At 36.4% G+C, this 72089-nt stretch overlaps 6 protein-coding genes, 2 long non-coding RNA genes and 1 pseudogene across 14 annotated transcripts; 8 read left to right on the top strand and 1 right to left on the bottom strand.

Annotated features, from left to right (window-relative positions):
* Positions 1 to 9597: 9597 nt before the first annotated feature.
* Positions 9598 to 10631, bottom strand: LOC113343445. The gene is made up of 2 exons (XR_003357252.1): positions 10285 to 10631; positions 9598 to 9838 (listed from the first exon to the last, which is right to left on the bottom strand). It is a non-coding gene; the product is annotated as an uncharacterized LOC113343445 (long non-coding RNA).
* Positions 10632 to 11037: 406 nt separating this feature from the next.
* LOC113343561 (zinc finger protein ZAT12-like) lies at positions 11038 to 12172 on the top strand. The gene has a single exon (XM_026587716.1). It carries the CDS (start codon positions 11231 to 11233, stop codon positions 11894 to 11896), a length of 666 nt encoding a protein of 221 aa, XP_026443501.1. The 5' UTR covers positions 11038 to 11230; the 3' UTR covers positions 11897 to 12172.
* A 1299-nt stretch (positions 12173 to 13471) lies between these two features.
* On the top strand, positions 13472 to 14373 carry LOC113343560 (zinc finger protein ZAT11-like). The gene has a single exon (XM_026587715.1). It carries the CDS (start codon positions 13574 to 13576, stop codon positions 14240 to 14242), a length of 669 nt encoding a protein of 222 aa, XP_026443500.1. The 5' UTR covers positions 13472 to 13573; the 3' UTR covers positions 14243 to 14373.
* Positions 14374 to 16185: 1812 nt separating this feature from the next.
* On the top strand, positions 16186 to 17166 carry LOC113343564 (zinc finger protein ZAT12-like). The gene has a single exon (XM_026587719.1). It carries the CDS (start codon positions 16314 to 16316, stop codon positions 16983 to 16985), a length of 672 nt encoding a protein of 223 aa, XP_026443504.1. The 5' UTR covers positions 16186 to 16313; the 3' UTR covers positions 16986 to 17166.
* A 25807-nt stretch (positions 17167 to 42973) lies between these two features.
* On the top strand, positions 42974 to 46369 carry LOC113343458. 7 transcript variants are annotated; one of them, XR_003357261.1, is made up of 7 exons: positions 42985 to 43129; positions 43254 to 43302; positions 43467 to 43812; positions 44345 to 44669; positions 45401 to 45454; positions 45552 to 45649; positions 46146 to 46369. It is a non-coding gene; the product is annotated as an uncharacterized LOC113343458 (long non-coding RNA). The 7 variants fall into 7 exon arrangements; XR_003357262.1 differs by lacking the exon at positions 46146 to 46369 and having other exon boundaries at positions 43467 to 43507; positions 43709 to 43812; positions 45552 to 45922; XR_003357257.1 differs by lacking the exon at positions 46146 to 46369 and having other exon boundaries at positions 43467 to 43523; positions 43709 to 43812; positions 45552 to 45922.
* Positions 46370 to 47646: 1277 nt separating this feature from the next.
* LOC113343456 (zinc finger protein ZAT11-like) lies at positions 47647 to 48776 on the top strand. Its single transcript, XM_026587632.1, has one exon. It carries the CDS (start codon positions 48021 to 48023, stop codon positions 48681 to 48683), a length of 663 nt encoding a protein of 220 aa, XP_026443417.1. The 5' UTR covers positions 47647 to 48020; the 3' UTR covers positions 48684 to 48776.
* A 3406-nt stretch (positions 48777 to 52182) lies between these two features.
* Positions 52183 to 52977, top strand: LOC113343562 (zinc finger protein ZAT8-like). Its single transcript, XM_026587717.1, has one exon. The coding sequence runs from the start codon at positions 52279 to 52281 to the stop codon at positions 52888 to 52890; it is 612 nt and encodes a 203-aa protein (XP_026443502.1). The 5' UTR covers positions 52183 to 52278; the 3' UTR covers positions 52891 to 52977.
* An 11280-nt stretch (positions 52978 to 64257) lies between these two features.
* On the top strand, positions 64258 to 64842 carry LOC113343486 (zinc finger protein ZAT12-like). The gene has a single exon (XM_026587651.1). It carries the CDS (start codon positions 64258 to 64260, stop codon positions 64840 to 64842), a length of 585 nt encoding a protein of 194 aa, XP_026443436.1.
* A 2357-nt stretch (positions 64843 to 67199) lies between these two features.
* LOC113343485 lies at positions 67200 to 68529 on the top strand (annotated as a pseudogene).
* The last annotated feature ends 3560 nt before the right edge of the window (positions 68530 to 72089 follow it).

Genomic DNA, 72089 nt, shown 5'->3' with positions numbered 1-72089 from the left:
TGGGTAGTTGTGATATGTCATAAAAGAGCTGGTATGGGTGTTTGTTTCGATCAAATTTGGCTGGAAATTCCGTGACAAGGAATCAGGGCAGCCCGTACATGAGAAGAATAGTTCACGGGTTTTGGAAGATTTATGCGTGTTCTGCTCGTGTATGATGACTCTAGCAACACTCTGGACCGTGAAAAAGATAAATGAGGAGATATTGCAGCTGTAGAAACACGTGAGAAGCTAAAACAGGGAAGAAAATATTCCTAGAATATTTTTCTTCACTGCCGAGTTTAATGAAAATTTGTGAGAGTTATGGCGTGATATTTTGCTGCTGTTGAGTATATATAGGGTGAGGGGATCATAGAGAAGGGAGACGGAGAGATTGGGAGAGAAAAAGAGCACCACAGAGCGAAAAATCAAATTTGCAGAGCTGTCATTTCTGCTGCTGCAAAACTGAAGAATACGAAGAACGGACCTGCACCAGCAGTCGTTTTTGAACAGTGACTGCAACTCATTCTGTGGGTCGCAGTTTACAGGCAGACTTAAAAATGCAACAACAATAGTAGGGCTCTTTGTAACGGTTTTTGCAACAGTTATAAGCGTTGCAAACCCGATTGTTATTATAATTCTCCCTTATTCCTCATTTGTAACCCTTTGAGCATAAATTAAATCAACTTTTGAGCGTGTTTCCAACATGATGAGAGCTAATTCTCTCGTAACCAAGGCAATGGATGAAGCTATTCACACATGAACAATGGGTAACTATTTCATTTTCTCTAATATTTAATTATAATTCACTCAATCACTGCTTTTGCAGAGTTCTTAAAAGTTTACATAATTTTCTTCATTAGTTGTGATTCAATTAGATAGGTTACGCTTTGGTTAGATAATCTATGCTTATGGGATACAATTAATTTTTGAGAATATGTTTGATTATTTGTGGATTAAGAAATAAAGGATTAAAAGGATAATTAGAGTTATGAAATATTTGACATCATTCATGTGTAATAGTGGATTCTAGTGTCTTGATTATTTTCCAATCACTTGAAATCAATTTTGAGTTAAGTTTTCTATATTTTTAAGTTCTATTAAGTCTAAAATTCATTTCCTTCACAAGCCTCAACGAACTCTTTACTACAACATCATTGAAAGCAAAAATTGATGGTATTTTCAATGATGTTGTAGTAAAGAGTTCGTTGAGGCTTATGAAGGCAATGAATTCTAGACTTAATAGAACTTAAAAATATAGAAAACTTAACTGAAAATTGATTTCAAGTGATTGGAAAATAACCAAGACACTAGAATCCACTATTACACATGAATGATGTCAAATATTTCATAACTCTAATTATCCTTTTAATCCTTTATTTCTTAATCCACAAATAATCAAACATATTCTCAAAAATTAATTGTATCCCCTAAGCATAGATTACCTAGCCAAAGCATAACCTATCTAAATGAATCACAACTAATGAAGAAAATTATGTAAACTTTTAAGGACTCTGCAAAAGCAGTGATTGAGTGAATTATAATTAAATATTAGAGAAAATGAAATAGTTACCCATTGTTCATGTGTGAATAGCTTCATCCATTGCCTTGGTTACGAGAGAATTAGCCGCTCATCATGTTGGAAACACGCTCAAAAGTTGATTTCATTTATGCTCAAAGGGTTACAAATGACGAATAAGGGAGAATTATAATAAAAATCGGGTTTGCAACGCTTATAACTGTTGCAAAAACCGTTACAAAGAGCCCTACTGTTGTTGTTGCGTTTTTAAGTTTGCCTGTAAACTGCGACCCACAGAATGAGTTGCTATCACTGTTCAAAAACGACTGCTGGTGCAGGTCCGTTCTTCGTGTTCTTCAGTTTTGCAGTAGGAGAAATGGCAGCTCTGCAAATTTGATTTTTCGCTCTGTGGTGCTCTTTTTCTATCCCAATCTCCCCGTCTCCCTTCTCTATGATCCCCTCACCTTACATATACTCAACAGCAGCAAAATATCACGCCATAACTCTCACAAATTTTCATTAAACTCGGTAGTGAAGAACAATATTCTAGGAATATTTTCTTCCATGTTTTAGCTTCTCACGTGTTTCTACAGCTGCAAAATCTCCTCATTTATCTTCTTCACGGTCCAGAGTGTTGCTAGAGTCATCATACACGAGCAGAACACGCATTAATCTTCCAAAACCCGTGAACTATTCTTCTCATGCACGGGCTGCCCTGATTCCTTGTCACGGATTTTCCAACCAAATTTGATCGAAACAAACACCCATACCAGCTCTTTTATGACATATCACAACTACCCATGAAGTTTCAGCCCTTTAGTCCACCTAGAACATCTTCAAATTTCGATCGAAACATTCTCAGAGAGCTGCCACATTTTTCCCGCTAATTTTTAAGTTTCAAATGAAGAAGATGGTGTCCCCCTAACCATCTGTGGGGTGCGAATAACAACTTCCTTTTTGGGGTGCCCCTTAGTAATTGAGGTGCCCCTTAACCAAATCTGGGTTCGGTATAGCAAGTGTCCTCCGGGGGTATTCCGAGTGATTTTTCGAGCCGATTTTTCCAACAATATTTATTTTCCAAAAATACACAAAACACCATAATAAGGACGAAAACGAGTACCAACAATACGAAACATTGAGGACAAATTAGACACATAAATGCGTCTATCAACTTGGAAGCAACAATTTTTCCCTTAAGCTTTGTGCGAGTAGAAGTCTCCTCCTCGCCCTCAGAAGAGTTTTCATCATCAGAGCCACCAATATCTATCCCGTCCACCTTCGCACACAGATAAAGATAAGAAATAGAGGCAACAATATTGTTAAAGTAAAATTAAAAGTATTTCTTACTTCATCAGTGATCGAACGTAGTGCTTCCAGTGTGTTTTGTTTCTTGTGAGCATTATAGTCCTTCTTCAGCTTGGCAATTTGGAGATGAGGAAACTAGTGAAACATAGAAAAAAGGAAAACGAAATAAAGAAAAATTGATAAAGGGGCGAAGGTTAGAAATACATACCACTTTCTCCTCCTCAATCCAACTAAACTCCCAAGGAGTGCAGTGTGAAAAACCCTCGGGAAGGGGATATATCAACCTATTGTCACCATAACCAGTGATATAGGGACCCTCAAGAATAACATGATAAACATCCCAACGATTTTCATTAGAGTTTCGTACAGTGCGATTATTCTTATCATTAAAATCAACGTCTCGCATAATCCTTTCATTCTCTGCGAGGCCATCTTTCCTCGACAGACGAACGGCTCAGCGAGATGACTTAGACTTCATAATCACCACTTCGTAGTTAGAAAAGAAGCTTTCAACAGTATAATCAGAAGAATTAATTTCTAAGTCAGCATATGCTTCATTCCTGTATTCTCTAGGATAAAGGGATCCTAATCCAGCCGTACGACCAGCGAATTCCACCATAATTCTTATAGCGTCCCCGCTGAACTGAAAAATCGCACGATTAAATTTAGCATGCGAGAGGATTTTATAAAACAGAGGAATTCGCGGATCCAAATAAGGGATCGGCAGACTAGCGAGAAGCTGCCCTACAGAGATAAAGATTTTCTGATCATTCCATTGATCAATTTTGAACCATCTAGGATTAAGCGTCAAAGTAGGCCCCGATGAAGAAGGAGCGGATAATGTGAAACCTTTATCCCTGAATTAGACCTTTAAGTTATCAAACTGTTCTACCATTTTCCAACCTGGCTTGTGCCCCATTGTTGTTCTTCTAGAAGGGGATTATAAATATCAAGGTAGTCAAGGTCGTCAAGAAGATCAAAGAGGGAGAAATAATACAACAGACGGGAAACAGAAACAAAAGTTGGAAATAAGAAAGATCAAGAATCAAGATCAAACGGGAAAATAACTACAGTAAGAAAAGAAAAGTTGCAGAGATTGAAGGAGGGGAGTAAAAAGAGAGAGAAGAAAGTGAGAGGGAACATATGTAAAGGATTCGGTTTCCTTCTGTGAAATTCGCTTTTATGAAAGCATTAATGGGTGAGAGGATATGAAGTGACGGTTGCAGGGATCAACCATAGCGTGTCAAGAAATAAGACGATGATAACAACACGTGGAGCAATCAAACCCGATATCTCGGGATATTGTTAGTTAAAGAACATGGAAAGTTGATAGGGCGCGCAGGCATCATGTAAAGGAGCGAAAGTGACTGAGAAAAAGTTTCTCTCGTCGCTCTTTCTTCGACAAAGATCGCTGAGAGAATAGGCAAAATGTAGGGGATAAATATCGCTCACACCATAATTATGCGAAGTAGTGATGTTACAAAGGAGCGAACTTATATCGCACGTAGCATATCCCATATGACGGAGTCAATGACGTCACGAAGCCACGAATAACGTATGAGAGTTGTGCAAAGTTCAGGAGATTGTGCGAGAAGATTCAATATAAGTGTGCGATTTCATCGCATGTCAGATCCGAAAATATGGGCTTTATTAGCTGTCCTCCTCTATGTAAACTCCTATATATAGGACCAACCACCATTGTATTGGGGAAAGATATTTTTGTAGAGTTGAAATAGAACCCTAAGAGAGAGAAAGTTATTTGTTTCCCAAGGTAGGGTTTTACTTTACTTCTTTGTATTGATTTCCAAACATGATAAAAATTTTATAAGTGTTCTTCACAATGGTTTCCTAATTTGTTATATAGATTATTGAAAGGGTGTAGTACTAGGATTTTCCGCTACTACAAAAATAAATGTTGACTCCAAACCTAAACTCTACGGACAGGATTACCACGTGGCTACTATTCTACCCGAAAATGATTTATACACTTCGAAGTGTAGCACCGTTAATGGGGTGGGGCCCACTCATGCCTCACCCCTATCCAGGGGCGGAAGCACCTACCAAGCTCTTATTTCACCCTTGTAAAAAAAAAAATCAGTTTAATCCACCAAGCATAAAAGTTTAGTCCACCAAGAAGAAAATGAAAACAAAATCAACGATTTTAAGTATTTAAGTAATGATCTTTCTTCTATACTTGTTAGTATCATCCGCCAGAATAATACCTAAATAGTTATTATTTTTGGTTCATGTTAGTTAGGTTTTACAAAACTATAAGGAAGGTGAACTGTTTCATAGGGTTTGGTTCCTCTTTCGTTTGTACTCTGTCATTCTCATTGAAAGTTAATACTTTCTAATTAAGATGACGCTGTTATGTGGAATGATGGTGATGTATCATGTATGAAGGGATGCTCTCAACACCCAGAGCCTTGACAATAGTTAGGAGCTTGAATATTAGCAGATGCTTACAAAACTACAGGTCTGTGTTGTACTCATTGTTGGAGAATTGCTAAGGAGAAAAGGAAAAAAAAGCATATATGTTCTTCCTTTAAAGAGTGAATCTCAATTTTATATTTATACAAGACTTCTTATGTATCCAAGGAGATGGTGCATTTTTTGCTACAATTATTAGGTTACATTGCATATTGGTTCTCAAACAGCCTTTTAACCTTGATGAATGCACCAAAGGTAGGCGTCGATCGTTACAATTGGATCATAATTGTCGGCAAAAGATCTTAAGACACTAGCATCGGGTCAATTATCTTCACCAACAACAGAAAATACTCCCAAAAACTCATAAAAGGTGCCGCTGCAATATTTTGAGTTTGAATACATTGCTTTCATAGCATAATCAATATGTTAATTATATGAAGACAATAGGCGTACATGGCTGGTATCGCCGTATTGGCAGGGACGGACCCAGAATTATCTATGAGGTAGGGCTAGTAGTGCATGGTGCGAGACAATTAGTAAGTGGCCATAGGCCGCAACGAATTTTTACAGCATTTTTGATATATAAGTTGTAAAAGCTATATGTAGAAAATGTAGTAAAAGAGTGATATAAAGGAAGAAAGAATGAGTTTCCATCCACGGATATTGAAATGAAAAAACTTAAAATGACAACTAAATTTTATTAAGTTCTCACAATTTCTTAACCAATTGGTACACATGTTAAGTTATAAATGGGCTAAACTCCCTAACCATTCAGATTACTCATATGTAAGAAATTGTTTTCATAAATCCCACCCGGACTATACATTGGTGCTGATGTTCGTCAGTGCCTACTGGGGACCTGAATACATTGGTGCTGATGTTCTATACACGTATACATTGGTGCTGATGTTCTATAGAAGTTTTCCACCTCTCAGAGCAACTGCAATGGACGAGTAAACCTATAATTATGATCCAGGGACGAGACGCAACGGGACGGAGTAAAGACTAAACTCTGGACTAAAACCAAATTCCAGACCATATTTGGTCTGGGACCAAGACCAAAACTATATATAGTGGAGCGGAGGTATAATCAACGTTTGGCATCGGGCGTATATATAATCTACGCCTGTTGTGAAACGTACGTAAAGTCACCGCCCCATACAGAGGCGTGTATATAAGTTACGCCCGGTTCAGGCGTTGATAAAATGTTCGCCCGTTGGGACGTTGATAAAGTTTACGCCCCACGTCAGGCGTTAATAAAATGAACGCCCCATTCAGACGTAGATTATACAAACGCCCCAGCCCGGCGTTGATATTCTTAACGCCCCACGCCAGGCGTTGATAAAGTGTACGCCCCATTCAGGCGTTGATATAGTTAATAACTCTTCTTTATCCCCAGAACACGGCAGAAGTTTCTCTTTTTCAGTTGTTATCCCCAGATGATTTGTTAATATCTCGGAGGCGAACTTGCTTGGAGCCTCCTCAGTTTCATGGAACTGCAGTGAGGTTTTCTTTGGTCTGCATTTTCCAGCCTTACTGTTAGCACCATTCAATTTTACTTCTGAAGAATCTTCATTTCCGCCAAATTTAGGCCGATCATCTATTTTACCTTCAGTTGGAGGAATTCTGATGGGATGTTTCATGCTAGACCTATTCTTCTCAACCTTACTGGTCTCAACAGCACACTTCTCCACAAAGCTGCTCTTTTCAATCCTTGGTTCTTCATTATATGGGTGCTTCAAGTAATTCCAGTCATTACCCCAACCCTAAAATCAAGAGAGTTGTCTTTCTTTCATCATAGTTTGTCTAAAATTCAGAGAAGGGGCTGCTGTTTACTGCTACCAAAATGAGATGCAAATCAGATCGATGAAGGTTTTGAATCGAGAAATAGATGAGGTTGTTGCTGGTGACTGAGAGAACAGATCGAAAAGAAGTCCAGGGTTGAAATCAGATGAAGAAATTAAAGAGATGGTGGTTGTATCTGAGATTTGAAGTTAGGGTTTGAATTAATATTATGGGTTCATGAGAAATGAAGAAATTAATTGATGTTCAAGGGTTTTGACGGATTTCAGAGATGCAGATGATGATTTCAGAGATGAATTAGAAAATAGGTTGATGCTGGACTTGAATTTTACAGGGAAGAAATGATGTTGGTGGTGATGTTGTTTGCTGTTGAGGTCTGAGAATCACAAGAGAAGTAAAGATGGAAGATGACATTGTTGACAACTGATTGGGGGTTATGGCAGAGAAGGGAATGATTGAATGCTTTGTAGATGTGGATGGATATGAACTTGCAGGCTAGATTGTGAGCTGTTGCAGTTGTTGGATTTCAGAATTGGTGGTATTGGAAACGCAGCTGAGAATTGCAGAAGCAGAGATGAAGCACATGCTTTGGTGGTACTGTTAGTGGTGTTGAGACAATGAAGCTGAAATGGTGATGTGCTGATGAAATGGGTACTGGCTTGTGAATATTATGGCCAGAAGTAGAGTTTGGAATTGGCTGAAGGAAGGATTCTTTTGTGCTGATACTCAAATTATAGAAGAAGAGTAATGAGTTGTATGCAGTGGAGTTGCAGTTGTGGTTCCGGAGGATTTGGCTGTAATGGAGATTGAAGTGTAGGTGATAGTGCTGGTGCTAAGCAACAGAGAAGAACTGGAATGCAGTGGAAGTGTAGATGTAAAGAGTCTCAAAATTCCCACCATCCGGTTCATTACCAGGGCATCGTAGAGAACTGCCACCCCCGGCAGAGAACTTATCCTTCTCCAAAGGTCAGGCGTTGATTATACGTCCGCCCCATGTCAGGCGTTGATTATACAAACGCTTTATTCAGGCGTTGATTATACGTTCGCCCCACCAGGCGTAGATTATACAAACGCCCCTTCTCCGAGCGTGAAATATATGTACGCCCCACAACAAGCGTATTCTTTATCAACGCCCCACAAGCAGCGTTAATTATATCTCCGCCCGGCCCAAACGAAGATTTTAACAACGCTCCACATGCAAGCGTGGATTATATCTCCGCCCGACTAAATATACTCAACTGCCTTAACGTGACGCCACATACTAAACTCAAATTTGATCGTTTGTTTTGGTCTTTGATCTTTGGTTTTGATCGTACCACTGTGGACGCTCTCTGGTTCTACATCTGTCCGTGTGTTTTGTATATGTCCAAATATCATGATCACTTTTTGCCACTTTCAGTGATACTTCATCACTTGGTCACTTTTTAGCGGATCATATATCTCTTGAATCACTTTGTAGCACCCGCTAAGCATGAGTTTCTTAAGGTTAGAGTCTCAATGACGGCATATTCATGTATAGGGAAAGTGCAGTGCAGTTTCTAGTTTCAATATTCTATGTTACTATCTTAAAAACAACTAGATACCGATCTAGGTGTGGCAAAAATTTTTTTTTAGCCCCCATCTTGAAATCCTGATTCCGCCACTGCTGCTATCCCAATACAGAGAGGGTGACACTTAGGGCGTCTGATCCCCTCTCAGTGCACCACTTCGAAGTAGATGTATCAAAGTTGTATTCTACCTCCCTAATTTTCATTTCGGATATATTTATTAAATACCCTTGGTTTTGAAACCCTTCAAAAATACCCCTATCACATTGTAAATATACCCCTCCTCTTGTATAGTATAATAAAGTTTATCCTCTTAAAAGTAAACTATTTTAGTAATTTATTACACATATAACTTTTTTTTTTCAAAAAGCAATAATTTTCTTTCTCAATCACTCCATCGGTTCCTCCAACTCCATCGACGGAAATTCACCACCGCCATCACTCCACAACCATCACCACCACCGCCACCACCACTTCACAACCATCACCAACATTCCACCATCACAACTCCACCACAACTCATCGTCACCATCGGCACCGCTATTACGACCACCATCTCCTCCAAATCCACCACCGTTACCGCCAAGTTGAAAACAAAATTGAAAATTTAGAAATAAGTTAGGTCCAGATTTTTGTATCAACAACCGAAGTTGACACCAAATTTTGGTATCAACAACCAAAGTTGATATCATATCTGGTGTCGACAAACCCAAGTTTTTACAAAAATTGAAAACTCAGAAAATAGTTAGGTCAAGATTACCTGCCAACAACCCAAGTTGACGCCAAAATCTGGTATCAACAACAAAAGTTTATCCAAATATGGTATCAACAACAAAAGTTGATCCCAAATTTGGTGGCACCACCATCTCCATCACTGGCATCACCACCCCCACCACTTCCAGCATGTGAGATAATAAATGAAATGATTTTCATCTAAATTTTTATCAATATTGAAAGGGTATTTATATGATTCAAAATTAAATAAATTACATTTTAAAAGATGAAAAATATAATTACTGATGGATAAGTGTATTTGTTAAATCCATGAAAATGAAGGGTAGTTATACAATTTCCACCCGCCGAAGATAACTATCACATGACTGACTACACTTTTTCTGTTTTCTTTCTTATTTTAGCAACAGCAAAACCACAGTTTTCGAGGTAAAACTTCGAAGCCAAGAAAATTGAGATTTTCTTTCAAACTAAAAGGCCGCCGAGTTACAGACACAGACACGGCCGATTCGAAACACCATCTTCTCTGGCGAAATAAACACAGGGAAAACTACCCTAATTAAATCTAGACCTCAACAGATCTCCAAGTACAAAGTACAAACCAATGTAAAAACTACTCATCTCTAAATATTGATCTCTAAAAACTAAAACAACCACTGAAGCAGAAAAATCAATTTCTAACAGCCACCATTAATAATCAAGTGGAAACACCAGAGGACACATTTACTACGAACTAGCAACCATATCTTTTTAAGTAAAATTAAAATAAAGAATCATAAAAGGATCAATACAGATTGAAATAGCTAACAAAAAACCAAAACAAACCTTAAAAGAAACGAGGGAATTTCACTAAGCAATTTAAGCATAGGCGCAGAGAAGAAGCATAAAACCCCAGACTCGCCGGGAAAGAACCAGAAGGAACAAATCCATCAATTGCAACAGTTCAATACATACCCAATTAAAATCATTTACCTGACTCGATCTCGTCCGGCCATCAGGTCCGACACCTCAAAGAGGACTACTCACTGTTCATCTTCCTTTTAGTGAAAATGTAGAAGCATAATATACTATGGTGATTTAGATTTTTTTTTTTTTACGACTATCCAAACAAGTATCGTTCTCTTGAAGAATAAAAGAAAAATAGATTGGTTGAATCTCACTTTGAGCATGCGAAATTGTAAGATTTGGTGAATATGTTTGTATGTGTCCTGGTTGTGTCAGTTAGTTTGGGTAAATATTGAGCATCATTGTTGAGTTTTTCAATAGTAATGATTTTTTGGTAAGTTGTTCAGTTTTGATGATCAAAGTCAGGAGTAGGTGTTTCGTCATAGATTACGCAATAGCACTGGGGCACGAACAACACTAGTATAAAACAAAAATTAAAATGGATTAAACTACTATATTAGGACTACTGTTGTTACTGTGGCAGCAAAAAATACAAAGTGGTTTGCGCGGTCCCAGTATCTTCCACGTTAAGTTATGCCAAACTGCCATTCAAGTGTCATTTTTTTATTCATTCCTCAAAGAAAAACTATATAAAACAATATCCCTTTTGGCACAAGAAACAATTTGTTAATTTCCAAAGTTGGCCAAGCCCTTTCTCAGTCACACTACCAAATCAATTTAATAACTTGCGAAGAAACTCCCAACTGAAATTCGTACAAGCCTTTGGAAACCAATAAAAATATATTTGAGTCGATATAATATCAAGTTAACAAAAGCAACACGCTGTTGCATAGTCGGCGACTCGGCTACACCCACCATATATATTCCTCCAACTCAGACTCCAACTCCAACTCCAACTCCAACCGTAACTTTATTTTCACCAGCAGAAGAACAATTACTGGTTTCTTCAGCAGCTATAAAAATTTCTCATTCCTCCAATCAGAGTTTAACATCCATCCTTTTACAAAAAGAAATGATGAGTAACAAAAGAAGTAGAGCAGAAATGGAAGACAGCATAGTAGTTGCCATGGCAAAGTGTTTGATGTTATTATCACGTGACAAGGGAGGGATCGATTTTCAATCCGTGATCGATGAGCAACAAATGACATCAAAATCCAGTACTCAAGATCGCGTTTTCGAGTGCAAAACATGTAATAAACAATTTCTGTCCTTTCAAGCTCTAGGAGGACATAGGGCGAGCCACAAGACACGTCCGGTGATGGACTTGTATTCATCGGATGATCAAAGCGTCAATGATAACCAAAAGCAAGCAAAGAAAGTAAAGACTCATGAGTGTTCTATTTGTGGTTTAAATTTCGCTGCAGGACAAGCTTTGGGTGGTCATATGAGAAGGCACAGAGCTTCCATGATTGAATCTTCGACAACAATAGCAGGAGCAGGATTGTCATCAATCTTGTCATCTGATATTACTACCGCTGCTACTCATCAAAAAGAAATGGTACCACAAGTTTCAGCATTGAAAAGATCAAATAGCAGGAGAGTTTTGAGTTTGAATATAGATTTAGATTTGAGCTTATCTCTTCAACCCTTGGATAACAATGATCTTGAGTTCTCCACTGATGTAAAAGCACCAGGGAAACATATTTCCACAACATCCACGATTTATGCTTTGATTTGATTAATATGTGATCAAAATGTGGCTAGATGTGATTTATGCATTAGCGAAGACCAATTCTCTCTCTTTATTTTATCTCTCGGTAAGTAGGATAATATGATCTGACATTAGAAGAGGTTCGATCCAGAGGGTTTCCGGTCGCGTGCTGGTTGGGGCGAAGACTTTAGGCAATAGGTTTAAATTTATGTATGTAAATGAATTATGACAAGTGACTCGACAACTTCCCTTAGTTTAAAATTGTGATGTTATCACTTTCTAATTATCTCTTGGTTGCTGCTACAAAGTAGGTTTTTTTCTTTTCTTTTGTCCCCTCTTATCTAAAAACCTGGCTCCGCTGTTAAACAAAAAGGCCACCAATTATATTATTCACAAGAACAACTGTGTGCTTAAAGGAACAAAAATCATATCATTAAAACACCATTATCAGTTTTTGAAAAAACAAAACAGACGCACATTATTATCAATGGTCTAGCGTAAGAAAAAGATCACCACCATGAGTCCATGACTCCATGGCACCATTTATGGACTGTATCTTGCCGCAGGCTAGAGTACTAGTAGAATCGAATAATGATGGCCCAATGTAAGTGTGCTGACTGCTGAGGTAAGTGGTTTAGCAGAGAAGGCAATTTGCCAACCTGACATTGAATTTATGTTTATGTATCCTCTGGTCTAGATTTTGATTATTCAGTTTCCTATACATCCACAATAATATGAGCCTAATAATTTGAGATTGGTCCACACAAACGAAAAAAAAACCTTGCTAAAAATATAAGCAATGAGTTCATTTAATTTAAGTTCTGTAGCATATTGCAATCGCAATACTGGTTATCTTGTTTGAGGCATGTTCGTTGGAACTCCTCATTAAATTTGTAACGTATCTCTGCCGACGTGTAAAACTTGCGACGTGCTTAACTAAAATCCTAAGTAGGCCTCATTCCGCGTAGTTGTATATTGACCAAGTCAAGGACCCAGTCGTTTTTGGACTCTGAGTTGCCACCGGCCAGCACCAATTGAACTTCACTATAAGCTCTGAAACTTTGATAATTTAAAATGTGAAATCGGTTGTTATTTAGCAGTCAATCCAGCAAAACCACTGAATGATAGTTGAAGGCCCGCCGGGATTAAGTTTTGGTGCGGTGGGGTATCAATAAAACTGCCACGAAAGAATAACATTAGTATTATTGTTGTTATACAGAAGTGTGGCAGTAAAAATACCGCGTCAAGTGGTGGTCCAACAGTATCTTCCATGTTAAGTTATGCTCTTTTTGTTTATTCATTCCCAATCACTTGAGAAGAAACAAAACATCGAGCACCACTACTATTTGGCAACGAAGTTTCCAAGAATGGCTAGTTGGTTCTATCTTGCACTACTAATCCAATTTTGATCACTTTCCATGAAGATCCCCAACTGAAATTCGTACGAACCTTTTAGGACCAAGCGAAATTTAGTTCAGTCATTCTCAGAGTCAACAAAGTAACACGTTGTTATCATTCACAAGTCACAACAAAGCAAACACGTTATTATACCTACTATATATATTCCTCCAATGGTTCCATTTTCATTCGCAGCAACAACAATTTTATATCTTTAGCAGCAAAACAATTTCTCATTCCTCCAACCCGAGTTTATACTTTCATTCATACTTTAAAAACATACATCCCTTTCAGCACTACAAAGAGATGATGAGTAACAAGAGAAGTAGAGGAGAAATGGAAGAGAGCATGGAAGAAACCATGGCAAAGTGTTTAATGTTATTTTCACGCGACAATGGAGAAGCAATCGAGTATCAATCCGTGATTCAGCAACACACAATGCCAACGAGCAGTCGTGGCCGTATTTATGAGTGCAAAACATGTAATAAACAATTTCCGACATTTCAAGCGCTAGGAGGACATAGGGCGAGTCATAAGAAACCTCGGTTGATGGAACTGTATTCATCAGATAATCAAACTATCAATGACAACCAACAGCAACGGAGAAAACAAAAGATTCATGGGTGTTCGATTTGTGGTTTAAAGTTCCCGATTGGGCAAGCTTTAGGTGGGCATATGAGAAAACATAGAGCTGCCATGATCGGATCTTCGCCAACAACGGCAACAGCAGAAACAACAACAACAGGATTGTCATCCTCATCATCTGATGATACTAACATTAGTTTTCAAGAAGAAAGACTACCACAAGTGCCGGTGCTAAAGAGATCAAACAGTAACAGGAGAGTCTTGAGTTTGAATTTGGATTTGAGCTTATCTCTTCTTCCTTATGTTAGTAACGATTTTGAATTCTCCACCATTGTAAATGCAGACACACATATGCCATCTACCCCATCCATGATTTATAGTTTTATTTGATTATATAGTATGATCGAGATGTAGCTAGATTTCACATAGACATAGACTTTTATTCTTGTACTATTCTAAATTAATTCGATGTATATATAATTGAATGATATCGTGACATTTGACTCGTAAAGTTTCCCCAAGTTCAAAATCTATGACTTTATTCTTTCCAAATACTTTTTAGTTATCCTGTTCTGTTGTTTGTTTTTATAAGAAAAAAATGTACGCTTTAAGCTCCAAAAATCATATTATTAACCCATCACTACAATTTCCCAGTTTTGGGAAGAAGAAAACATATAATTAATAGGGATAAAATGCACAACTAGAACATAACCGATAACGTTTAACATGAGAACTATTATTTTCCAAAACTTTAAATCTTTAGATATTTTAGTCATTATTAACAAGTATACAAATCAACGTGTTGTGCCCTTGTTGCATAGAGTCTGCTACACCGGCTATCTATATATATTCTTCCAACTCCAACAATGATCTAGTTTTCATTCACCAGGTCCACAAGAACAAGTCCCGGTTTCTTCAGCAGCTAAACATTCCACCAACCAGAGTACAAAAGAAACGGAAGAGAGCGTCATAGTTGCCATGAGTGTTGATGTTATTATCAAGTGACCGTGGAGAGGTCGACTATAAACGAGAACATCAATCAGTACTCAAAACATGTATAATAAACATTTTCCGTCATTTAAAGACGCGTCGGCTAATAAACATGTATCTTGCCGCAGGCCCATTCAACAAAAGGCCGAGCCTTAGTTAGTTGAATAGAATATGGAAGATAGGTCATTTATCCAAATATTTTGAAACATGGTTCAAATGGACGGGTAAAAATTAGTATGGGTGAAATGGACACTAAAAAAATAGTAAGGATGAAACTGAATTCATCCTGACTTAAACTTAAAAAATAGTAACGATGAAACTGGATGCATCCTGATGTAAATAAAAAATAAGAAAAAATATTTGAAAATGGGTCGGATGAAACTGTTTATATCCTGACTATTTTTACATTTTTGTCCATTTAAACAGTATCAAAATCTAAATGTCCTTTTCATCCAGAAATCGTTAATTTTGGTCTTTTTAACCAATTTTGTGAATAGAATAACAAAAAATAGATGTGCTGAGATTAGTGGTTTACCAAAGAAGAAAATTTTCTAATCACGTCATGTATGCATCCTCTGCTATCAATTTGGTTTATTCAACATTTAGCTAAACGAACGAAAAACCACAGCTAAAAACATAAGCGATTAGTTCATTCTCATCGAGTGTGCAACTTATTAGTGCATCTTCGGCAACGCATTTTATGGATTGAAAAACTAGCAACCTTAATGAAAATAAAAATGAAGCAGGTACCGATCATTCCTTGTAGTTATATGTTGACTGATCTGTGTTAGGCCGAGTCGTTTTAAGACTCTGAGTTGCCACCGGCCAGCACTAATTGAACTTCATTATAAGTTCTTAATCCACGTTCCAGGAAATTAATAATCTAAACTTTGAAATCCGTTGTTTTTTAGCGGCCAATCAAACAAAACCGCTGAATGATAGTTGAAGGCCGGGATTTAGTTGGCGGTGGGTACCAATAACACTACTCCACAAAAGGATAATATTTTTGATTTTTTTGGACGCTCTATTGGTGTTATTGTTGTTATACAGCAGTGTGGCAGCAAAAATAACGCGTCAAGTGGTGGTGGTCCACAATATCTTCCGTGTTAAGTTATGCTCCTACAGAATAGGATGGGAATACTATTCAGCAACCGAAGTTTCCAAGTACTAATCAAGTTAATCACTTTCCAGAGGAAAATCCCCAACTGAAATTCGTACACATCTTTACGACCAAGGGAAATATATTCTAGTCACCCAAGAAATTCTCAGGTCAGCAAACCAACACGTTCTCACTAAGTCGGCTACAGCCACTATATAATCACACCTCCAACAACATTTCTAGTTTCATTCACAACAACACAAACTATTTCACATTTCTTCAGCATTAAAAAAAAAAAAACAGTTTCCATTCCTCCGACCAGAGTTTTTATTTCATTCACAACTTAAAACATCCATCCCTTTTAGTACATCAATGAAAGAAATGATGAGTAACAAGAGAAGAGGAGAAATGGAAGAGAGCATGGCAGCAACCATGACAAAGTGTTTAATGCTATTATCACGTGACCGTGGAGAGATGGACTATCAATCCGTGATTCAGCAAAAGATAATGCCATCAAGTACTCAAGGCCGTTTTTACGAGTGCAAAACCTGTGATAAACAATTTCCATCGTTTCAAGCACTAGGAGGACATAGAGCAAGTTACAAGAAACCTCGGTTAATGGAACTATATTCATCAGATAATCATATTATAAATTACAACCAACAGAAAGCGAAGAAACAAAAGGGTCATGAGTGTTCGATTTGTGGTTTAACGTTTGCGATTGGACAAGCTTTAGGTGGGCATATGAGAAGACATAGAGCTGCCATGGTTGAATCTTCGGCAACAACGGCAACAGCAGAAACAACAACAACAGGATTGTCATCCTCATCATCTGATGATACTAACATTAGTTTTCAAGAAGAAAGACTACCACAAGTGCCGGTACTAAAGAGATCAAACAGTAGCAGGAGAGTCTTGAGTCTGAATTTGGATTTGAGCTTATCTCTTCTTCCTTATGTTAGTAACGATTTTGAATTCTCCACTATTGTAAATGAAGACAAACATATGCCATCTTCCCCATCCATGATTTATAGTTTTATTTGATTATATATTATGATCAAAATGTAGCTAGATTTCACATAGACATAGTTGATGTATATTATTAAATGATGGCATTACTCGTAAAGTTTCCCCATGTTTAAATCTGTGCTTTTATTCCTTCTATACTTTTACCTAAAAGAATACGAAAATATATGTTTTGAACGCGCAAAGTCACATCATTAACGCACCACTGCAATATTACCAGTTCTTGAAAAAATAAATGACATAATTATTTGGGATTGATCTTCGTGTTAAAATTTACGGGCATCCAACTCAAAACCAATTGACAATGAGCGGAGAGGCCCTTCCATATTATATTTTAAATTCATTATGCGGAAACTAGTGATGTGGGACTATTATCCCTTCACACCCTCCCTCACGTCTAAGGCCATTCATTCGACCTAACACGTGGACCTACGCACATATGGGTTATGTGTGTGCAGGTGACATTCGGTCACGGTCCACCCCACGTACAACTCGTACGAGTGACCATTCATTCGGTCACGGGTGCACATGTGACAAATTCGGTCACGACGGCCAAAATCGGGCTCGCACCCCGCGTACGGGCCTAGCTCTGATACCATGTTAAAGTCTGCGGGCATCCAACTCAAAACCAATTGGCGATGAGTGGAGCGGACTTTTCATATTATATTTAAGTTAATTATGCGAAAACTAGGGATGTGGGACTATTATCCTGTCACAGACTTTACAAAATCTGCGGGCATCGATATCATGTTAAATTCTGCGGGCATCCAACTCAAAACCAATTGGCAATGAGTGGAGCGGCCCTTCCATATTATATTTTAAGTTAATTAGCAGATTATAGCGATGTGGGACTTTTTTCCTTTCACACGCCCCTCACGTGTAAGGCCAGTCACTGGGCCTCACACGTGGACCTACGTACGAGTTACCAGTCCACCGGTAACAGGTGTACACAGGTGAGTGACTAAATCATGGGATAACACCTCGGCCAGTATCGGCACTATCCTACACCCTGAGTGTACAAGTGACAAAATCGGTTAAACACTTAGGCCAGTAACTCGGTCTACACCAGGCGTGCGCAGGTCTGGGTCTGGGCTTGGCTCTGATACCATGTTAAGGATCGAGCAAGAGAGAGGAGAGTACAAACCCGGAAGCATTAAATGTCTACATTGATAATAATTTTAGTGTATTTTTCTCATTAATTCTTCAAGCTATTTATACAATTACAAGACTTGGTGTGAAAGGACAATAGTCCCACATCACTAGTTTCCGCATAATAAATTTAAAATATAATATGGAAGGGCCGCTCCACTTATTGCCAATTAGTTTTTGAGTTGAATGCCCGCAGACTTTAACATGGTATCAGAGAAAGGTGAGGGAGAGAGGAGAGGAAGAGAAGTTAATGTTTTCATAAAGAATTTTGCAAAGTTGCGATAAGAAGAAGAAAAATAAAGGTTTAACGAGTTCTCATGACAAGAAAATATTGAAGCACGTGTGTGCTGGAATGAAACTAGGTTTGAAGAAATCATTCTTTCAAGCAGGTGAAGAAACGGACGGTGATGGTGTTTGTTACTGTTCCCAAGGATCAAAAAGTCTGCTTGAATCAACACGGAGCAGGAAAGCTGGCTTGAGCTGTCCAAAGATGTATGTTGATGGATTGATTTAGGGTCATGTCCGAAGAACTGGAAGCTCGAGATAAACAATGGTTTGTTGCCTAGGGTTAGGGTTACGACATGAGTTCGAATCCAAGATGGATGGTCGTGATGTTCAGATGAGGAGGTTAGAAGCAGCCATGATTATTGAAACTGCTTGACAAGGATTAGGAGATCGGTCTTGAGCCGAGATGGAGAAGAAATTAGTACCATGAAGATGAGTTGATGCCAACTGCGTCAGAATATGTATGTTATCTTCAGGTAACAGTGGTGTTTGGTTTCATTGGTACTGCCTTTGACGGCTCGGACAATGTAGTTGCTGTTATTGATTCTTGTCGGTAAAGTTGATGAGATTATGGAATCTGTTTCCCTAATTTGGTGAGGGTTGATCAAGCGAAGCTGAGAAGCTGAAGAGATAAAGGAATTCTCGGTGAGTGATGGACATAGTTGACAGACAAGAGTATGAGTTTGAGAGGAATATTGCTGGGGATTCTCGGTGAATGATGGTAAAGAATGTGACCCTGTGAAGATAGCTTGAGTTAAGAGTTGCTGCCAACGGTATCGCTATTAGCGGCAGTTCATGTTAATGATCTCTGTAATCATGATGAGATGGTTTGACCTGGAAGTGGAAAGATCTGGAGTTGGCCTTGAGATAGTGAACTGACAGATGGGTTCGTGGAGAACAAGTTGCTGCTGCATTCAATGCCGAGAGAAACAAGGGCTACTTCCGTTGATTGGAGTTTACTTCTGTTGATTTTCTGATATGATTTAGTGTTAGAATATCGATAGTATCATGTCGCGACTGAGAACCTGAGGAACAAGGCAGAATTGGGAGAAAGAGATGAATCTCAGACTCGAGATGGTGAATTTTCAAGTGATGTTTGGAAGCCAACAAGAAGGGTAAGAAACCTGTTGTGTCTGTCATGGATTGATGGACAAGAGTTTATGAGATAATTCATACAAGAATCACGGGTACGTGAATGGAGTGTGACAGAGCAGTCACAGTTTGTGACAAGAAGGTGACGAAAGGTTGGACAGAAGTTGGAACGCTTATTAAATGGCCCAGTCTTAACAGAGTGTGGCTAAAAGAAGATTTGTGAGAAGAATGAACAACAATAAACTTGTGAAGAAAGAGAAGCAATGATGAAAGAAATAACAACAATAGTGGTTTAAAATCCTATGAGTTGTAGAGAACATCACAACAACGGAAAGTTGTGATCGTGAAGATAGAGTAACATATGAGAAGATAAATAGAAGATGAGCAATGACGCTCGGTGGATACAAACTCAAAATGAGTTTGTATGAATTCTACGACGCAAAGTAGGATTCGTTGAAAAAGAAAAAGGACTTGGTTTCTTATTCGTCTATCAAGTGGATAGAGTGCAACAAAGAAATTTGTGTTTCTAGCTTGTTAGAGAATGTTATTATGATACATTAGTATTATGGGGAAGACTGAAGAATATGCAAGTTTGCATGTTGTCTAGAGAGTACAAGAAGTATTCTACTGAAAAAACCAAGACTACGAAGAGGACCGAAATGTCCCTAAACTATGAAAATGGAACCTATATGTTTTAAAACTACTAATGGTACTGGAATGTCCTTAAACTACGAAGAGGACCGAAATGTCTTTAAACTACGAAGAAGATGGGACCGAAACGTCCTTAAACTACGAAGATGGAACCGAAACGTCCTTAAACTACGAAGGGACTGAAACGTCCTTAAACTATGATTGGAAGATATTTTCGGAAGAGCGTTAGGAAACCTCAATTTAAATTTCTTTTGTCCAAGATGGGCGTTAGTGATCTCCATGCTCCATCTTGAGGGAGGGTATTAGGAAATATAATTAGGAGATATAATTTAGCTTAGTTTGAGTTATATTAGGAATCGAATATCTTGAGAACGAAGCCTTGTGTCTTGAGAACCAAGTCTTGTGATTGTATAAATATCTTGAAGAATTAATGAGAAAGACACACCAATATTATTATCAATGTAGTCTTTTATGCTTCCGCGATGATACTCTCCTCTCCCTTGCTCGATCCTTAACATGGTATCATAGTTAGGCCCGTACACGGGGTGCAGGCCCGATTTTGGATGTAACCGAATTTGTCACATGTGCACCCATGACCGAATGACTGGTCACTCGTATGACCTGTACGTGGGGTGGACCGTGACCGAATGTCACATGCACACCCATGACCCACACGTGCGTAGGTCCAAGTGTTAGACCGAATGACTGGCCTTACACGTGAAGGAGGGAATGAAAGGACAATAGTCCCTCATCCCTAGTTTCCTCATGATTAAATTAAATACTGCGGGCATCCAACTCAAAAATAATTGTTGATGAGTGGAGCGGCGTTTCCATATTATATTTAAGTTAATTATGCGGAAATTAGGGATGTGGGACTATTGTCCTTTCACACCCTCCCTCACGTGTAAGGCCAATCATTCGGCCTAACGTGTGGACCTACGCACGTGTGGGTCATGGGTGTGCAGGTGAAATTCGGTCACGGTCCACCCCACGTAGATGTCATACGAGTGACCAGTCATTCGGTCAGGGGTACACATGTGACAAATACGGTCACGGCCAAAATCAGGCCTGCACACTGTGTACGGGCCTAGCTCTGATATCATGTTAAAGTCTGCGGGCATCCAACTCAAAACCAATTGACAATGAGTGGAGCGTCCCTTCCATATTATATTTTAAATTCATCATGCAGAAACTAGTGATGTGGGATTATTGTCCTTTCACACTACACGATGAAAACCCACAGCTGGCGTATTGTTGCCCTTGTGTTAAGCATGTTCGCCGGAATTCTCCTCATCTACCACGCAACTTATAGTGTCCACTGGAGATCATAAATTGTTGATGCAAGAACATGTTGTTTTTGTCCCTTCATATATAGATCAGGAATTAAAGAGATGATTGATATATATTCAAAATAATTACGTATTTACAAAATACCGTCTCAATTAATTCATCTTATTTGGTAGATTTCCATGGTATGATATGATTATGAAGGATCGATAAACTGGATATGGATAGTTCCAATAAGATCCCATTCTTAAATCTTTTCATTTAGAGCTAATTTATGGTTAATTAATGCATTATACCAATCCCATCTGAATTCGGTAGTCCAATTTATTTCATTCTTTCCATTTCTTTCACATAAAATGACCAGCCAGAATCTAACTTAAATTTTGTGTGCGCGAATCTAAGCACCCAACCACAAGTATACATGCTTTCCATGCATTGATTATTGATGTATAATGCAGATGCTACCTATATATTACAACAAATTAGAAAAAAAATTATGTATTACAGTATGTTTTTATTTACATTAACCATTCGATACATGCATACGTTGTCATGAAATGACTGGATTATCTTTTTTTACCTTATGAAAAATCCTATGGCAAAATTCGGACACGGCCCTGTTAGACTTAGAATCGGCTTTGTTCAGAGTAGTTGTACGTTGACACAATCTGAGAAGTAGTCGTTTTTAGAGTCTGAGTTGCCTCCATTAATTGAACATGATTACAAGTTGTTAAACCACAAACACAGAACATAGATCCCTCCCCTATTGCTTCCGAAAATATTCTAATTTAGAATTGGTTTCTAAATATTGGAATATTAAGTGTTCACACAAGCAACCATATCGTGAAGGACTGAGGCAACTCACCAGCAAGCTAGAAAAGAGGATAAACTCTAGCTTTCAAGCTAACTACCGTGTACTCAGTTCAAGACTTAATCAAAGATAAGTGCAGTAAGTCACCCACTAGAAAATAGGATCAAGTCAGTTGTAACTCCTCTATTCTAGATAGACTAGTTTTACTTGTGTTTAGTATCTTATCATCTATAAATAGGAATAACTAAAACAAATGTAATTATCCCAGTGAGCCTGGAGATCAATCCAATGTACCCTAAAGGGTTTCATAGTGGATGTAGGCGTTAGTGCCGAACCACTCTAATCTTTGTCTTCTAATTTCATCTTTGATTTTGTTTTCTCTAATCGATGATCCGTCTCGATACCCATAATTTATTATGGTATCAGAGTGGGAAAATCCGCTCAATTGCTTCCGCCACAGAATTAAAATCTTTACTTTCCCACCTATCAGCATTTTTTTTGTTTGATGTTTATCAGTACATTGAAATTAATGAAATGTTTACATGGTGCTCATACTTTCTCTACTACCCATGTATCTTAAGGTAGTATCTTGAATAATAGGGAAGTTCAGCAAATTTAATTTCCTTGTCATCAAAATTGGGTACCAAACTTTGAAGAAGGATTAGTGTCTTTTTTCCTTTTCTCACTTCTGTTTACATCTAAACTAGTCGATGCTCTTTCTGTTTTGAAGCCATCAAACAGTAAAGAGATGGTATAGTATTCACGATTTTGCATATAAGATTTGTGGGTTCTAAATTCTTCATCTGAGGTATTTGGCTCCTTGATATAGATAAAGTAATAATTATTTCATTGATTTTCATTTTCTTCTTCGTTGTTATTTTATTTAGAAATTTAATCAAACACGTCGTGGATGATCAAGTATATACATTCACTGGAATTTATTTCTTCCTTGGTTTTTTTGTTTGCCAAGAGTTCAATCCCGAAAACATCTCTTCATTTTCGAAATCCTTGACAAAATCTGGCAACCAATTTTTTTTTGGAAATATTTTCCATATTTTCAATCTTTATCCAAGATCATCATCTTTCCTTTCCGAAAATTTTCGGAACATATATTCTCTCTTGGGCTCAGTTCAAGACTTAAATAAAGATAAGTGCAGTAAGTCACCTACTAGAAAATAGGACCAAGTCAGTTGTAACTCCTCTATTCTAGATAGACTAGTTTTACTTGTTTAAGCAAATGTAATTATCCTAGTGAGCCTGGAGATCAATCCAATTTACTCTAAGGGGTTTCATAGTGGATGTAGGCGTTAGTGTCGAACCACTCTAATATTTGTCTTCTAATTTCATCTTTGATTTTGTTTTCTCTAATCGATGATCCGTCTCGATACCCATAATTTATTATGGTATCAGAGCGGGGAAATCCGCTCAATTGCTTCCGCTACAGAATTAAAATCTTTACTTTCCCACTTATCAGCATTTTTTTTGTTTGATGTTTATCAATACATTGAAATTAATGAGATGTTTACATGGTGCTCATACTTTCTCTACTACCCATGTATCTTAAGGTAGTATCTTGAATAACAGGGAAGTTCAGCAAATTTAATATCCTTGTCATCAAAATTGGGTACCAAACTTTGAAGAAGGATTAGTGTCTTTCTTCCTTTTTTCACTTCTGTTTGCAGCTAAACTAGTCGATGTTCTTTCTGTTTTGAAGCCATCAAACAGTAAAGAGATGGTATAGTATTCAGGATTTTGCATATAAGATTCGTGGTTCTAAATTCTTCATCTGAGGTATTTGGCTCCTTAATATAGATCAAGTAATAATTATTTCATTGATTTTCATTTTCTTCTTCGTTGCTATTTTATTTAGTAATTTAATCAAACACGTCGTGGATGATCAAGTATATGCATTCACTGGAATTTATTTCTTCCTTTGCTTCTTTGTTTGCCAAGAGTTCAATACCGAAAACATCTCTCCATTTTCGATATCCTTGCCAAAATCTGGCAACCAATTTTTCTTTTGGAAATATTTTCCATATTTTCAATCTTTACCCAAGATCATCATCTTTCCTTTCTGAAATTTTTTGGAAAATATATTCTCTCTTGGACTCAGTTCAAGACTTAAACAAAGATAAGTGCTGTAAGTCACCTACTAGAAAATAGGATCAAGTCAGTTGTAACTCCTCTATTCTAGATAGACTAGTTTTACTTGTGTTTAGTATCCTATCATCTATAAATAGGAATAACTAAAGCAAATGTAGTTATCCCAGCGAGCCTGAAGATCAATCCAATTCATCCTAAGGGGTTTCATAGTGGATGTAGGTATTAATGCCGAACCAATCTAATTCTTGTCTTCTAATTTCATTTTTGATTTTGTTTACTCTAATCGATGATCCGTCTCGATACCCCTAATTTATTACTAAACTGCTGAATGATAGTTGAAGGGACGGAATTCTGTTTTGATAGGGTACCAATATCACTACTGCACAAAATGATAATATTAGTACTATTGTTGTTATATAGAAGTGTGGCAACGAAGATACCGCGTCAAATGGTGGTGTCCATTCGAACACTATCTTCTATGTTAGGACCAGGTTATGCTCATTTATTTGATTCAGTCTATCCTTTTGATTATACTTCTTGAAAAAAAATAAAAAAAATAGGAGCAATATATGGAAATCGAAGAAGTTTCCGGTGACTTGTTTTTTACACTACCAATAAAATTTAATCAATTCCAAAAAAATCCCCCAACTGAATTTCTTACAAACCTTTACGACCCAAGGAAATATTTTTTTAGTCATTCTGAACTCTCAGGTCAACAAAACAACACGTAGTTGGCTACAGCCACTATATATATTCCCTCTAGCAAAGGTTCTAGTTTCATTCAAAACAACAGTAACAATTCATTCATTTCTTTAGCAGCTGCAAAGAAAAATCTTCATTTCTATAGGAAACAGAAAAAGTTCCTTCATCCATAATTAAAAATCCATCGTTTATATAGAGAGACATGATGAGTAACAAGAGAAGTACAGGAGAAATGGAAGATAGCAAGGCAGCAACCATGGCAAAGTATTTAATGATTGATTATGGGTCCGTGATTGAGAAACAAAGGATGCCAACAAGTACTCGAGGCCGTTTGTACGAGTGCAAAACATGTAATAAACAGTTTCCATCGTTTCAAGCACTGGGAGGACATAGGGCGAGTCACAAGAAACCTCGGCTGATGGAACTGTATTCTAAATTAAATGATCGAACTGCCAGTGATAACCAAAACCAAGTGAAGAAACAAAAGATTCATGAGTGTTAGATTTGTGGTTTGAAATTTGATATTGGGCAAGCTTTGGGTGGGCATATGAGAAGACACAGAGCTGCCATGATTGAGTCTTCGTCAAAAAGGGAAGAAACAGCACCAAGAACACCGGGTTTGGGTGGGCATATGCCGCGATTGTCATCCTCATCATCTGATAATACTAACATTAGTTTTCAAGAAGAAATAGTACCACAAGTTCCAAGATTGAAGAGATCAAACAGTGCAGGAGAGTGTTGAGTTTGAATTTGGATTTGAGCTTATCTCTTCTTCCTTTATATAACGATGATTTTGAATTCTCCACCAATGTAAATGCAGACAAACATATTCCATCTACTCCATCCATGATTTATACTTTTATTTGATTAATTATTATGATCAAAATGTAGGTAGATCATAGACGAAATTCATTCTTGTATTATACTTAATAAATATTTGTATATAAATGAATGATGACAGTTAACTATCTAAAGTTTTCCAAAGTTTAGAATTATGATTTTAATTTTTTAATTTTTTTCCTTCCACACTTTTTAGTTATCACTTGTTTGCTCTTAAGAAGTATATATTTTAATTTTTTGCCTTCCACACTTTTTAGTTATCACTTGTTTGCTCTTAAGAAGTATATATCTTTTTCAGTCTCCTCCTAGCTAACATCCTGACTCTGGCGAGAACAATGACACAACTAGCCAGCCAAAAAGGTGAATAATGCAAAATAAAAAAAAATGTGTGCTTCAAGGGCCAAAAATCACATCATTAAATTACTAGTTCTTCATAGTGGGAACACACACATTATTACCAGCGTAATAAAAAAACTAGCTACTCTTCTAACTGCAGCACACCCGAAATAATGTAAGTACGAATGAATCTAAGATATGATGATAAAATGAGGATTATTATTATTATGAGATGATAATTTAAGTATATATTCTTACAGCCCAAACCCTATCTTAAATCTTAGAAATAACCCACTCAATATAGAATTATTCAACTCCTCTTACAACGCCCTAAAGCTCCCTTTTATACAAAATCAGTGAAGTGGAGTACAACTCATTGTTACTTCGCCGATAATCAAACAATTCACGTGATCCTTCCTTTCGCTTAGCTATATCAATATTCATTACAAAAGCTACTATTATTTCGGCGATAACCCCGAGCTCTTGTTTGTGCAGCTGTCCTTATTTCTTGTGCAACAATATATCTTCACTAGAAATCACTTCTCTTCGCTTCGGCACTCTTTGTTGGTTAGACCAAACGAATTACCTTTTTCATTTGGTCCCTTTGTTCGTCTCGTTATTATTACTTCATCATTTTCTTCTCTTTGTGGCTTCCACTTCGTCACTTCCATTTTCATAAAAGTTCTGCTACACTCTTCTGACATGTAGGAGTAAAATACCGCACGCCTATTAGATATGCGAAATAATGACCATCAAGACTGAGTGAAGGCGACCGCATACAACATATCCTGAATGACGCATCAGATGACGTCAGCTTAATCACGAGTAAAGTGTGAAGAGCTATGCGGTGTTAAGAGTACGTGCGAGAAGAGTCAATGTAAGCGTGTGTTAATGACGCACACCAGATCCGAAAATAAGGGTTTTATTAGCTGTCATCCACTATGTAAATCCCTATATAAGGAGCAGAGCGACCTTGTATTGAGAAAGATCTTTTTGAGAGCTTATACAAGAAATTTAGGAGAGAGAAAGATTATTTAGAGAGAAAGTTAGGGTTTTCTCATTACTTTGTATCCAATTTGAAGATCTTAATGAATTTTCTTGTGATTCTTATGATGATTACTTAGAATTGTTATATAGATTACTCTAAGGGTGTGGTTGTAGGATTTCGTGCAACTACATTTTGGCGCTAGAAAACATCTCGGAATGATATATCTTGTTGGTGAATTTCTTTACAAACAAGTTTAAAAATATTTGAGAATTTTGAAAAACTAGATATGAAAGTTTCGACCAAGGATTTTATCTCAGAAAAACAATCTCCTTAGTTAATATTTTAATTCCTTAGAAAGTACATTTTCCTTTGTCAAGCGGAAACTTCATTCAAAGATAAACAAATGGTGAAACCTACATCTATAGCAGAACAAGCGGCAACAATCAGGAGGAGTAGAATAATCGTTGGAAGAAGAAGAAGTGAAATTGCTGAATCATCAGGGATGGGAGAATGAAACAATCAAGGAAATCAAGTCCAAACTCAGCATCTGCGTGAACCAGAGCAGAATAACACTATCGATTACGATAGAGTAAGTGTTCATACTGCACATACAGATTCAACAGAGGAAGATGAGCAAATAACTGGAGATGCAGGATTAATAGAAGTAAATGAAGAGAACATGACAATCAAGGAACTTCGACAAAGGTTGGTTGCAGAAAGACGGCGAGAAGACGAAGAACGTGCGAATCTGACGCGTCAAAATAATGAGTTAAGAGAAGAGAATATCATATTAAAATAAAGAAGATCAAGAAGCACAACAAGTGCAAACTCAAGGTAAAGGACAAGAAGGAGTACGTCAAGACGTAGCCAATCTAGTCGAAGAGATACTAGACAAGAACAACCTTTAGACAACATTGTTGAAAATTTTCAGGAAGATGATAACATACAGGGCCAACGCGGTAGACATCGCATGGAGTATCAACAAAATGGTGATCGATATATGCATCAAGGCGAAAACTACCTCATGCGAGAAGATGATACAGTTGAACGACATGAACAGCAAGGCGAACGTTATCGCACGCGTCATGACCAAGATAATGAAATTGATGAGGAACAAGGAAGAATGATATTGCAAGGAAGAGAAACGTTAAGAAATCAACGTGATCGTGAATAGGAAGATGAAAGGCACAATGCCGCACAAATGCATGCAAGGGATGAAAGAGAAAGACGCAGACGAATAAGAGAGGATGCTGAAGAGGGAGGGATACAAGAGGTTATGAGTCAAAATAACCATGAAAATAGGATAAGGAAAGCAAGATTGAAAATACCCATGCCGCAGGACAAAGACCAAACCATGAGTAAAGAAATCCTTAGAGAGTTGGCAGAGGTAATAGAAATGACGACGGCGTGAAGAGAGGGTGGAAGGAGACAATTTGATGAAGCAATAGAGGAAGCGGGAAAAACACCATTTGCAAGACAGATACAACTCGCAACAGTACCACCTAAATGTATCCTACATGTGCTTACTAACATCTTTTATGGGAACACATGTGTAATACAGCATATAAGAGCTTATAGTCGATCTCTATTACAGTGGGAAGAAAATGATGTGGTGTTATGTAAGTACTTCACGGCGAGCTTGACGGGAGAAGATTTGCAATGGTTTAAAGGATTTCCAGTAGGAACCATCCGATCATTTCATCACTTATAAAATATTTTATTAGGGCAATACATCAGTAATAACATCCTAAGACCAGGTATTGAAAAAGTGTTCAGCTTATGCAAAAGGATCAATGAGAGCTTGCGCAGTTTAACCACGCGTTGGAGAAGCATGTGTAGCGAAATGGCCGGACGAGTTGATGAAAGAAACCTTATACTAGATTTCATCAATGCACTTTTTTTCACGGATTTATTGTATAAGCAGATCTTCAGGACAAATGATACAATAACCATGTCGGAGTCTCGCGAGTTCCAAGAAGAATACAGAGCTCTGGAAGAAAAATAAAGAGAAACGCAAATGAGGGGAATGCAAGCCTACTTCCAAGGAAAAAAAATGTTGTTGCAAGTACATCCCAAGGGAGTCAAGGAAAGAAAGTAATGGAAGAAGCGCAAAAGCTAGTTGCCATGGGAAGTAGAGACCAAGAAGAGTTTGAAAGAGAATACAGAGAAAAGCAATTCAACAATCATGGAGGAAATAACAATATTCAAAGGCTTGATAACCAACCAGAAGGTTATGGAGGGCAAAAGCAATATCACAACCAAGGCCCAGGAAGTAGAAAAGTAGTTTGGGAGCATATAAGATGCCGCATCTAAACACCGCGATAGACAAAATCTGGTAATGTGCAATTTTAACGGAAGACATCCCAAAACCATCAAATATGGGAAATGAGCCACCACCAGGGAGGAGAAGTAGAGAATTATGTGCCTATCATCGATTCCACGGTCATACAACAAACAACTGTAGAAATGTGAAGAAAATCATACTAAGAATGATTGATCAGGGAAAACTCAACCATTTCCTAGTGCAACAACCACAGAATCTACCACCACCACCACCATAAGGGAATGCACAAGGTATGAAGACAGAAAGGAATACATATTTGATCGAAGTAGGAGCGAAGGCAAAGAATTTATATTATAATTCGATAATACACTCATTCAAAACTATAGAAGATTTTCACGATAATGTCCTAAGTCGAGTTTATGCAAGAGATATTGATGGAAGAGGGATACTCAACCTTGTGAAGATATCGCCATTGAAAGATTGGCAGAAGAAACCTATTTCATTTAACACAGAGGAAGTACCAGGAGGAGGAGAACCACACGAGAGCCCATTGGTGGTAAAGTTAGAAATCAATCCGAAAGCAAAAGTTGATGAAGACGAAGAGGATGACGCGAACACATGGGGCATAAATAGAATACTGATAGATCCTGGAAGTTCAGTTGATATTCTGTTTTATCACACATACAAGACTATGGGCGGTAGAGATGAGGATCTCATTCCTTCAACTTACAAAATTTATGGTTTCAACGGAACAACCAACAATCCAAAGGGAGAGATAACGATGCGAATTACACTGAAGAGTCTATCAACAGAAATCGTATTTTGGGTCATTAACGTAAAGTCACCCTATAATGATATGATAGGAAGACCCTGGATACATGGTATTCTAGGAGTGTCCTTAATCTTCCACCAGTGCATGAAGTTCCCTCTACCTCAAGTTGTTGGAGTAATAAGAGGAGATCCGACTGAAGGAAAAACCTGCCACGAGATTGATGTTGACAAATGTGAAGAACGCGCAAGCAAGCGAAGAAATTGGAAAAAGCAGATACAAGAAAGTCAGCGAGGTGAAAGATTAATGGTAGATGCAGTGGACAAGGAACGTGAAATAAGAAAGACTTCTGCAAAGGCGCTAACAAGCGCACAATAACACAAACGCGACAAGTGTGTTAACAAGAGTGAATTCCAAGAAGGAAAATTAGTGTTGAGGCAAAAGACGCGTTATCAGAAAAGTGGCAAAGGAAGCATGGAAAACATGTGGGAAGGGCCGTATAAGATTAGGAAGGTCGTTAGCAACGGAATGTATGAATTGGTAGACGAAAAAAAAGGAAAAACATCTGATGAAATCTGGAACCAAGTGTACCTAAATAAATATGGTATATACGGCGGTCATAACACCACAGACTCAGTAGAACGTATGCAAATTGATGTATTAGAAAGCATATGCGAACTCAATGAGGCACATAAGGAGAAAGAAATAAGCAGGTTATCTTAGAAATAAAGTCATTTAAAAGATAATTATCTTAGAACCAAGAAAGTTATCTAATATACGTAGGCGAATAACCAAAGAAAGAGGACATCATCAGTGTATCAATCAAGAATATTTATGCAAATGAAAATTTTTACTTCTTTATGATAATGGTATACCAGAAAAAAGGCAAAAATAAGACCTTAATAGAAGGAAACGGAAGTAAAGTCTCCAACTATGGAGGCTAGGCATCCAATTGTGGCATGCAACTTAGTTCTCATACAGTAAGAGGCAATGATATGACCTAACACACGTCATAATTGGGGAAAACCTGGTTAGCATGACTCGGGGGAAAGCTATACCGACCCTGAAACCTGAGTCATGGAGATTTGGGATGAAATAAAAAGACCATCCAGGAGAGGCACATAAATAGAAAGATTAAGGTGACAAGGTCTCTCCTAAGAAGTGCATAAACTCGATCAAGGCGTCGAGGTACACGGTTGAGTCAACAGTGCCTGGGGCGTCTGGAGCGTACCTGGCCGTTCTTGACAAGTCTTGACTATGATGCACTGGGTCCGAAGAAACCCCACTTAGGGTGCAGTCTCGTAACCACAAGCCATATCGGTGGAGGGATAAGAGGACGCGAAAACAACTGATTGTTTCATCACGGGATGGAAGGATCCCACCCTAACCCAGTAGGGGTAAGCCTCCTTGAAGGGGCAATCAGGAGGAATATAAGGACGACACCCTCCATTAGGGAGTTGAATTTTGTCAAAAGACGCAAATATCATGAGGCTTTTTACTCACGGGAGTATTAAGGATTGTCGTATTTGCGCATCAATAAAACCTGCAGAGGCAATAATATAAAAATATGATAAGGCGAGATCAATGGGTCGTTACACTAAAATGTAAAAACCGCCTGCGACCTCGTCGCACAGAAACAAAGTCATATACCAGACAAAATAAGACCTTTAATTAGGAAGGCTAAATAAGACCTCATGAAAAAAATAGAATAGAACATAATATTGTTTTGCAAGAAATAATGAGAGAGCAAATAGCTTGCTAAAATAATCGCACAATCAAAAGAGAAAGGGTATTTCTCACAACGAGAAAGGGTATTTCTCACAACGAGAAATAAGCAAATGCATAGAAGCGAAACAACGATGAGGCAGAAAAAAAAGACATATTCATAAGGTAAGATAAGGTAAGGAAAAGCAATTTGGATATTATATTATCATGATTAAGTTATATAATTGGTGTATATGAATAAATACATAATAAATCACTGCACAAGTCAGATACACACATACATGATAACCTTACACCCATCAATTCCCATGAAAATATGTCAATTCGTAGACAATACTACACAATTAATATATGCATAGTTCAATCATCTTTTGGAAATTAACAGAAGCAAGAATGGGAATGCAAGCATATAAAGGAGTGTTATTCACCCCCATATGATAGATTATACTATCTAAGAATATTGTTATACATGTTATTACCATTAGATTAACTCGAACTGTTGGAAAGGACGGTACTTTTTCCTTTTATAAGTGCAGGTGCAATCCAAGGAATATTTACATTAAGAGTTTACATTGAAGAAGAAATTTCAAAAGTTAGGAAGTATTCGATATACAAAGAACTGGCAAAGGATTTACAAGTGCGACAAGATAGAAAAGATCTTCAAGAAGAAAAAAAAAGAACGAGTTCCTGCCCATGTCATCTTCATTGACCTCCTCAGCTTCAAATCCATTACCTTCTTCATCAATTTCCTCATACTCAGCATATTCTCCTTCGTTATCAGAGTCTTCTTCATTAGGGGAAACTTCAACAAGCTTATAGTTTGACAGAGGAATACCATTATCGGCACAGACTTTCTTAATTGCCTCATCATGAATGCGAATTAATAGCATCCTTGCTATTATTGGAAACAGTGACAATCAGCTTTTTCTTGAGTCTGCGGTATTTGGAATCACGAGCGGATAAGTTCGCCTCTAGACTCTCAATTTTCTCAAGATACTTCTTCTCATCCTCTGCGAAAGAATATCAGAAGGTTAACGCCACATAAGGATGATAAAAAAAAATAAAAAATAAAAAAACCTTCTTTTTTAGAAATAATATCCTTAACCAATGCAACATGATCAGATTCAAGGCTAACATTCATAGCTAAATCATTTCTAGCATTATCTAAGATCCTAGCAGCCCTATCAAATTCAACATCATTTTCTATAAGAAATCGGGAATGAATCAAGTTCCCTTGCTTAATAAGTGCGTTCTTTTCGCTTAAAGCTAGATCTCGTTCAATTTGAACTTGGAGGATAGCTTCTTGAAACTACTTTAAAGCTTTGGCACCCTTGAGAGCAACCTCATCCTTTTCACTAATAAGTGTGTTCTTTTTCGCTTCCAAAATTTGAATAGTCTCCTTATCTTTATGAAAGCGACGTTGAAAACCACTATTTACGGATAACATGGATCTATGATCACTTTTAAGAGCCACAAATTTCGATTTTAACTCTTCCAGACTAAGATCCTCTAATCCATCATTGGGGAAACGGTTCAAAGAAGAATTAAGGTGTTCGAGAGAATCTCCTCATCATCAGGGAGGCTAGACGCTTCATCGGTTAAATTGTAAATCTCTATGAACATAGAGAATTAAAAGAAGGCGAAAATAACGCAATGCACAAAAGGGAAAAGCAGCAACGAAATGCATACCAATCAGTTGATTATTTCTTTCATGGAGCTTGACAACACGGTCGGAGTTGGAAGAATTCTCATCTTTAAGTTTCGCATTCTCCGCCCCAAGCTTGCGAAGTCTTCTTTGATAATCTGAAGAAACAACATAAGACATGCGGGCCATCTGCAAAGATAAAAGGCGAATATTAGACATCATCAAAGACATCAAAGCATCATCAAAGAGAGCGCGAAGTTATAGAGATTACCAAAAAGCCAAATGAAAATTGAATGCTTGGACTTAACGCTGAGGCAACTCCGCGAAGGGATTCATGATCTAGAGAAGTGGCATCACATATCTTCGAAACCGTTCCACAAGTGCGAGTCAGTTCATCATTACCAACTGCTAACATGGAGTCAGAGAAGATACTAGATAGATTCCCCATAGAAGATGTGATTGAGGGGTCTTCAGTGAGAATAATATCATCATCGCTAGAGTGATAACTTGAAGAAGAGGGATAAAATGCCTTCCGCTTCTTAGACAGACTCTTGGAAGAGGATTTAGAAGCGATTTTCTTATATCTGATTTTACCCTTACTCTTGCCTTTAACACCCACAGCTTCCACCTGCGCGAATAATGAGAGACAAGAAACAGAGGCAACAATATTGTTAAAATTAAACAAAGAGTATTTCTTACTTCATTATCGTTCGAAGGTGACACATGAGGAAAATTTTTAGCCTTCTTTGACTGTTTGGCAATCTGAAACCAAAGAAAGCGGTAAGAGAAAGGCAAAAGAATTCAAAGAAAATAAAAAGGGAGAGTTGAAGTTAACATACCACATCAGCTTTTTCGGGCCACCTGAATACCCAAGGATCGTAAGCAGGTAATCCCACAAGAAGGGGGAAAGTTGAGCCATCTCCGCTTCTGCCAGTTATGTAGGGGCCCACTAAAACGATGGGATAATCCAACCATCGAGTATCATTTGACCTATGAGCGGTGTTATTCATAGAGTCATGGAAGTCAACATCCCGTATGATTCTTTCATTCTCCCCAAGACCATCCTTTCTTGACAAGCGAATACCCCCTTTAGATGCCCCATTCTTCATGATGACAACATCATAGTTCTTGAAAAAAAATTCAATGGTGTAATCTGCAGGATTGATTTCCTTACGGGCATGTTCTGGCTTTCGTACTTCTATTGGGTAAAGAGATTTTAATCCTGCTGCGCAACGAGCATATTCCATGATTATTCTAATGCAATCACCGCTCAGTTAATAGATGCTCCGCGAGAACCTCACATCCGACAAAATTTCATAAAACAAGGGAATTTGAGGATTCTAAAGAGGAACAGGAAGACCAGCGAGAAACTGCCCTACTGAAATGATGATCTTCTGGTCGTTCCATTCTTCGAGAGTAAACCATTCACGTCCGAGCGTAGATGAAGGTTTTGATCCAAGAGGGACGGATAGTGAGAAGCCTCTTTCACCAAATTCTTTTTTCAACCTTTTAAACTCTCTTTTGTTCTTCCAACCGGGCGGAGGCATTTTTAGAATGGGAATGAGATATAATGAAAAATAATCAAAGATGATCAAGTAAATCAAGATTAGGATGACCAAGATACGAGAAGTAAGAAATAAAGTGCGAAAATGGAGAAAGAAAATAGTGGTTAGAATGATGAAACAAGAAAAGATGATAATCAAGTTTAAAATTTAATCAAACTAATAGAGCAGCAGAAGAAAATAAGAATCGAAGAGGAAAAGAAGAAAGTAAAAAGAGGAAAGAAGAAGTGAATTAAGATTAAATAAGAGATTTACTCCCGATTCCCAAGAAATTTACTCCATTAATGCGATGGTTAAAAGTGAATGGATAGGAATAGGCGGTTATAAGAGACGTGTCAGATAACGAATGGTTGAGAGGACACGCGTAAGTTGTCATGACTAAATCACGGAAATATGTCGGCAGAAAAGAATACGAAAAGGTGAACTGGTGCGGCAGAATAGATCAGAGTTTCTCATATCGCTCTTCCTCTAAAAAAAACGGTATGAGAAGAGGCAAAATGTAAGAGTAAAATACCGCACGCCTATCAGATATGCTAAATAATGACCATCAAGACTGAGCGAAGGAGACCACATACAACATATCCAGAATGACGCATCAGATGACGTCAGCTTAATCACGAGTAAAGTGTGAAGAGCTATGCGGTGTTAAGAGTACGTGCGAGAAGAGTCAATGTAAGCGTGCGTTAATGACGCACGCCAGATCCGAAAATAAGGGCTTTATTAGCTGTCATCCGCTATGTAAACTCCTATATAAGGAGCCGAGCGACCTTGTATTGAGAGAGATCTTTTGAGAGCTTAGACAAGAAATTTAGGAGAGAGAAAGATTGTTTGGAGAGAAAATTAGGGTTTTCTCATTACTTTGTATCCAATTTGAAGATCTTAATGAATGTTTTTGTGATTCTTATGATGATTACTTAGATTGTTCTATAGATTACTCTAAGGGTATGGTTGTAGTATTTCCTGCAACTACATGTCAGTTGATTTGACCTTTGAAGCATCTTAATAAATTATCTCGAATCTTGGTGATAATATCTTCAGAGCGAGATTTGACCGTTATTTTCACTTCTTTGCAGTCCTACTCGTGGCGAGTATATTTTCTATACCTCACTACATCAAAATCAGGATTTTGTAACAGTGCAACCCGTCACAGTTTATTTTTCAGTCACAGATACACCTGTGATAAGTCCTTATAACTGTTATTAAATTTTATATTCGTGATAATAATTAGGAATATTAAATTCTTTTATTAGTCACAGTAATATTTGTTGACAATTTTATAGACAGTCACAATTATAATTGAAAGTGATGATTCCACCAAAATATTTCACCACGTCTAAAACAACCCCAAAATTATAACACTTTGAATTTTACTTGTCACTAATTTTCCCACATTTGTACAAACTAACAATTATATTTCATTTCTATAAATCAAAATACATTTTTCTTTTTCTTTTTAATTTTCTTAATATTAGAAAACATGATCAAGACTAAGTCAACAAGTCATGACTTTATACAAATTTGACTTTAACATATCTGCTTCTTCCGAAGATGGTGAAAATTACAAGACTACCTTTATCGGAATAAATGCAATAAAATTTCTGTAAATTGTGAATATGACCAGACTACCCTTATCGGAAATAAGTAAAGTGAATATTACATATTGTTAAAATGACCATAATGGAAAAAAGTGCAACAAAATATTATGCAGACTGTGAAAATGACGAGACTACCCTTATCAGAAATAAGTGAAGTAAATATTATAGACTGTGAAAATGATCATATTACCCTTAATGGAAATAAGTGCAATAAACATTATGAAAACTATGAAAATGACCAGACTACCCTTATCGGAAATAAGTAAAGTAAATATTACAAACTGTGAAAATAATCATACAACCCTTATCAGAAATAAGTAAAGAAAATATTATAGACTTTGAAAATGACCATTTTACCCTTACTAGAAATAAGTGCAATAAATATTATGGAAACTGTGAAAATGACCAGACTTCCCTTATCGGAAATAAGTAAAGGAAATATTACACATTTTGAAAACGATCGTATTACCCTTACTGTGAAAATGACCCTATTACCCTTACTAGAAATAAGTGCAATAAATATCATGGATACTATGAAAATGACTATATTACCCTTACTAGAAATAAGTGCAATAAATATCATGGAGACAATAAAAATGACCAAACTACCCTTATCAGAAATAAGTAAAGTAAATATTACATACTATGAAAATGACTATTTTACCCTTACTGGAAATAAGTGTAATAAATATTCTGGAGACTATGAAAGTGACCAGACTACCCTTATCAGAAATAAGTAAAGTAAATTTTACAGACTGTGAAAATGACCATATTACCCTTACTGGGATTAAATGCAATAAATATCATGGAGACTATGAAAATGACCAAACTACCCTTATCAAAAATAAGTAAAGTAAATATTATATACTGAAAATGACCATATTACCCTTACTGGAAATGATTGCAATAAATATCATGGAGACTATGAAAATTACCAAACTACCCTTATCAAAATTAAGTAAAGTAAATATTATAGACTATTCACAGTCTCCATAATATTTATTGCACTTATTTCCAGTAAGGGTAGTATGGTCATTTTCACTGTCTAAAATATTCACTTTACTTATTTCCGCTAAGGATAGTCTGGTCATTTTGACAGTCTCCACAATATTTATTGCACTTATTTCCAGTAAGGGTAAAATAATCATTTTCACAGTCTGTAATATTTACTTTACTTATTTTTGATAAGGGTAGTCTGGTCATTTTCACAGTCTCCATAATATTTATTTCACTAATTTCGAGCAAGGGTAGTTTGGTCATTTTTACTATCTCTGTGATATTTATTGACTGATTTCTAATAAGGGTAATATGGCCATTTTCACAATCTGTGATATTTACTTTACTTATTTCCGATAAGGGTAGTATGGTCATTTTAACTGTCTCCATGATATTTATTCCACTAATTCCTAGTAAGGGTAATATGGTCATTTTTGCTGTCTGTGTGATATTTATTGCACTTATTTCTAGTAAGGGTAGTATGGTCATTTTCATAATTTGTAATGTTTATTTCACTTATTTCCGATAAGGGTAGCATGGTCATTTTCACAATATCCATGATATTTATTGCACTAATTTCTAGTAAGGGTAATGTGGTCATTTTCACTGTTTGTATTATTTACTTTACCTATTTCCGATAAGGGTTATATGGTCATTTTCTTAATTTGTAATATTTATTTTACTCATTTCTGATAAGGGTAGTCTGGTCATTTTCACAGTAGTAATCTTTGAACCTGTGATGTTCAATTCTGAAGGTACAGGTTACTAGAGTTAGAAACTCAGGTCTTACTCTAGTAATTGATATTCATCCGAATCAAAAACTCAGTTATAACTCTGCTAATCTTTGAACTAGGGATGTTCAAATCTGATAAATTTTATCATTAATTCACCCGAATGAGAAACTCAGGTCCAACTCTAGTAATCTTTGAACCTGTGATGTTCGAATTTGATATATTTCGTCTTCAGTTCATCCAGACGAGAAACTCGGGTCTAGTTCTAACAATCTTTGAATCTGTGATGTCCGAATCTGATATATTTCATCATCAATTCATCCGAACGAGAAACTCAGGTCTAACTCTAGCAATCTTTGAATCTGTGATGTTCGAATCTGATATATTTCGTCATAAGTAATAAGTTCATCCGATCGAGAAACTCATGTTTAATTCTAATAATCTGATATATTTCGTCTTCAGTTCATCCGAGCGAGAAGCTCATGTTTGACTCTAGCAATATTTGAACCTGTGATGTTCGAATCTGATATATTTCGTGTTCAGTTCATCCGAACGAGAAACTTAGGTCTAACTCTAGCAATCTTTGAACCTGTGATGTTCGAATCTGATATATTTCGTCTTCAGTTCATCCGATCCAGAAACTCATGTCTAATTTTAGTAATCTGATATATGTTGTCTTCAGTTCATCTGAACGAGAAACTCATGTTTAACTCTAGCAATCTTTGAACCTGTGATGTTCAAATCTGATATATTTCGTGTTCCGTTCATCCGAACGAGAAACTTAGGTCTAACTCTAGCAATCTTTGGTCCTGTGATGTTCAAAATTGATATATTTCGTCTTCAGTTCATCCGATCGAGAAACTCAGGTCTAATTCTAGTAATCTGATATATTTCGTCTTCAGTTCATCCGAACGAGAAACTCAGGTCTAACTCTAGCAATCTTTGAACCTGTGATGTTTGAATTTGACATATTTCGTCTTCAGTTCATCCGATCGAGAAACTCAGGTCTAATTCTAGTAATCTGATATATTTCATCTCCGGTTCATCCGAACGAGAAACTCAAGTCTAACTCTAGCAATCTTTGAACCTGTGATGTTCGAATCTGATATATTTAGTCTTCAGTTCATCCGAACGAGAAACTCAGGTCTAACTCTAGCAATCTTTGAACCTGTGATGTTCGAATCATATATATTTCGTGTTCAGTTCATCCGAATGAGAAACTAAAGTCTAACTCTAGTAGTCTTTGAACCTGTGTTGTTCAATTTTGATATATTTCGTCTTCTGTTCATCTGAACGAGAAAATCAAGTCTAACTCTAGTAGTCTTTGAACCTGTGTCGTTCAATTCTGATATATTTCGTCTTTAGTTCATCCAAACGAGAAATCCAAGTCTAAACTCTAGTAGTCCTTGAACCTGTGTTGTTCAATTGTGATATATTTCGTCTTCAGTTCATCTGAACGAGAAACTCAAGTATAACTCTAGTAGTTTTTGAACCTGTGTTGGTTCAATTCTGATATATTTCGTCTTCAGTTCATCCGAATGAGAAACTCAAGTCTAACTCTAGTAGTCTTTGAACCTGTGTTGTTCAATTCTGATATATTTCGTCTTTAGTTCATCCGAATGAGAAATTCAAGTCCAACTCCAGTAATCTTTGAACCTGGTATGTTCCAACCCCAAACCTTAAACAGACCCATTTTCGTCAACTTCGAGGCATGAACCTGTCTCCAAGTTTGAAACCTGGCGGTAAGTGTTATATTATAAGTAGGATACTTCGTAAGAACGATGAATCCAACCATATAGTTAACCGAAGTTAGCCACATGAACACTTTTAACTTAACCATATTTAGCTAACACTTCTAGATCAAATATGGTGATCAGTCAATCATGAAAGATAATCAGATGAATCTAATTGTGTTTCAAACTTTGCATTAAGCCACGATTTGCAAACTTTGCATTCCTTAGATCATAAATGTTCTAGTTCATGAGTATGAGAATCAGTCCACCCGAATGAGAGACTTAGGTCTAACTCTAGTAATATTTGAACACGAGATGATAAGAGCAGATATAATCCATCATCAGTTCATCCGAATGAGAGACTCAGGTCTAACTCTAGTAATATCTGTACCCGAGATGATAAGATCGGATACAGTCCATCTTCAATTCATCCGAATGAGAGGCTCAGGTCTGAGTCTAGTAATCTTTGAACCTGGGATGCTCAAATCTGATATATTTCCTCTCCAGTTCATCCGAATGAGAGACTCAGGTCTAAGTCGAGTAATATTTGAACCTAGGATGTTCAAATCTGATATATTTTTCTCTTTAGTTCATCCGAATGAGAGACTCGGGTCTAAGTTTAGTCATTTTCGATAAGGATAGTCTGGTCATTTGCACAGTCTCCATAATATTTATTTGCACTAATTTCCATTAAGGGTAATATGGTCATTTTCACAATTTGTAATATTTACCTTACTTATTTTCGATAAGGGTAGTCTTGTCATTTTCACAGTCTCCATAACATTTATTTCACTTATTTCCACTAAGGTAAAATGGTCATTTTCACAGACTTTAATATTTACTTTACTTATTTTTGATAAGGGTACTTTAGTCATTTTTATAGTCTCCATGATATTTGTTGCAATAATTTCATTAAGTGTAATATGGTCATTTTCACAGTTTGTAATATTTCGATAAGGATAGTCCGGTCATTTTCACAACTCCATAATATTTATTGCACTAATTTCCATTAAGGGTAATATGGTCATTTTCATAGTTTGTAATATTTACTTTACTTATTTTCGACAAGGGTAGTCTGGTCATTTTCACAGTCTCCATAATATTTATTGCACTTATTTCCAGTAAGGGTAAAATAGTCATTTTCACAGACTGTAATTTTTTACTTTACTTATATCCGATAAGGGTGGTCTGGTCATTTTCACAGTCTGTATAATATTTATTGCACTTATTTCCAATAAGGGTAATATGGTCATTTTCATTGTCTGCAATATTTAGTTGTATTTATTTCCGATAAGGATAGTCTGGTCATTTTGACAGTCTCCATAATATTTATTGCACTTATTTCCAATAAGGGTAAAATAGTCATTTTCACGGTCTATAATATTTACTTTACTTATTTTTGATAAGGGTAGTTTGGTCATTTTCACTGTCTCCGTGATATTTATTTCACTTATTGCCAGTAAGGGTAATATGGTCATTTTCATAATTTAATAAGGGTAGGATGTTCAATTCTAATATATTTCATGTTCAATTCACCCGAATCAGAAACTCAAGTCTAATTCTAGTAATTCTGAATCAGAAATTCAGGTCCAACTCTAATAATCTTCGAATCTGAGATGTTCAATTCTAATATATCTCATCTCCAGACTCCAATTCATCCGAATCAGAAGCTCAGGTCTTACTCTAGTAATCTTCTAACCTAGGATGTTCAACTCTGATATATTTCATCTTCAGTTCATCTAAATCAGAAACTCAGGTCCAACTCAAGTCATCTTTGAACCTAGGATGTTCAAATTTTATATATTTCGTCTCCAATTCATCTGAATGATTAACTAAGGTCTAACTCTAGTAATCTTTGACCCTAGGATGTTCAAATCTGATATATTTCCTCTCCAACTCATTCGAATGAGAAACTCGGGTCTAACTCTAGTAATCTTCGAACCTGGATGTTCAAATATGATATATTTGCTCTCCAGTTCATCAGCATGAGAAACTCGGGTCTAACTCTAGTAATCTTTGAACCTGGTATGTTCAAATCTGATATATTTCTTCTCCAGTTCATCTGAATCAGAAAATATGGTACCTGTCTAGTAATCTTCGAACCTGGGATGTTCAAATTTGATATATTTCGTCTCCAGTTCATCCCAATGAGATACTCAGTTCTAAATCTAGTAATCTTCGAACCTGGAATGTTCATCCGAATGAGAAACTCAGATAATGTTTTCTTAAAAACCCAATTTATTTTTACAATTTGATTTGGCTTATTGATTTTATTTTGTGTTATTAGTAATAGAGCGTTATTTGAAGGGAGGTTTTATATTTAATTTTGTGTTATTAGTAATAGAGTGTTATCTGATGGGGGTTTTTATATTTTGAAGGTTGTTGTGAAAGTTATATATGAATCTCAAGTAGGAGTATAGATTTTCCGAGGAATGGACAGCAGTAGGACTGCTCAAAACCATCCCAATCCACCAACCCAACCCGCACCGCCAAACGATACCTATACCCGAACCACCCGCCTAGGAGCGGGTCGATTATGGATCACAGAATCTGAACCCGCCACATGTTGGGTTGGGTATGAGTTACGGGTAGCAGCTTCCCTCACCCGATCCAACCCGTCCACCCGCCATAAACTACCCTAACACTGTGATTACCCTCATCAGTTAATCCTAGCCTTTTATACAAAATGAACTTCTTATCTAAACCTAATCGCAAAGCCTGTCGCTGCCTCATTTCTTCTTTCTTCTCTCAGTTTCTTCTTCACTCTTCTTCTTCGAAAAGCACTGCCGCTCCTCCCATTTTCACTTCAGATTTTAGTCTTTTAATTCAAATCGAAGTACCACGCAACATGATTTTGTACTGCCACTGCCGTTATTTTGTAATAGATCTCTATTTTTCAATATCTGAATTTTCTTGTAATTGAATTGTGTTAGGGTTTTATACTTTAATGGAAGAATCGATATAGTATTGTGATTGGGTTTTGTCTATTTTTCTAAATTCAGGGATTCACCAGCAGGAAGAAGAAGTATTAACTGATGTACCAGCAATTAGGTAATTTGGTGGTTCGTTTTAGGATTACTTCTAGTTCCCTCCTTCTGATTTTGATTTAAATCATTTGATTTTGTTTTCATTTTTGGGATTTTTAATGAAAATCAAACCCTAGGTTTTCTATTTGGGTTTTTTTGAATTTGATTTTGTACTCATCTATGTTTCAGATGGAGGTTGGATTCTTAAATGGTTTTCTTTTTGGAAGTAGGTCAGAAGATGAACTGGTGAAGTAATAATTTCTTTCTAAGTCATGCTTTAGATAATTAATGCGGGGCTTTGGTTCCTAATCTAAACCCGAGTTTTGGTTTGTAGTTACAACTTTCTTTGTAGTATGAAAATTCAGCTCTGAATTATGTTTTAGATCCTGACTAGTTTGTTTTTTATTTGTCAAATTGTTGTTTGTGTGTAGGATATGAGATGGCTGAGATTATGGTTTACTGTCAAATGTCATGACTCCTTCCTTTGTATTGTATACGCACAACTCATTGGACGAAAGTCCCAACGGAAGAAGGGGTAATAGTTCCTATTTTTTTGGTATATATATACATGTATATTTCGGTAATGGTTTGGTTTGAGCCTTTGTTTCACTTTGTTTTAATGTTGTATTAGTATTGTTTTATCACATGTTATATGGGGAATTCAGAGATATAAATTTTTCATAGGGCATAACCTCTTCTTGATAAACTTTGGATGTTCTGTAATACGTAGGAATAGTTGCGCACTTCTCTAAATTATTTACTTTGGATTCCTGGGGAAGGAAAATAGATCTCATATGTAATATGCCTTTATAACTGTTGGCTTGTTACCAAGTTGTGTATGGGTTATTTACATTGGAGGCTTAATATACCTTGATTGCGCTTTGCATTTTACTGTTTCTGAATCAAATGGAAGGACCTGCAACAATATTTGGTACTTGGAAGTTCAGTAGGGTCATTTATAAAGGTTAAGCGCTCCCGTTTTAATGCGTGGAATGCAAATTTTGTTTGGATTATGGCTAAATAGTTCAGTGTCCTGCATTTTCCCTAAAGAAACGACTGTGTGACAGGTACTTCGTAGCTCAAGGTTGTATCAAACCACTGTGCGATCTTTTAATCTGCCCTGATGCTAGGATTGTTACCGTCTGTTTGGAAGATCTCGAGAAGGCTGAGAAGACCATGGGAAACACTGATGAGGAAGAGGGATTGGAGAAGATTGAAAACTTACAGAGTCACGCAACACTGAGATATATGAGAAGGCAGTGAAATTCTTGAGACTTACTGGGTGGAGGAGGAAGATGAAATGCCTCCTCTAAGTGATGCTGCCCAAACAGAGTTCCATTTTGGAGGGACCCAGCCCCAACTTCCTTCTGGTGGATTTACCTTTGGCTGAAGGTATGCCCACATAACGACCATATTTTATATTTCTGTATGGATGAGAGGCATGAAAAATGCTATACTGAGTAGTATCTTATTCCAGTATGTGGGCAAAGTTTTGCTATGATTAATATATTATCTCTTACTTGGCGAAGTTGGGTTAAGTTTGTTATTCTGCATCTTAATTATAGGAATTAGATATGTGTGCCATTGTCCATCACTGACAACATACTTCATATACATTTACTCTTCGTAAGGAATGTCATTTGCGTCATCATTATGGTGTGTTCTTGTGGCTTTTAAGGTTGACCCTTCTATTATACATTGTTACTCTTTTTTGGCTTAAACATTTGTCGATGCAAGCTCGAATGAATGTGCAGCTATGAATAGCATGATTCTGCCTATGTATCTCTACACCATGATAACTGGAGTAATGCAAATGGCCCTGCTGTATTGAGGTCTGCCGTTGGTTACCAGATTACGATTTATTTTTCAATTCTCTTTTATTAACTTTCATCTCATACATGTTTAAAAACATCTGTCAGCGACTCAGTTGTGTGTCCTTATATACTTGTGCTTATGGCTTGAATCTGATCTGTACCATTGTTGATGATGTCTGATTGATCGTTAGGAGTGAGAGTACCTGTTGTGGAAATTCGTCTCTATACTGCACTAGCAAGAATCCGACCCTTAATCTATATGTTCGCAAATTCAGAATTCGTTGATAGGCTTTTAACTTTGTTCTGCAGTTCAAAGACTTCAGAAATCATGATGCTTTTGAGTTTTTCAATCGTGATATACAGGTAAAGTCTTTATTCACTATTTTTTAGTTCTTGTCATTCAAATACAACCTTTGTTAGGGGAAGTTTAGGTCTGATCACGGTTTGTGATGTTCTGCAGGAGACAACATCTGTTGTGCTTGCAGGATCTTTTCCGCCTTGAAGTTGGTTGTTGGGACTTGAGCTGACTATGTATTTTTGTTTCATGGTTCTAGAGAGGTAATCCATCTATCTCTACAAAAATTTGACTTTAGTTAATGAAAAACAGTCTTATGAAATATAATAGATAGAAAAGAAAGGTGGCTTACAGATGTCGTAATGTCACAATAACATCTTACGTACTATGCATTTGTGTCACAGAGAAAATGTATGATTCACAGATTGAAAATGTTTGAATTACTGATTGAAAAAGAGCATATTGAAATTATGTTACCATTCGTCGAGGAGTTATAGACCAGTATTTTTAAGTGGAAATTATCATTTAGTTTGAAATTATCATCTTCGCGCGCCATGGTTATATTTCTTAGATAGAAAACATAAATTGGTGGTCTGTTTATTTATAGCTTCTGTTTCCTCCTCTTCTGTATTCGTGTTTCTGTAACGAGTGTATAGATGGTGGAAAATTTATGATTCACAGATTGAAAATGTATGAATTACTGATTGAAAAAGAGCATATTGCAATTGTGTGTTGGACTCAGGCTTAATCATATTGCAGGTCTGTAAACTGGAAAACCTGGTTCATGATGACGACCTGAAATACCCATCTATTTTTGAATTAAAATTTTAAATTTTTTCATAGGAGTAACCGTTACAACACGGGAGGAAAAATGTAAGTAAAATAACACGTGTCATCATCTCAGTAGTTGTTGCAAAAGAAAAGTAACAGATTAACTGTTACAATATTCGTGGTACAAGGCTGACACGTGTCCTCTAAGGAATCGTTACAAAATGGGAAGTAACACATATAACTGTTGTTGTATGTGTGGCGGTTTTAGACACGTGTCATTCATAAATTGTTGTAAATAGAGAGTAACAGTTAAAACCGTTAAGATATATGTGACAAATATGACACGTGTCACAATAATAAAATTAGGTCAATTATGGCTATTAATTATTGTAACGCTTTCAAAATGTGACTGTATCTGACTATTGTCAAATATAAAACCGTTACAAAACATCATCACAATTATTAATAACAGCCTATTACAACAGGTTATAACCGTTACAAATTCAATAAGTAGCAGGTATAACCTGTGACAAAGTCCTGGAAATGGTGTAGTGCCTACAACTCTATGCAGTCTAGACTAACGCCAATTTGATTCGAGCTAATAGGAAAGGAGTAGGTTTCACTCCATGCAGTTGGAACACAGACCGAGTCGTTTATATCCTTCAGAGTTGCCGCCGGTCCTTGCTGGAAAAGAATATCTTTCACAGCTAGATATTGTGTATTGGTGGTGAGGAAACTTAATTAAACATAGTTCTACATTTATCAACATTATTTTGAGAGCTCCATGCATGGAACGTTCAGCGGTTGTAGTTTTACTAGTTTAACGAGATTCAAACAGGCACTTCTGATTTTTTGTGTTTAACTTCAATCGCTCATTCTTGGACTTTTCTCCCAAAGAATTCCACTATTACAAGTTGTTGTTGTAATATAAGTTACAACTTTAATTAGGAAGGCTGCTGAATGATAGTTGAAGGTCGGGATTTTGTTTTGGTGGGGTACAAATAACACTGCAAAAAAGAAAAGAAAAAAGGTGCAGTTAAGAAAAGAAAAAGGTACAGCTATACTATTTTTCTTGTGCAAAAGTTTGACAGCAAATATACCGCGTCCAATTGTATCTTCCATGTTAAGTTAGGCCAATAAAGTCTTTGTTTATTCCACATCCACAGAATCTCTCTGTTTGTTTATGCATTTCCAACTCACATAAAACTAAACCATTCCTTTTTTGCGCATACTTCTGAAACCAAAAAACCAAATAGGAGTACTTTTTATGTAGCTGGAAGTTTCCAAGCACGTCTAGTAGTTCTTTGTCACACGTACTACTAATCAAATTTAATCACTTTCCAAGAAAATCCCAAGCTGAAATTCGTACAAACCTTTACACCAAACGAAATATTTTTTAGTCATTTCATTCTCACGTCAAGAAAGTAACACAAGTCTGATAATAGGTAGGCTGCAGGCTTACATCCTCTATATATTCCTCCAACAATAGTTCACTTTCCATTCACAACGACAACAATTCCCCATTTTCATTTATTCACAATCCATCATTTTACAGAGAGACACTACAAGAAATTCTAGCTATTCCTACGCTATATATCACCACACCTTCAATATAGGTGTTGCAAAAGCAAATTCCTAGTCACAGTATTTTTCAGCTGCATCTAAAAGCTATAATTTATTGCTGCAAAATGAAACTTTTACCGCACAACTGTAACAAAGAGTGTGGCAAAAAATTATAATCACTTGTTACAATAATAAAGATTGGGTGCAGCAAAAGACTTCTTGCTACATAGGTTATCGCGATACTAGTAGGGGCTTATGCCATAACCATTGGGTGCTGCAATATATTCAGTTTCTTGCAGTATGATGAGTAACAGGAGAAGCAGAGGAGAAACGGAAAAAAGCATGGCAGCAACCAGGGTAAAATATTTAAGCTTATTATCGCATGACAATGGAGATATCGATTATGATTCTGTGATCCAGCAACAGAGGATGCCAACAAGTATTGAAGGCCTTATTTACGGGTGCAAAACATGTAATAAAAAGTTTCCATCGTTTCAAGGGCTAGGAGGCCACAGAGCGAGTCATAAGAAACCTCGGTTGATGGAACTGTACTCATTAGATAATCAAGGTATCAGTGATAACCAGCAGCAAGTGATGAAACAAAAGATTTATGAGTGTTCGATTTGTGGTTTAAAGTTTGAGATTGGGCAAGCTTTAGGTGGTCATATGAGAAGACATAGAGCTTCCATGAATGAGTGCTCGTCGACAAAGGCAGCAGCAAGAACGACAGGATTGTCGTCCTCATCATCTGATAATACTGACATTAGTTTTCAAGAAGATGTACTTCCACAAGTGCCGGTACTGAAGAGATCAAACAGTTGCAGGAGAGTGTTGAGTTTGAATTTAGAGTTGAGCTTAGCTCTTCTTCCTTTAGATAGTAATAATGAATTTGAATTCTCCACTATTGAAAAAGCAGACAGACATATGCCATCTACTCCACTCATGGTTTATAGTTTTATTTGATTCTGATTAAAAATGTAACTAGATTTAACATTTTACATAGAATTCATACTTGTATTAAGCTGAGTAATAACATTTTACATGGGATTTATAGAGTACATAAACAGATGATTTTATTTTAATTAATTCTTGTTTTATTATCGACTAAAGTTTTTTTTTTTTTTTTTTTTAAAGAAAAGAGGGCAGAAGCCAAATTCTAACTAGGGCTGCACAACGGGTAGGGTGGGTAGGATATGGTCTATACCCGCCACCCTACCCGTTTATTGGCGGTTAAGAAAATCTTTATCCGTCACCCTACCCGCCAAATAGTGGATAGGATACGGTTAAAAAACTGGCGGGTAGGGTAGGATTGGCGGGTAGGGTAGGGTATGTGCACCCCTAGTAGGAATTGTTCGAAGACCAGTAGGGTAGGATAATTTCGAGCTTTACCCGCCACCCTACCCGTTTATTGGCGGTTAAGAAAATCTTCGCCCGCCACCCTACCCGCCAAATAGTGGATAGGGTAGAATACGGTTAAAAAACTGACGGGTAGGATAGGATTGACGGATATGGGTAGGGTACGTGCACCCCTAATTCTAACAGAGGTTCTCAAACAAAAAGACCAGAAAAAGAAAAAAAGAAGAAGATTAATTAAAATATTAGAAGACGCTAACAAACAGAAAAACAAATTAAAGAATACAGTTGTTTTTAATTCCAATGGTTCTTCCTTAAAATATTCAGAAATGTTACGAGGGTCTTTTCAAAATGCTAATTGGATAGAAAAGGCCATACAAGAGAATTATCACGAGTATCAAAAAGGCCATAAACGAAAATTTGACTTATTTTCTTTTTTTTTTTGGTAATTCAGTTACATTAATGGAAATCATGATTACATGGATCTCAAATACATCGAATTCAAAAAGTAACAAGAAACAACACGCTTGTAGCGGTACATGATTGAAAATTCCGACAAGGAAAAGAGAAGAAATATCACACTAAACCCACCTTCTACAAATCCGTCGGGCCATAAGAAAACTACCCATTCCCTCTCTTACGGTACAACCCGCGGGATTGACCCCGCGGGATGTGTATCACTTCCGTATAATCTCCCAATAACATTACTGTTGTACTAAAGTGACAACCACAAAAAAAACTTGATTTTACAGGGTTTTTTTCTTTTTTTTCTCATTTAGTGAATCAGATAAGTAATCTCCCAATGACTTTACTGTTGTACTAAAATGACAACCACAAGAAAACTTGATTTTGCAGGGTTTTTTTTCCTAACTCAGGTGGCTTGTCTTTATCTGATTCATTATATTTGAATCTGACTTGCTAGAGCAATTCCTATGTATTTGTTCATTTTGTTCCCATTATAGACTCAACAAATTTGAAAAACAGATGGGCAAACCAACAAATTTGATGGTTTGTTGTTTGCGGTAGTAGATTACACGCACGCTTAATATACACTTGTGAGGGCGAAGTAAACCCGTTGGCGGGTGATCCAAAACCTCCCGCGGATGATGTTTGACCGCCCCTTCGTTTTCTCTCTCCAAATCTCGGTCATTATATTTAGGCCTTATATTTTATTCAAAACTAGTCATAAAAACTCAAGGTGATCAAATTTGTGGTACGAAAATCCCACTCAAATGTTGGGATCCATTAAAACTCCATCGTAAACAAAATTGATACAAAAACCCCAAATTTTTAAAAATTGATACAAATACCCCAAATTTAAATGTTGGTTTAATCATAAAATTTGATGAAACCAAAATAAAATTTGGGGTTTTGTGTTAATTTTGTTTTGATGGGGTTTTTGTGTTACTTTTGTTTTGATGGATTTTTTGTGGAAGGATGGTGACATCTCTGGGGTTATAACTCGCGGACCGTATTTTATTAGTATTTGTTTTACATAACTAGTCATAAAAATCCAAGGTGACCAAACTTGTGGTATAAAAACTCCATTCAAATGTTCGGACCCATTAAAACTCCATCTTAAACAAAATTGATATAAAAACCCCAAAATTTTAAAAATTAATACAAAAACTAAAAACCCCAAATTTCAAAATTTGTTTCATCAGATTATATGATGTTTCATCAAATTTTATTTTGGTTTCGTCAAATTCTTTGGGGGTTTTTGTGTTACTTTTGTTTGGATGGGGTTTTTGTGTTGCGTTTTTTGTGAATGGATAGTGACGCTTTTGGGGATATAACTCGCGGACCGTTTGTTTTATTAGTTAAATAATCAGTGGAACCTAACCCTTATTAGTTTATATTATAAAAATCACTACTGGGACCCTAAAATATCAGATTTATTCATTTTACTCTTGTTTCCCATAATGCAAAAACGTGCTAGTTCATCCACGTGGCTCAAAAAAAAAGTTGATTTCCATAGGAATTGTCCTTAGATCTTACTAAAACATTGTTAAATAACAAGATTATGTAGAAAATTTGTATCCAGTCTCATAAATGCCCTATAAGTGGCTGATCACCCGGATACTCCTGGTTCAGATGTATGAACCGAGTTACTCCTGGTTCAGATGTATGAACCGAATTAAACCTTTAAATGACCTGACATCTGACTCGAGACTATTCAGACCCGAGCAAAATTTAGATCCGAAATCATACCTAGACAAACAAGGTGTTAGGCCAGCTAATTTAGTTCCGGTTTATATTTCCAAGTACAGATACACATAAACGTTTTATCAGGAGAAAAAAATAATTAAAAAATAAATAAAAATCAAGGTACTATAACTAACCACTATCCAACTTGAGTCTCAAAGAGTACACTGCATCAACTTATTTGCTTGTTTACTTGACCGTAAAAGCTAACGAGTGTTCGTTGATTGGTGAATGAATTCACGGAAATCTCAGATTAATTTCATTTCACTTTCGTACTTTAGCAAGACTAAATCAGTCACAAATTAAAATATCGTAAATATTGATTTGTTCCAAGACTTTCATGTTAAGGAGACACATCAATACGTCATCATGTCAAGAGTATCAGCTATCGAAAGGGATGTGTTGATGCTAACTTGCAGATCGTATCGGTTAAGTTGTCGTGTTAATAGCGTGTGCCGTGTTGAGACAAAAAGTGACCATACTTTTAGTACTCAAGTCAAGACTTACGAGGATAGATAGATTATTTTTCTGATCGAAACAAGAATAATAGTATGTTGCAACCAATACCGTGTGGTCCGAGTAAAACTATCTTGAGATTATCTTCCATGCTAAGTTAATGCCAATCAAGTCTCTCTTCTTGTTTGTTTCCTTTAGTTTATTCAACAAAACTGCCCCCTTTCATACCACAAATATTTTTCTAAAGAACTATAGAAGTTCGCTTCCAACTAGACACCTTCTCTACCACACTAGCTAGCTTACTAGTCAAATACACTGCAATTAGCATTAGCTAGACAGGCTCTCTTACGTGTATATACTTCGTCACTCACCAAGAAAATCCCGCAACAACAAGTCTTATATAAACCTTGAACCGTGGGTTTTTTCATCATTCATTAGACAACAATTTTACACTTCTTTAGCTGCAAAAACCAAAATATTTTTTCATAGAATCCGATTTTCCTTTAAAACTTAATGCATCCATCTCTTCTTCTGTTACAAAGACATGATGGGTAATAAGAGAAGTGGAGGAGAAATGGAAGACATCAGCATAGGAGAGGTCGATCCTCGCCCTGTGGTTCAGAAACAGGAAACATCAATGAGTAGCCGAAGTCGGGTTTACAAGTGCAAAACATGTAATAGACAATTTCCGTCATTTCAAGCACTTGGAGGACACCGAGCCAGTCACAAGAAACCTAGATTAGTAAACCAAATATCATCAGACAGTCCTAGTAGCCAACAGCAAATGAGAAAACCAAAGACTCATGCATGTTCAATTTGCGGTCTAGAGTTTGCCGTCGGACAGGCTTTAGGTGGTCATATGAGAAAGCATAGAGCTACCCTGATAGATACTTCTCCAACAACAGAAGCAGCCGCAGCGACAACAACAGAATTGTCATCTTCTTCATCTGATATTACTAATAGTACTACTCATGAAAAGCAGCCACTAATACCCGAAGTAAGAAAATCAAATAATAGGATATTGAGTTTGGATTTGGATTTGAACTTATCCACTTTTCCTACAACTACTATGTGTAGTAATGATTTTGAATTCTCCACTCTTGTAGCACCACACAAACAAACTTCTGTACCACCTATGATTTATAGTTTTATTTGATTGTACATATACTATGATCGAAACCTAGATATTACATAGTCATCAATTTTTATGTCAATGTTGATGCAGCGACTATTTTGTTTACCACTTCTTGAACCTTTATCTTCATTGTTAATTTTTTTTTTATCGACCACATTTGTTCTCAGTCAATTAGATAACTGTCAAGCTGATCTTTACAGACTTGAAATCTCACATGAATAGGTGACCCCTCCATTTCATACTCTCCAAGAGACAACTAATTAAGCCTGCAGTCATTGATAATGACTCAATGATGCGCCATACAAATACATATCATCAGTTACAAGATAAGCGACTGTCATCCACACCAAATTGACTTGACCTCCAATAACAAGTCTTACACTCTCTTGTCACGAGAAGTACATGTACGGTTACGTACAAGCACAAATTTCCTAAACAAACAAATTAGTAGATATATGTCATATCTAGAATTCTTAGACTAATATGAAGTCAGTTAATACCAAATAGTGACTGAATCACATATACTGCGGTGCTTACATCCCTTTCTCGTGTTAATATATTTCATTTTCTTTCTACTATGCACGCACTTTGTTCACATTGATCGAACTACTGCTTCCAAGATCGAAATCACCGGATATTTTCTATGCTGTTCATGTCAAAGTAAATATACATATCCATCGATAAGAAATTCTATACAAATTCTTCGAGCTTTTTATCAGAACGGCCTGTTTCTGGTCACTTTTAATGCATTCGGCAATCTTTGTATCTGTAAGTATTCCAATAAACAATAAACCACGCATATCTATTCCGTTGGGTTTGGATGTTACATTCCAGGGTTGCAACACGAGTAGTCCATATCTTTAACTATGATGATGACTTGAAAATATACAATACTCATATAACCTATCAAATCAAACTATGAAGAGTAAAGGCCGTGTACAACTAGACAGAAGAATAATCTTAAGATTCTTAACCAAGACAAAATAGTACCATTAATAATAATAAATACGGTCACATTTATTCCGTCAATTGCCAAGAAAATTTCCTACATGACTTGTTCAGATTCTTCAAAGAATATGGTTATGCTATTCGTGTTGCACTTTGGTTGGAGTTACAATTTATATTGATATTGAGTTTAGACATTTGTGAGATGTTGGAGAAAATTAACAAGTTAGATTTTATCCAATACTATGTACCAAACGCCCAATTATATGGGTATATGGCAAAGATGTTGCAATTCGAATCAACACCATACTGTGTCTAGTGAAATCAGATATAAATTCAAAGTCATGTACTTGGGTACGTAGTGCATTTTCGTGTACAAGACACTTATTGCACAGCTGTTTGGAAAGTCACCATTTTACATAATTCGTCACCTACGGATAAGAGTATATCTTGAAGAGTCACCTACGGATAAAAGTATATCTTGAAGAGTATATCTGAAGAGTCACCTACGGATAAAAGTATATCTTGAAGAGTCAAAAGTATATCTCGAAGAGTCTGTAGTTGCAGGAAATCCCATAACACACCCCTTATGATATTTTCTAGATCTAAGTCTATGATCATAGTTAAAATAAAGATTAAAGTGTTAGAATTGTAAAATAAGACACAAGATTTACGTGGTTCGGTCAGTGTGATCTACATCAATGGGGCCAGGGTTCACTATGATTGTTGAGATTACATTTGGATTACATTGAGACTCCATTAATAAGTATTTGGAGCTCTAAGTTGGTGAAGGAATAAGATGCTAAATAAAATAATAATCCTCCTCTCTCTCTCTCTCTTGCCTTTCTCTTTATATATGTATTTACATAGTGAATGACAGCTAAGAGATCCTTTATTTTCAGAATCTTTATGCGATACACTCGCTCATGTACACTCACTTGTTCTCGCACAGACTATTCTTCGCATAGATCTTCACACTTTACTCGTGAATTTGCTGACATCATCCAGTGCGTCATCTCAACCTTGTTGTGTGCGATCTCCCTCGTTTAAGTTATATAGTCTTCACTTCGCATGCTTACTAACATGTGTGATATTTCACTCCTACATTTTGCCTCTTTTTTCTTGAATATTGCTTGAAGAGCGATCTTCAAGGAAAAATACACTTTGTTGTAATTGTTGGAGCGGGGTGCGTGATGTTGGAGTAGTCTTTAATCTTTGTTGATGAAGGAACTACGCGAAAGAATACTTTTCTTGAAAAGTACGTACTTGCCTCTATTCTTTTGTGAAGTTCTGAATCTTTGAGAAGTATATATGAATTATCATTCCTTGAAGTATGTTAAGTATGAAGTATCCTTGAAGAAGTATAGAAGTACTAATCCTCGAAATATAAGAAGTATTGCGAACTAATCATGCGAAATTATTGCTACATGTTCTCTGCCTCATGTTGTGATGTAATGCAAATAAGAATGTAGATTAGAATTCAACATTTCTTTTTTCAAAAATTTTCATTTATGTGCAAGTTCAAATCGTTTTTGTTTGTTTTGATTTCTTTTCAATGACTTGTTTCGTCTCATTTGATAAATATCTTCCATGGAAATGATCCTAATGAGGTCTTATGCAGCCTTTGTAAAGGTCTTACTAGCCTGTCCGTGAGGTCTTATTTTGCCCCCTACTTCTCTCCATGTTAAATACCATATCATTTGAAGCAAAGCAAATATTCAAGAGAAAATATAAATAATTGAAATCTGCGAGATTTTTCTCGATTTTTTGTAATTGTGAAATCTTTTTAATTGTGCGATTGTATCACGTTGTAGTAAATTGAATAAAAAATCTTTTATTTTCTGTAAAAGTAAAATGTTCTAGGAAAGTGGTACTTAGCTTTTATGCGAGTTGCTGTTAAAATGTATGAACTTCGCAAGTTTCCTCACAACCACATTCCACTATAACTATAATCAATATTAGGTAATCATCATTAAACTCTTCATTGATTATCAAGCCTTAAGTCGGTTTACAAGATGGATACAAGTATTACAATAATCTTACTTGCTCCTAGATTTACTTTCTCTCTCCTGATTTCTTATCTAACACTCACTCAAAGAATCCCCTCACAAGTAATAACCTCTCCTCTTTATATAAGATCTTACATAGTGGATGACAGCTAAGAGATCTTTTATTTTCGGAATCTCTATGCGATACACTCGCTCATATACAATCGCTCGTTCTCGCACAGACTATACGTCGCACAGATCTTCACACTTTACTCGTGACTTTGCTGACATCATCCGGTGCGTCATCTCAACCTTGATGTGTGCGATCTCCCTCGTTTAAGTTATATAGTCTTTACTTTGCATGCCTACTAACATGTGCGATATTTCCCTCCTACATTTTGCCTCTTTCTCATTTCGCTTATTCTACAGATTGAGCGATATGAGAAACTTCCACCCTATATTATCGCATATGCTTTTCTTTTCACATTTTACTTTTCCGAGAATTTTCCGGAATCCAAGTTTATGTATTTACACGTGTTGATTTTCTTCCTTTTTACTGGTTCAATCGTTTGCAACCGGTCATATTCTTTTACCTATTTATTGATTCTTCGTGGAAAATAATCATTTCCTCTTTCTTTCATCGTCTGCAGCTACACTTTTCTTTTATTCTCTTTCTTGCTGTTTTTCTTCCTTTTTGCTGCTGCTGCTGCTGTTTTATTTCTGCTATCTGCTACTATTTTATCATCATGAATCCCGAATCAAAGTTTGTTTTCTTCTATCATGATTTATTGATTACAACTTTTACTTTTGGCTAACCCAATTCCCATGCTGTTGCAGGAAAAGTTCTTCTCTAAGTGCTCTTAGAATAACCTCTAAATCTTCTTATAGTGTCGAGAGTAAAGAATCGCATAAGAGGAAGGCTTCACATAACAAAGAAGTAAGAAATACCCAATTTTTTTAAAACAATATTGTTGCCTCTATTTATTATCTATTTTGTTTTCGCAGACTTCCAATTCTGAGATGGGTGATGCCAAAGAACCTAAAACTAAGAAATCTCGCAAGCTTACTGTGATTAATTCGAACCTCTCTATTCTTGATTTTAATGTCGGAGATGTCACCCCTATAACAACAGTTCAACCTTTGCACACAAATTCTTCTGTTACTCCTGTAACAACTCAAACTCCTGAAGCTAATATTTTTATTTCTCCAGTTCAAGCTTCTGATGTGAATGCCTCTATTACTTTTGAAGAACTTTTTACTGAAAAGGAACCTGCTGCTGATCAAGGGGTAAAGGGTGCTTCTACTATTGCCTCTGCGAATGTATTGAATGTGGATCAAACTTCCTCTTCTTTCATCAATATCGATTTTCAACCAAACCCTGCTGATTTGTCTATCCCTACAGATTTCTCCATGCCTTACTCTTCTATGTCTATTCCTTCTTCTTCATCTTCTCATTTTTTACTAAATTCCCTTTCTCTGAGTAAGAAATCTTTGGATAGTGTGAAGTCTGCTTCTCAAGCTCTATCTGATATTATGAATTCTGCTCAATCTTTAACCAATGTTCCTTGAAAACTTCGCATATGTTCAGCTTTGAGTAAGCTTATGTGCGAATTCCCTTCTGATAAAGCTACAAGGAATGAGATCCTATCTCAAATTGATCCTAGTTTCCACGTTGCTCTATATGTCTTGGTAACTATCTCTCATATATTAACTTTATCTTCTTTCATGTTATTTTAATTATGACTTCTTAATCTCTTAATTTTATCTTCTTTCTTCTTTAGGACTCTCATCGTCGCATGATTTTAGCTGAAGGGCATTTTGAATATAGTTGTTCCCAGCTGGAACTTTGGCAACAGAATGCTTCTTTAGAAAAGGAAGTCACTAGACTAAAAGGGGAACTCCAGGACGTGCAAAAGTTGAGAGGAGAACTCGAAGTTGTGAATGTTGATGCCGAGAATCTTCGTAGTGAAAATTGAAATCCTAGAGGTATTTATCATCATATCAAAATTTCTTGTTGTACCCTATTATACATTTCTTCCCCTTTCTATATTTTTGTAAATTTCTCCATGCATTTATTAAGATTTAAACCAGAAGCGAATATGGGAAAGATATAATTTTCAATATCTTGCTGAGGATACCCAAGCGAATAACAAGAAGTTGCAGACTCAACTAGATCGATTATCTAACCATCATTCATATTCACTTGATCAGATTAACAATTTAACCCATGAAAATAATCTTCTCATTCAAGAAATAGAAGAATTAAATAATCAAATATCCCACTTTTCTAAATTGTCATGCGAAGCTGATCTGGTACATGAAACTTTATCAGAAGAAAATCGTATTCTTTCTAAGGAGAAGCGTTCTTTCTTGAAGAAGGAAGCGATGTTTTCGCACCAATATTCAATTCTTCATGAAATAAACGAGAACCAGGCGCGAACTCTTCGCTCGTTAAAGGAGCTGTATGAAACATCGTTTAAGGAGTTAAAGTCCCAGAATGAAAAAATTATCCAAAGTAAAATAAATCTGACTGTGAAGAAGAATCAGCTTCAAGAACAATATGATCATCTAAAGCATTCCCACGATGTCCTTAAGAAAAAGAATAAGTCTCTCTATGATGACGAAAAGAATATTCGATCCCGTCTTCGCGGTTCAGTTGGTGATGAGTTTGACAAGACTATGGAAAATATGAAGGATAATACCCTTGCTCTTTCTAACTTCTGCGAAGGTAGTCAACTATAGTTGACTGCCTCATTATTCTTTATTCATTTCTTCGCATCTTGTTGATGTAAATTTTTATTTAATATTGTTTATTACTCTTCGCAGATTCTGAAATATTGCATCAATCCACTGTTACCCAATTGAGATTTGATTTATCCAAGGATCGCAAAGAATGTACGAACCTGGAGCTTTCTCTTTATGCTTCTCGTGGCAGAGCACGAAGAAGACTCGCATATCAACAAATTTTTTTGGAGAGCAATGCTAGAAACCTTGAAAGAGGAGATATTCGCAAGGCTCATGCCAATTCTCAATCTGTAAACAATGGAATTATTCTAAGCAACTCTCTTCCTGCAGTAAAGCTCCCTTCTCTTACCATAGGCGAAGATGAAGAATATCCCGAAGCAGACAGTGATTATGACTTTGTGAGTGATGATAAAAGAGAGCAAGAGTGTGAAGAAGATCATCTTGAGAAGGACAAGCCTGTGAGCGAAAACAATGATGAAATTGAGGATCCTAGGCCCAGTATGGATGCTGAAAAGTCCTTGGTTGAGAAAAATGTCGTTGTTGAGCATTCTTAATTTTCTTTTCATCCAGATTTCATTTCTTTGTTTCGATGTATTTATGTTTTAAACTTGTTTGTTACAAGAAAGATAATATCTTGTTACTTTAATTCCCATACTTGCCTCTTATTATATTTCATGTATGAAACAAGTGTGCAGTATTATGTCTTTGAGTTACCGGCAAAACGATAATAAGCTTATATAATTTTTCTTATGAGGTCTTATTTTTTCTTCCTATGTAAAGATATTAGCTTGCCTTATTTCTGTGCGACGAGATCGCAGGCACTCTTTACATTGTAGTGTATCGACCCATTGATCTCGTCTTACCTTTTTCTTGTATTATCACCTCTTCAGGTTTTATTACATAAATATGACAAGTCTTAATACTCCCGTGAGTAAAAAGTCTCATGACATTTACGTCTTTTGACACAATTCAGCTCCCTAATGGAGGGTTCCGTCCTTATCTTCCCCTCTGATTTCCCCTTCAAGGAAGCTTACCTCTAACGGGTTAAGGTTATGGCTCTTCCCATCCGGTAATCTAACAACCAGTTGATTTCGCAGTCTCGCATACACTACCGATGAGGCTTATGGTTGCGAGACTGCACCCTAAGTGGGGTATCTTGCGACCGAGTGCATCATAGTCAGGACTTGTCAAGAGTGGAAAGGTACGTTCCAGACGCCCCGGGCACTCTTGACTCAACCGGGTACCTCGGCGCCCTGATCGAGTTTCTGAACTCCTTGAGAGAGACTTTCTCACCTTAGGCTCTCAATCTAAGATTATTATCTTAGACTGAAAAGTTAAGGTATCTCTCCCGGATGGGAATTTTCGTTTATTCTCACCCCAAATCTCCACAACTCAAGTTCCAGGGTCGGTGTTGCTTTCCCTTGAGTCATGCTTTCTAGGTTTCTCCGACTATGACGTGCGATAAGTCTTATTTTTATATATTCTTTTGCCTCTTACATGTATGCAAACTAGGTTGCACGCCACATTCGGATTCCTAGTCTATCTGATAATAAATATCATTTTTGTTGCCTTATATCAAGGTCTTTTTTTGCTTTTAAGAAAAATTTCTTAATTTTGAATGAAATATGCGCATTCATTTATTATATTCGATGTTACATCCTTGCTTAACTTTGTATCTGTGCAATTTATCTCGCAATCTTCTATGGATAATACTTTTATAAGTATATCCTATTCCAAGGTCGATCTAGTTTACAACATGTATCTCTTCCCTCTGGATCCATTAACTGATAAGCTCCATTTCCAAATACTCGTTTTATTATATAAGGTCCATCCCGCTTCTTTTTTAACTTCCCATCTCCTCCTTTCTGGTAAATTGGAATTTCGCGTAACACTAATTCACCTGGATGAAACTCTCTTATTTTAACACGCTTGTTGTATTCTCGGGCTAGTCTTCTTTGATAATTTTCCATATGTTGTGAAGCGACTTCTCTTGTTTCTTCTAGATCATCAAGTTTTGTTAAAATTAGATCTGCGCCTAGATTCTTCTCCCAGGCTTCTTTCTTTGTAGTAGGAATAATGACTTATGTTGGTAACACTGCCTCTACCCCATATGTCAAACAGAAAGGTGACATTCCTGTTGCTTCCCTCCTTGTTGTTCTGTAAGCCCATGCGACATTATGCACTTGTTCGCACCACCCTTTATTATGCCCCTCTAACTTCTTCTTCAAAGTCTCTGCGATCGTTTTGTTTGTTGCCTCTACTTGTCCGTTGCTTTGTGGGTATAAAGGAGTAGATTTTCCACTTTGAATTTTGAACGTATTAAGCAACATTTCTATATTCGAGAACATCGGCGATTAAACACGGCATAGCTTTGAGTTCTTCTTCAACAAAAGGGATTCAGGGCATCCGGGTTTTTCGTTCTTCATATACAAGATTAAGGGCTAATCACTCCTCTTTTTTTGGAGCATCTCTTGTAATAGAAGACAAACATTCAAAATGGTCGGAATTGATTCCGGATTATACCATCTTTTCTCTCTACTTTTCATGCAAAAATTGGGTACCTTTGCGGTATATTGCTCTTTCTCTTCGCGAATTACATGTAATTGGTATCTTTATTTGTATTTGGGTTTTAAGTTTCTTGTATTTTGATGTTCCTTTTCTTGTAAATAATCATGTAATCACCTTTTTGGATTGAATGAAATGTGGTCTGATAGTTCATCAAAAATAAATAAAATAAAATTTATTTTATTTCTTTTACAAAAATCAGTCTGGCTATGTCAATCAAGAATAATTAAAAAAGAAAATTCTTTGATAGGATTTTTTTTTACTGATCATATTACACCCTCCCTCATTTTGTATGTTTGTTGAAATAAATCGGAGATGGATCAAAAGGTTATTTTCCAGATAAAATTCAGTGGCGGACCCATATGGGTGGGAACTAGTGATCCCATCCGACTCCATGTTCTAAGAGAACTTTTATCTATAAATAGATTCACCCCATTTAAACCGATTATTGTATCCTACTAATAGAAATATCATGGGTAAGTGATAAGTGCGACCCCATTGAATGAAATTCCTAGCTCTACCATTGATAAAATTAGTACCCTGTAGAAATTCTTTATCAAATAAACTAGATAACAGCTATTTTTTTTTTATTTGTGAAAATGAATTGATGTTACAATCTCAAAAATATTATATATTAATTCAAATTTGATCGAGCTTATGCTTTTTTTGTTTGGTCGTCAAATATAATATAAACACGATAAAATAATTTTTCTAGCAAGATTTAATTTCATTAATTACTCTCAAATCATCTGCATTTTAAACCAACTTTAAATTTTTTTTGTAGTATCAAACTTTCAGTTTCAGAAGTTCTTATACATCCACTCTAACAAGATTTCGAAACCTAATTAAATATAATCGTTAATTAGATATATTTTCTAGAGATAGCTCTATGTTAATCACATATCATGTCGTTATGGCATGAGTTATTTCTAGTTACTTACAATAAACTCACAACCATTACCATCACATTCAATATCAAAACACTAACCAATAACAAATATCAAAGAAAAAAAGAAGACAAACAACAAACGATTTAAAAACATATACATCATGCACTCGGCTGTACCCAGGCCAAAACCTGGTTCATGTCAGTTGGTCTTCCTCGTTCCTTATTAGTTTCATTCCCCGATGACACAACATTGCAGAATTTGACATGGAAGGTAGAGTTAGCTTATCTCCCTTGCGACATAATAAGTCCATCTATCCGCTTAGCCTCCCTTGGTTGGTTCCTCATGAGACCTGCCGGTAGGCTAGCACGACAACCTGTTCAACTAATATGGTGGTATATTGTTGGAACTTTGCTTGTTGGTCTTCCAACTAGTTTCTTGTAATAATATTCTTTATCTAATAATAGAAGAAATTTTTAAAAATCTTCTCTCCTAAAGACCTTGATAAAATTTGCTCTCACATTGTACGGTAATGGAACCGTCGCTTCCCATTAGTCGGAATAGGCCTTTTCCAGTGTAGAAGATATGGTGAGGACACTTGGCCAGGATATTAAAAATAGGGTTAAATTTTGTTTATGTCAAGTATTTAACCGTCCGTTAGTAATGCCGTCAACAAAAAGTAAGGTGGACAACACTTCCGTTAGAGTTTTAATCTAATTAATTTTCTTACACCGTGTTAACACCAAATGTTTAACTGTACTTAGTAACGCCGTCTAAGGCGGACAATACTTCCGTCAAAAATTTTGTTTTGGAAAAGGAAAACTTAACTTACCTTGTTTAGAGTTTTATGGAAGTCCAAACTCGACTTGGAAGTCACATACCTAATGTATTGGGACTCTTTTCTCCAAATGAATACATTTAGGGGGAAAAAAACCCACATATTTCACATATATTTTATATGAAAATAAAACGAAAAAATAAAATAAAATTTTTATCTTTTCTCTACCTATTTAATGTATTCGCCCCGCTGCGTCAAATTATAAATGCATCACCATGCGCACAACAAATCAGAAAAAATAAAAATACTCCGTAACACGGGCACCAACCCAGTTAAAATAATAATTATATCCCAACCAGATCCAACCATATGTTAACGGGCACAAAATCGACGCACCGCCCAAACACCTATACTGATACCAGTACCATGTTTATTTTTTATCCACCACGATTGTTCTTAACAGACTTGGAAGCACACAAGAATAAATAAGAAACCTGAAGTCTTTCTTTTTTCGAGAAGAAACCTGAAGTCATTGATGATGACTCAATCCTCTGTCGTCATACACGTATACGTGATATGTGTGTATCATCTTTAGACATTAAGCAATTGTCATGCACACCTAATTGACTAATAGAAAGACTTCACTAGTCTCTTGTGCCAAGAAGTATATCTTCAAGCAAAAATCACGTTAGATTTCCTATTCAAATCAATTAGTAGGTAAATGTCATATCTAAAAATCAATCTCAGACTAATATGAAGTCAACTAATACCTGCCAGTGACTACATACCGCGGTGCTTATTCCTTTTAATTGGTATTATTTTCATTTTCCCATCTTTCTACTAGATATGCACTTGAATGTCTGCAAAAAGTTCGAAACAAAATGTTCCCTTACTGTGAAATTAAAATTAAGTACAAGTGGAATCCATATCAGCAGTCACTCTTTTATATTTCTGTTCTTATTACATATTCTTTGCACTGCGTCTGGATGTCTCGTTCCAGGGTTTAGCAAGAAAAAGGAACAGACAGCAGTCGAAACACTAGTAGTCCATATCTTTGACTATAATGATGACTTAATCAAATCAAACTAGGCAGAGTAAATTAGTCCATGTACGACTAAAGAACAACTAACTAGCCGGAAGAATAATCTAAACCAAGACAAAATAGTACTACTAATAAATACTGTCACATTTATTTCGTCACTTGCCAATAAAATCCCTACGTCACTTGTTTTGATTCTTCAAAACTATAATGTTATTTCTCAGTCATTTACCAGACAACAAACTGTAATGATCTGCTGACTCAAACTGTAATATATAAATGATACCAATACGGAATGTATTGAACCTACAATTATTTACCCAAATATTAGTTTTTCACTAAAATTCACAAGGATTAAAAACAGAAAACAATACAATGCTATATTACATGATGAGTAATAAAAGAAGTAGAGGAGAAATGGAAGAGATGAGTACAGAAAACATGGCGATGTTTTTAATGCTACTATCAAGTGGCCGAGAAGAGGCCGATTATCAATCTGCAGTTCAGCCACTGACAACATCAAAGATTAGCCAAAATCGTGTTTACGAGTGCAAAACATGCAATAGGAAGTTTCCATCATTCCAAGCACTTGGAGGACACCGAGCAAGTCACAAGAAACCCAGATTAGAGGAATCTGTATTTTCGGGTACCCAGAGCATTAACGATAACCAACAGCAAAAGAAGAAACCAAAGACTCATGAATGTTCTATTTGCGGTTTAGAGTTTTCCGTTGGACAAGCTTTAGGTGGTCATATGAGAAAACATAGGGCAGTAGTGTCACCAGAGGCAACACCAACGGCAACAATGGGATTATCATCCTCTTCATCTGATACTACTACTTACAAACAACAGCCGCTACAATTAGTGAAAAGATCAAATAGTAGGAGATTACTGAGTTTGAATTTAGATTTGAGCTTAACCTCTCTTCCTACCACTATAACGGACAGTAATGAGTTTGAATTCTCCACTCTTGTAGAACCACACAAACAGATTTCTGTACCACCCATGATTTATTATTTTATTTGATTGTATATTGTTGTGATCAAAATCCAGATTTTAAACAGAATTCATTCTTGTAATATTTTTCTTCTTATCATTTTGTATGCACATGTTGATACTATTTTACCACATCTTGAACTTTTTTGTTCGGTTCTTAAATTCCGCGAGCCTAACTATTTTGAAACTGGCTTAGAAGGTTTTGTCTACTTCACAGTTCACAGAATCACAAATCCTTTGAATTACTTAAAACATGTCCACTTCACAGTTCAGAGAATCACAAATCCTGGAAATCTAGGAAATGTAAGGCTATTCTCTACACTCTCGCTCACACAGAATCGAGGACAAATAAGACCCTTGTGATCACAAACAGTATCCTAACTTGGTTCAACAATTTTTTAACGGGCTAAACATAATCCGCACACCACCTCACCACCCACGGATACCATGTTTATTTTTTAGCCACCGGGATTGCTCTCTACAGACTTGAAATCTCACATGAATAGATAACCCCATTAAAAACCTCCATTTCATAATCTCCAAGAGATAACCAAACCTGCCATCATTGATGACGACTCAATTACATATGCGTCATACTTACATACGTAATATTTGTGTATCATCAATTAAAAAAGACAAGGGATTGTCATGCACACCTAATTGACTTGCTCTTCAATTGGAAGACTTAACTTTCTCAGTCTCAGTCTCTTGAGAAGTAAGAACAAATCATGTTAAATTTCCAATCCAAACAAATTAGTAGTTACATATCGGTCATCTCAGTCTATGAAGTCATATCTAGATTAATATGAAGTCATCTCAGACTAATATGAAGTCAACTGATACCTATCAGTAACTGAATCATATACATTTCCTTGCTTACGTCCTTTTAATTGGTATTGTTTTCATTTTCCCGTCTTTCCACTAGGCACACACTTGTACTTCAATATCTGCAGAAAGTTTGAAATAAAATGCTTCCTTATATTTGTTGACATTGATCGAACCACTGGGTAGGATCACCGGAATTTTGATGTCCCTAAGTCGACGTAAAGTGAAATTAAGATCCAGTGGAATCCTCTCTCTTTTGTTTTTCTAGTCATATTATATTTATTGCACTGGGTCTCTGGATGTTTCGTTCCAGAGTTTAAGCAAGAAAAAGGAACAAACAGCAGTCGCAACACGAGTAGTCCATCGACTATAATGATGACTTAGATCAAATCAAACTAGGCAGAGTAAAGTCCGCATACGATTACAAGAACAACTAGACGGAAAAATAATCCTAACCAAGAAAAAATAGTACTACTAATAAATTCTTTAACATTTATTTCGTCACTGGCCGAGAATATCCCTACGTGACTTGACCTACAAACTCAAACTGTAATCATGATACCAATCATGGAATGTATTGAATCTGAAATCGATCAGCTAAATTTTAGTTTTTCACTAATATTAATATGAAAAACTAATAGTAATCTGAAATTCAGTAGAAATGAAAACAGAATACAGTACAATATTATATAGTCTCCTTTACGTACTTCCTTCATGTATTTTTGAAGCCATATCTGATAGCATGTTGATGACTCTAAGGTGTCTTTTCCCAAAGTCTTTTAGCTTTCGCCAATATCTCAAAGCATATCCTAGCGCTAGAAAGTAACATGGAAGCATACAGACCATGCTATTCAATGTATTCATTTTCAATGCCTTCACCTATGATGCAATTAACAGAAGATTTATTGTTATTAGTATGAGAAATCCACTACTTCATTTCCTTTTCAATTAGAAAATCATAACTAGACTAGTACTACTTCTTGAATGCTCATCTTCTTGCAAATAAAAATTCCTCATTTAATGAACGTATGACTATGTTGATGTTTTAGCACTTCAAAATCAATCAAATATACCTCAAGACATAAAACTAAATCAATGTAAAACTTAGTACAAAATGAAATTTACAACTATATATATTCCAGGTTTGTAGTATATCTCTATACCATGAAGATTAAGTGATTAACCTACTCGGGTAGAAACATTAAATGTTGATGTTATCACGATCAAGAATGAGTGACTAACCTACTTGTGAACCACCAGCTTATACAATTGCCTAATTAGATTTGATCAAGTCAGCAGAAGAAGAGAAACCCAGCTGGAGAACTTTCCCGTACCTCGCCCATTCACAACCTAGCTGCAGCTACCCGTCCGAGGTAAGAAAGGAAAAAAGAAAATCGGCGGGCCAATCAAACAAAGACCTATAATAAAACGGAAAGGAGAATTTGAGACAAAATAGGAGAACTTATCAGAAAGCTTGCACATATAAAAGAATTCCTCCTCAAACAGCAGCAGCAGCAAAGAAAAAAATTTAAGTAAAGGAGAATAATACCATGACTTAAATGATGGTTCGTCAGCGGTGTAGTTATATACCTCAATTAGATGTTAGTGGTGCTGAAATACATGGGAATTTGGAGAACAAGGATCCTGCAATTTTGTTACCTAATCAGTCTGATGATATATCACATCTGGCTTTGGATTTGGAGGATCTCTGATCAAGTTGATTTATTTCTCGAGACATGAGGAGGAGAATTAATTGGTGGATGCTAATAATCAAAAGACAACTCCTCCGGATGAGACCCTGCAGGGAGTTTCTAATAATAACATAAGCAGCAGCATCTTTCCTGTTCCCGCCTTCCCGGAGGAAGGCTTTATTTCATGAAGTTTGAATCTTGGAATATTGACAAGTGCATACAATTTATCCAATCCAAGCAGCTTCACCGTAGTGATTCACAGAATAATAATGTGATAATCAAGGCAACAGGTGGCGGAGCATATGCGTTTGCGGACCTCTTCAAAGATAAGTTTGGAGTTGTTCTTGACAAGGAAGATGAAATGGATTGCCTAGTAGCTGGAGCAAACTTTTTGCTCAAGGCAATCCGGTATGAAGTTTTCACGCACATAGAAGGGAAAAAAGAATTTGTACAGATGGACCAAAAGGTTTTATTCCCTTATCTTCTTGTTAATATTGGTTCTGGTGTTAGCATTATTAAGGTGAATGGAGAGGGATCTTTCAAGCGGGTTAACGGGTCGCATGTCGGAGGTGGTACTTATTGTGGTATGGGAATGATAATGACAGGTTGCGAAAAGCTTTGATGATTTGATAGAACTTAGCAAGAGGGGAGATAATAAAACATTAGACTTGCTTGTTGGAGACATATATGGTGGTATGGACTATTCTAAGATCGGACTTTCCGCATCGACATTTGTTTCTAGCTTTGGGAAGGTAATGTCTGGAAAAAAAAGCCTAAAGACTGCAGACCTGAAGACATATCCCTGTCTCCGTTACGTATGATTTCATACAACATTGCCAATATTGCCTACTCAACCGCACGCGAATATGGAGTTAAGCGTATCTATTTTGGGGGACTTTTCATTAGGGGCAATGCTTATACAATGAACACGAAATCATATGCTGTTCGATACTGGTTCAAAGGTGCAGCAGAGGCTATGTTTTTGCGTCACGAGGGGTTTCTAGGAGCTTTGTGTTAGGGTTCCGACCCTAAACTCGTTATAAACCCATGGGTAGAACTCAACTCGAAAACTGGTTAACTAGATGAGGGAATCCATTGATTTATAAACTACCAGTTAAGCCCCATCTAACCAATGTGGGACTAGAATCCCAACACTTTGGGTGCATTCTTGAGTTATGAAAAGCATGGGGTCAACCAATGAAACCCAAACGCACATGGATCTAAATTAGTAATTATTCTTGTGCATTTTCGACTTCTTTTTATTCTGGTTGATTTTTCCGTAAGTTCTTTATTGAAACCAAACTATTCGTATGTGATATTATTGCAGCAGTAAAGTACAAATAACCCTCATTCACTAGGTTCCTTGTAACTTTTGTTTTCGGATGATGAAGACTGGGACTCTTTTCAGTAGACCGCATTAGAATTTCGCCACTCTGTGTAAGGCCTAACGGCTCAAACGGTTCCCTCTTCACAGGCAATTCCTACCTGAGTTGCATTAATACATTGTATTTCAGAAACCTCGTGATTGTGAATCCGAGCTAAATATGGTCGATGGGGTAAGAGTTTTCCATGTTCTACATACTCGAGTATACCTCAAAATATATTCAGTTTGTCAACGAGATAGAATGTTGATTGTGCATAAAATCTACTTGTATGTAGTCGCCTAGTCGATTTCCCTTGCCTGTGGTTTTTCAATTGAACCATTTTTTAGGGACCATGGTTTTTTTGGGGACCATGGTCTTATTATGCCAACCTCCCTATACTTAGAAGGGGTGTCTTAAAGTTGGGTAAATAGACATTTACCCTTTACTTTAATTTAAATTAAAACTAACCTAATAACTATATAAATCCAATCATGTATATCTAATCTAAATGAATCTATTAACCAAAATCAAAATCAAAAACAAAAACAGGGAGTAATCGAAAATTTTTAATTTTGAAACAAAAAAATTATTCTCTTCTTCTTCTCTCTTTCCTTGACGTTCCTTGTTTGATCGAAAAATGAGTATTAATCATCAAATGAATTGAAAATGGAAGTTGCAGAGAGACGTTCGGCAATGAATTATGCGAAAAACTTTATCGAACTAACCGAATCTAATGGAAATGATGAACATGAAGAACAGTTTGGCTATTTCGCAAAACAAATTTCCCAACCGAACCTTAGTTAGGTTAGTAGCAAAAAACATTTCCCAACCGAACCCTAATAGTTCGGTTAGTAGAGAAAAACATTTTCCAACCGAACCTAGTAGTTCGGTTAGTTGCAAAAAACATTTCCCAACCGAACCTTAATTCGGTTATTTCGCAAAATATTTCCCAACGGGACCTAATAGTTTGGTTAGTTGCAAAAAACATTTCCCAACCGAACCTAATAGTTCGGTTAGTTGCTAAAAACATTTCCCAACCGATCCTAATAGTTCGGTTAGTTGCAAAAAACATTTTCCAAACCGAACTATTTAATGGTCACACCAAATATATAGTTCGGTTTGATCGCAAGGAAAAATTTCAAATTTTTGTAACCGAACTTCTTACTATAGCTAATGATACTAATCACTGAGTTCGTTTGTGGTCATACATTTGGATAAACGAACCCAAAAAAAATTTAAAATTTCTCGCAAATAAAATTTTCCATCTTTTTATAATAGAACTTCTTAATGGTAACTAATCATTATTAATCATGCTAATCACTAATCATTCTAATCATTAATTAATAACTAACTGATTATTAAACTAACACATCTAATTAAGGAGGGTAAGTTTGGTATTAAGATAAACATTTAGATAAGGGGTGACTTAGGACTATTTATAATGTCTTGTTTAAAATAGAATCATGGTCCCCAAGAAATGGTTCGTTCTTTTCAATTGTAAACGGAGGCCCATAAATGTTTTTCTCCACTGTCCAAATGCTCAAGCCCATATCTTGTTTTGCTGTTCTATCTCTCTCCTTCTCCTATTTTGGAGGTAAAACCGTAGAAGACCCGCAGGTAGTGAAATTTTTATTTTCATTTTTAAAAAAAAAATTTAAGATGGAAAATCTTGGGTCTCCTCCTGATTAGACCTATCCCCCTGAACCTTCCCCGGAGAAACTCCAGCACCTGGTCTGAACTAAATTTATAAGTTTTTTTCTTTTTTGAAAAAGGATTACATTTATAAGTTGCTATGGGAATTCACCTCTAAGCATCTCCAATGGAAAAAAGGGTTATGAGAGCATTAGCATCCTCATACCACAATGTGGATCGAGCTTTCGTCAACTCTGGCAAGGAAAAAGAGGGCATACAGTGGTACGAATTATAGGAATTACTATGGCCTATAGTAGACAGCAGTGGGTTCATAGGCTGTCAACTTCTTTCCCCTGAGAAGAACGGTATATCATTCAAGCTAGCCCATTTGACCAACGGATTGGGTTCACAGTTTGGATCCACCCAGCAGTTAGTTACAATGAAACCCAAACGCGTATGGATCTGAATCAGTAATATTCTAGCTAACTATCTTTCACTATCTATTTTATTCTCCACTAATCACCAGGGTAACAACGTTAATTCTATAACAATAACCTTAGATATTATCCATAATTTATCATTCGTACAATAACTAATCAAAGCTCACCTACAATTAATTGGTGTATTATGGATATATCGTATTTCCTTCCGTTCTTACCCCGGTTGGTGATTAGATGATGCCTAACGACTGATTATTTCTTCACTACGATGGACATTCACATCAAAGGACAAAAATTATGTATCTTTCTGGATTAATTAGTAAACGTAATCTCTTACGAACGCAGCGCACTACAATACCTAAGAAAAACACTAACTGAAAATGAAGTTTTTACGTGAAACACGAACTTCTTAGCGTGTAAACATCCGCTTCAAGCTTATCGTAACTGTTCGACATTTTACATACATATAATAAAAAGATTAAATCCAAATCGCCAATGGGTTCGAATGTACAAAGATCTTTCATCGATTAGGTAAGTGAAGTTCCTAGAGACAAAACCGTAAGAGATTCCACGGCGAAAAATAAAAATAAATGATCAAGTTGACGAATCCTGCCAAGAGCATTCAGTTAAGGATGGGTTAGTTTATTTGATCATTTAATTTGTTGATTTGCTAGTCAATGTTCAGTGTGTATTGGACGAAAGGTTTAGTTTATAATAATTGAGATTGCGCCTTTTTAACGGTGCCATTAATTAAAGGTAATCCATGCTTAATTAAGTTCAAAAGAATACAGTGCACAAAGAGATCAGTCTTAATCTGCTGTGTGAACCTAAACCAGTATAATGCAAATCTCTAGGCTCTACCTATATGAACCGGAAAGTAGCCTAGTGGTGGCCTGAATTAATTTAATAAGTCTGTCTACGCAAATCATTTATGGGTTAGGTTTAACTAACAAATTAAACTTTGATTGAGATTTCTCTTGAGTCGAGCAGTTATTGAATGAGCACCAATTGCAATCTAGCTAATACCGGCCACCAGTTCTTAGATCGAATGCATATAGAGATACCATTACATACGATACAATTATATTAAGAGATATGTATATTTATTGTGTATATTGTATATATGGTTAAGTATTTGGTTAGTTAGGAAAGACATTTATTACACATAGATTTGTTTTGTATCTCTGCCTATTTAGTCATGGGAAAACCATTTTGTAATTCAAACTTTTCATAATAAGAAGAGATTCGCAATTCTCTATCTTGTCGTTTCATGGCATCTGAGCCAGAATCGAAATAACCAAAATAATTGAAATCAGAAGTTAATT

Source organism: Papaver somniferum, unplaced genomic scaffold, assembly GCF_003573695.1.
Source record: "Papaver somniferum cultivar HN1 unplaced genomic scaffold, ASM357369v1 unplaced-scaffold_6, whole genome shotgun sequence".
Lineage (NCBI taxonomy): Eukaryota > Viridiplantae > Streptophyta > Magnoliopsida > Ranunculales > Papaveraceae > Papaver > Papaver somniferum.
This window is presented reverse-complemented; position numbering and strand designations above follow the sequence as displayed.

Bases quoted from the DNA above. Each gene is read 5' to 3' on its own strand.
- LOC113343456 (XM_026587632.1), top strand. From the start codon at position 48,021: ATGATGAGTAACAGGAGAAGCAGAGGAGAAACGGAAAAAAGCATGGCA.
- LOC113343564 (XM_026587719.1), top strand. From the start codon at position 16,314: ATGAAAGAAATGATGAGTAACAAGAGAAGAGGAGAAATGGAAGAGAGC.
- LOC113343486 (XM_026587651.1), top strand. From the start codon at position 64,258: ATGGCGATGTTTTTAATGCTACTATCAAGTGGCCGAGAAGAGGCCGAT.
- LOC113343560 (XM_026587715.1), top strand. From the start codon at position 13,574: ATGATGAGTAACAAGAGAAGTAGAGGAGAAATGGAAGAGAGCATGGAA.
- LOC113343562 (XM_026587717.1), top strand. From the start codon at position 52,279: ATGATGGGTAATAAGAGAAGTGGAGGAGAAATGGAAGACATCAGCATA.
- LOC113343561 (XM_026587716.1), top strand. From the start codon at position 11,231: ATGATGAGTAACAAAAGAAGTAGAGCAGAAATGGAAGACAGCATAGTA.